Source organism: Bufo bufo, chromosome 6, assembly GCF_905171765.1.
Source record: "Bufo bufo chromosome 6, aBufBuf1.1, whole genome shotgun sequence".
NCBI lineage: Eukaryota > Metazoa > Chordata > Amphibia > Anura > Bufonidae > Bufo > Bufo bufo.
In genome coordinates, this window is record NC_053394.1 from 187,569,034 (window position 1) to 187,641,122 (window position 72,089).

Here is a 72,089-nt window from a genome sequence, read left to right on the forward strand (position 1 = left end):
ATGATTTTTACGGATGCACTGATAGATGGATCCGATCCGCAAAACGCATCCGGACGTCTGAATGAAGCCTTACAGGGGCATGATCAATGACTGTGGTGATCACCCCATATAGACTCCCTGATCACCCCCCTGTAAAGCTCCATTCAGATGTCCGCATGATTTTTACGGATGCACTGATAGATGGATCGGATCCGCAAAACGCATCCGGACGTCTGAATGAAGCCTTACAGGGGCATGATCAATGACTGTGGTGATTACCCCCCTGTAAAGCTCCATTCAGATGTCCGCATGATTTTTACGGATGCACTGATAGATGGATCGGATCCGCAAAACGCATCCGGACGTCTGAATGAAGCCTTACAGGGGCGTGATCAATGACTGGTGATCACCCCATATAGACTCCCTGATCACCCCCCCTGTCATTGATTACCCCCCTGTCATTGATTACCCCCCTGTAAAGCTCCATTCAGACGTCCGCATGATTTTTACGGATGCACTGATAGATGGATCGGATCCGCAAAACGCATCCGGACGTCTGAATGAAGCCTTACAGGGGCGTGATCAATGACTGTGGTGATCACCCCATATAGACTCCCTGATCACCCCCCCTGTCATTGATCACCCCCCCTGTCATTGATCACCCCCCTGTCATTGATCACCCCCCTGTCATTGATCACCCCCCTGTAAGGCTCCATTCAGACATTTTTTTGGCCCAAGTTAGCGGAATTATTATTATTTTTTTCTTACAAAGTCTCATATTCCACTAACTTGTGTCAAAAAATAAAATCTCACATGAACTCACCATACCCCTCACGGAAACCAAATGCGTAAAATTTTTTAGACATTTATATTCCAGACTTCTTCTCACGCTTTAGGGCCCCTAGAATGCCAGGGCAGTATAAATACCCCACATGTGACCCCATTTCGGAAAGAAGACACCCCCAGGTATTCCGTGAGGGGCATATTGAGTCCATGAAAGATTGAAATTTTTGTCCCAAGTTAGCGGAACGGGAGACTTTGTGAGAAAAAAATTAAAAATATCAATTTCCGCTAACTTGTGCCAAAAAAAAAAAATTTCTATGAACTCGCCATGCCCCTCATTGAATACCTTGGGGTGTCTTCTTTCCAAAATGGGGTCACATGTGGGGTATTTATACTGCCCTGGCATTCTAGGGGCCCCAAAGCGTGAGAAGAAGTCTGGTATCCAAATGTCTAAAAATGCCCTCCTAAAAGGAATTTGGGCACCTTTGCGCATCTAGGCTGCAAAAAAGTGTCACACATCTGGTATCGCCGTACTCAGGAGAAGTTGGGGAATGTGTTTTGGGGTGTCATTTTACATATACCCATGCTGGGTGAGAGAAATATCTTGGTCAAATGCCAACTTTGTATAAAAAAATGGGAAAAGTTGTCTTTTGCCAAGATATTTCTCTCACCCAGCATGGGTATATGTAAAATGACACCCCAAAACACATTCCCCAACTTCTCCTGAATACGGCGATACCACATGTGTGACACTTTTTTGCAGCCTAGGTGGGCAAAGGGGCCCACATTCCAAAGAGCACCTTTAGGATTTCACAGGTCATTTACCTACTTACCACACATTAGTGCCCCTGGAAAATGCCAGGGCAGTATAACTACCCAACAAGTGACCCCATTTTGGAAAGAAGACACCCCAAGGTATTCCGTGAGGGGCATGGCGAGTTCCTAGAATTTTTTATTTTTTGTCACAAGTTAGTGGAAAATGATGATTTTTTTTTTTTTTTTTTTTTCATACAAAGTCTCATATTCCACTAACTTGTGACAAAAAATAAAAACTTCCATGAACTCACTATGCCCATCAGCGAATACCTTGGGGTCTCTTCTTTCCAAAATGGGGTCACTTGTGGGGTAGTTATACTGCCCTGGCATTCTAGGGGCCCAAATGTGTGGTAAGGAGTTTGAAATCAAATTCTGTAAAAAATGACCTGTGAAATCCGAAAGGTGCTCTTTGGAATATGGGCCCCTTTGCCCACCTAGGCTGCAAAAACGTGTCACACATCTGGTATCCCCGTACTCAGGAGAAGGTGGGGAATGTGTTTTGGGGTGTCATTTTACATATACCCATGCTGGGTGAGAGAAATATCTTGGCAAAAGACAACTTTTCCCATTTTTTTTATACAAAGTTGGCATTTGACCAAGATATTTATCTCACCCAGCATGGGTATATGTAAAAAGACACCCCAAAACACATTCCTCAACTTCTCCTGAATACAGAGATACCAGATGTGTGACACGTTTTTGCAGCCTAGGTGGGCAAAGGGGCCCATATTCCAAAGAGCACCTTTCGGATTTCACTGGTCATTTTTTGCAGAATTTGATTTCAAACTCCTTACCACACATTCGGGCCCCTAGAATGCCAGGGCAGTATAACTACCCCACAAGTGACCCCATTTTGGAAAGAAGAGACCCCAAGGTATTCGCTGATGGGCATAGTGAGTTCATGGAAGTTTTTATTTTTTGTCACAAGTTAGTGGAATATGAGACTTTGTATGAAAAAAAAAAAAAAAAAAAAAATCATCATTTTCCACTAACTTGTGACAAAAAATAAAAAATTCTAGGAACTTGCCATGCCCCTCACGGAATACCTTGGGGTGTCTTCTTTCCAAAATGGGGTCACTTGTGGGGTAGTTATACTGCCCTGGCATTCTAGGGACCCGAATGTGTGGTAAGGAGTTTGAAATCAAATTCTGTAACAAATGACCTGTGAAATCCGAAAGGTGCTCTTTGGAATATGGGCCCCTTTGCCCACCTAGGCTGCAAAAAAGTGTCACACATCTGGTATTGCCGTACTCAGGAGAAGGTGGGGAATGTGTTTTGGGGTGTCATTTTACATATACCCATGCTGGGTGAGAGAAATATCTTGGCAAAAGACAACTTTTCCCATTTTTTTATACAAAGTTGGCATTTGACCAAGATATTTATCCCACCCAGCATGGGTATATGTAAAAAGACACCCCAAAACACATTCCTCAACTTCTCCTGAATACAGAGATACCAGATGTGTGACACTTTTTTGCAGCCTAGGTGGGCAAAGGGGCCCATATTCCAAAGAGCACCTTTCGGATTTCACAGGTCATTTTTTACAGAATTTGATTTCAAACTCCTTACCACACATTTGGGCCCCTAGAATGCCAGGGCAGTATAACTACCCCACAAGTGACCCCATTTTGGAAAGAAGAGACCCCAAGGTATTTCGTGATGGGCATAGTGAGTTCATAGAAGTTTTTATTTTTTGTCACAAGTTAGTGGAATATGAGACTTTGTAAGAAAAAAAAAAAAAAAAAAAAATCATCATTTTCCGCTAACTTGTGACAAAAAATAAAAAGTTCTATGAACTCACTATGCCCATCAGCGAATACCTTAGGGTGTGTACTTTCCGAAATGGGGTCATTTGTGGGGTGTTTGTACTGTCTGGCCATTGTAGAACCTCAGGAAACATGACAGGTGCTCAGAAAGTCAGAGCTGCTTCAAAAAGCGGAAATTCACATTTTTGTACCATAGTTTGTAAACGCTATAACTTTTACCCAAACCATTTTTTTTTTACCCAAACATTTTTTTTTTATCAAAGACATGTAGAACTATAAATTTAGAGCAAAATTTCTATATGGATCTCGTTTTTTTTTGCAAAATTTTACAACTGAAAGTGAAAAATGTCATTTTTTTGCAAAAAAATCGTTAAATTTCGATTAATAACAAAAAAAGTAAAAATGTCAGCAGCAATGAAATACCACCAAATGAAAGCTCTATTAGTGAGAAGAAAAGGAGGTAAAATTCATTTGGGTGGTAAGTTGCATGACCGAGCAATAAACGGTGAAAGTAGTGTAGTGCCGATTTGTAAAAAAGGGCCTGGTCTTTAGGGGGGTATAAACCTGTGGTCCTTAAGTGGTTAAGGAGTAATTTTCTTGCAAATAAATGGAGGTTTTTAGTTACTGTGAAAAGATCAAAATTGTTTGCTGGTGAGAAGCTTAAACCTCTATTTAGTAGGTTAATTTGATCCTCCGTTAGTTTTATCGATGAGAGATTAATTACCTGAGGGGTATCATCTTTCCCCTTTTTGCTTTTATTTTCTGTTTTTTCATCCATTTTCCGTTTACCTCCTGGATTTGGCAGCCAATTTTTTTTTGTTGTTGTTGTGCTCTCGTGGATCTCTGTATATATCTATGGCTATTGTCCTCATTCAGTTCCGAGGTTTCTGAACTAGTGGAGGCAAAGGAGGAGGTTCTCACTCTGGAGATATCATTGGGATTTTTCTGCCATTTATACACTTTTTTGTTATTATAATCTACTATGTTTCTCTGGAATTTCTTTGTTTTTTGATCTATAATTTCTTTTTCCCATACTACAAATGCTTTTCCTATTTCTTCTTCAAAGGTTGTTTTCCGGACGCCTTCTAGGTTATCTTCTATTTGTATTTGCAGTATGTTTAGTTCTTTCTCTATTTTTAGCAGCTTTCTGCTATTAGCCTCCATAATTAGATCAATCATTTCCATTGAGCATCTATTTATTGCACTTTCCCATTTTTCACTTAACTCTTCATCTTCCAAGCCAAAGCCCGGAAATTTTTGTATTCTTAGACCTCTTGGTATTATCTTTTTATCTTTATATTTCTCTAATGTAATACGGTTCCACCAGATTTTTATTTTGATATGGCATAGGTTTTTATATATTTTCATTTGTTCCTTCACTTGTACTGTAGCTTCATTAAAAACTCTGTTGGTCTCTACTTTAAAAATGTCATTGACTTGAGTCAGCCAGACTGTTTCTCTGGCTCCCAAATTCATGACTGCAGTCAATCACAGATCTGTGAAATAGGCACAGAATAATTATTTGATTCAACTAGATCAACACAGCCTGTTGTTAACAGGGATATACCATTTAAATATATATCAACTAAAGGAGAATCGGTACTATATAATATCCATTAAAATAGTTTTTTATTTTTATTAAATGACATAAAAGACATATACATAAAAAACATTTACAAAGACATGAATGCAGAGACCATACAGAGTGCCATAAAAGACAGCCCTCATTAACATCACTAGAAATTTCTGCTAAATAATTAGTTATCTTGCTATGTGAAAGCTGTGTGAAGACGCCCAGGTCAGCATACAAATATAGAAGCTGGCTCTGCATGTGCTCACAGCTATCTAAGCCTAAAGTGCATCTAGCATAAATATATTGCAGGTATAGATGACATTAAAATACTGCGGCCGACATAAAATAACTTATAAGGTGCATCAGCAGGTGCTACCATATCTATGCAAGCAAGCCGGTCAAAGTCTCTTTTTTCTTACCCTGTATTTGATAGTGTGTAGATGTGGATTGGCTCTGTTTGGCGTGCTCCTCGACGCACGTTTCGCTTTATTGCTTCATCAGGAGGGGCTAGTTTTCTAATGAATGGTAAGGTCTTTAAATGCGGTTGTTGACCAATGGCTCGGTCTGTTAGTGTCATGTGACTCCACTGACGTCGATTTCTTACGTGGCGCGTCATGCGATGGCTAGATAGAGGATATATATGCAGAGCAATGTATTGCCTCCCATCCAGACAGTTATCTCTCAAGGCCCCGCAAATGGACCCCTACTAACACGACTTAAATGCAATGGTTTTGGGGACTTCTCCTAAGCATGGGCATTATAAAAAAAAACAACAATACGTTCGTATTGGAACAAAGATATTTTATATCACACCCCTCTTCACTGTCTTGCCATGCCCCGGGCCCGTTTCGAAGCTCTTCTAAGATTCCTACACTTCAGCAATAATAATGAATGCCAACCCCCAAGCGACCCCAGTTATGACAGACTCTTTAAAATTAGGCCAGTGGTTGACCACTACAATTCCAAATTTGGTCAAGTATATACCCCCCAAAAATGTCTCTCAGTGGATGAATCATTGGTCCACTTCAAAGGCCGATTACATTTCCGCCAGTACCTGCCCAATAAAAGGGCTAGGTATGGTGTGAAGTTGTATAAGGCCTGTAAAAGTGTATCTGGGTATACACTGCGCTTTCGTATTTACGAAGGAAAAGATTCCAAAATTGAGCCACCTGATTGTCCCCCGGTTCTGGGTATAAGTGGGAAGATAGTATGGGATTTAGTCCACTCCCTGCTGGACCACGGATACCATCTGTATTTGGACAACTTTTACAATAGTGTCCCTCTCCTGAAGTGCCTTGCTGCCAGAGGCATAGACACATGTGGCACAATTAGAAGAAATCAAAAAGGGCTCCCTAAATCCTTTATAGATCAGACAGTGCGTCGTGGGGAAAGCAGGGCTGTTTGCTCAGAAAATTTGATGCTGCTAAAATACAAGGACAAACGGGATGTTCTTGTGTTGACTACCCTCCATGCAGATCAGTCCACCCCAGTCCCAGTCCGAGGAACCACAGAGCAGAACATCAAGCCTGTGTGTATCCAGGATTACAAGAAGTTCATGGGTGGAGTGGATCTTTCAGACCAGGTACTACAGCCCTACAGTGCCTTAAGGTGTGGTACAAAAAATAAGCTGTGTACCTAACCCAAGTGTCACTATATAATGCCTTTGTCATCCACAGAACAGCTGGTCATAGGGGGACTTTCTTGGAATTTCAGGAAAAAATAATAAAAAAATAGATTTTTGGCGTTCAGGAAGGAGAGGGCAGTTTTTCATCCAGCAGTGCTTCTGGGGTATCAAGAATAATACATGGGCAGCATTTCCCTGGAGTACTTCCCCCCACAGAAAAAAAGGCGACCCCAAAAAAGGTGTCGAGTTTGCTCGGTTAAAGGGATTAGGAAAGACACCACTCACTACTGTCAGACCTGCCCCTCCAAACCGGGTCTCTGCATTGGAGAGTGCTTTCAAGTTTATCACACCTCCACTGATATACATTAAGTCCATTTCACTAATTTCTTAATTAATCCATGGCAAGACATTTTCAGTTGAGCATTTTTCCATTTGGCAATCCAATAATAGCTCCCCCCAAAAAATAAAATAAAAACCTTAAAAATTCCCATTATACCCCTAGATGAATACATTGAAAGGTGTCATTTTATTAAATGAGGCAATTCTTCAATTTCCTTTTATGTTCTGGCACCCCTAGAGCCTCGATTTTGCGGTTTTCACTGTTGGGGTGAGTGTCTTCAAATGCGACATGGTGACAGAAAATTATTCCAGCAAAATCTGCCTTCCAAAAGCCACACGGTGTTCCTCCCATTCTGAGCCCCGCTATGTGCTCATACAGCACTTTACAACCACATATGCGGTGTTGACGTACTCAGAAGAAAATCGGTAACAGATTATGGGGTGCATTTTCTCCTGATACACCTTGTTAAAATGACAAATTTGGGCCTAAAGCGAGATATTCTTGTAAAATATAAAATTTTTCATTTTCACTGCCAAGTCTTTCTAAATTCTATGAAACGGCTATTGGGCCAAAGTGCTCAGTGCACCCCTTGAAAAATTCCTTAGGGGGTGTATTTTCCATAATGGGGTCACTTTTGGTGTTTTTTTAACTGTTGGGGTGCCTCAGGGTGTTTTCAAATACGACATGGTGCTTGAAAATTATTCCAGCGAAATCTGCCTTCCAAAAGCCCCACGGTGTTCCTCCCATTCTGAGCCCCGCTGTGTGCTCATACAGCACTTTACAACCACATATGGGGTGTTGACGTATTCAGGAGAAAATGGGTAGCAGATTATGGGGTGCATTTTCTCCTGATACCCCTTGTTAAAATGACAAATTTGGGCCTAAAGCGAGATATTCTTGTAAAATATGAAATTTTTCATTTTCACTGCCAAGTCTTTCTAAATTCTATGAAACGGCTATTGTACCAAAGTGCTCAGTGCACCCCTTGAAAAATTCCTTGGGGGTGTATTTTCCATAATGGGGTCACTTTTGGGGTTTTTTCACTGTTGGGGTGCCTCAGGGTGTCTTCAAATGCGACATGGTGCTTGAAAATTATTCCAGCGAAATCTGCCTTCCAAAAGCCACACAGTGTTCCTCTCATTCTGAGCCCCGCTGTGCCCCCATATAGCACTTTATGACCACATATGGGGTGTTTCTGTAAACTTTAGAATCAGGGTAACAAATATTAAGGTTTATTTTGCTGTTAACCCATGCTGAATTGCAGGAGAAATGGATCTAAATGGAAAAATCTGCATAAAAAGTGAAATTTAAAAAATTCACCTCCATCTTCCATTAATTCTGGTGGAACACTTAAAGGGTTAACAATGTTTGTAAAATTGGTTTTGAATACCTTGAGGGGTGTAGTTTCTAAAATGGGGTCATTTTTGGGTGGTTTCTATTATATAAGCCTCAAAAAGTGACTTCGGACATGAACTGGTACTTAAAAATGGGTTTTGGAAATGTTCTGAAAAATTCAAAAATTTGCTTCTAAACCTCTAAGCCTTCTAACATCCCAAAAAAATAAAATAACATTTACAAAATGATGCAAACATGAAGTAGACATATGGTAAAAGTAAAGTAATAACTATTTTGTAAGTTACCACTGTCTGTCAGAAATTCAAATTTAGAAAATTGCGAATTTTTCCAAATTTTCGGTAAATTTGGGCATTTTTTATAAATAAAGGTGAAACATATTGACTCAAATTTACCACTAACATGAAGTACAATATGTCATGAGAAAACAATCTCAGAATCGCTTATATAAGTAAAAGCGTTCCAGAGTTATTACCACATAAAGTGAAACATGTCAGATTTGCAAAATGTGGCTTGGTCCTTATAGTGAAAACTAGCTTGGTCTTGAAGGGTTAATGACATAATTAGCATATTTATACAATCATTTTTGTAACTAAACAAAAGCATCCCTAGTTATGGCACATGTATATTACGGACATGGTAGTGGAGATCTAGCAGCACATGTATGCCATGTATGGCTCCATATGCCAAAACTAGCTCACAGAATCACTTTAAAGGGGTTGTCCGGGATTAGGGACTATTGTTTAATAGAATTGCACATACACACACTTTACATATACCCATGTCCTACCTTTTCAGCATGTTTCTAAAGTACCCTTTTTACCCAAAACCTTTATGGCAGGAAGTAACTGATTTCTTTCAGTCAGTGACGTACCGGGTCCCTTGCAGAGGAGGAAAGCTTCCTCTTCCGCTGCTCCGGGAGCCCGGTGACGTCACTGACAGCCTAATTAATTATTCAAAAGTCTAGGAGGGGCAGTAACTCTCCTGGCTAAGCTCCGCCCCTCCAGTCCGGTGCCGATATTGATGGCAGCGGCTCAGGAACGGAGCCGCTGCCATCAGCAGAGAGCGTTAGCTGTAACTGTAACAGCTAACACCCGCAGCATCCAGATCTATGTGGTTGAGAAGGAGGGAGCTCCCTCTCTCTACCATCGCGCCCCTGCTGCTATTGCAACGGCGCGATCGTTGCCATGGCAACCGGACGCCTAACAAAGGCGTCCTGGTTGCTATGGCCCTAAGTCTCTCCGTCCCCCCTGTGCTGCTGCCCCCTGTGCTGCCAATAAGAAGAGACGGGAGGGGGGCTGTGACCACTGCGCCACCAATGTTTCTTATACAAATACAGGAGGCGGGTGCCGGAATCAAATAGCCGGCACCCGACCTCTATGACAGGGAGCTGCGATCAGCTGCAGTTGAGTTAACCCTTCAGGTGCGGTACCTGAGAGGTTAACTGCAGCTGATCGCAGCTCCCTGTCATAGAGGTCGGGTGCCGGCTATTTGATTCCGGCACCCGCCTCCTGTATTAGCATAAGAAACATTGGTGGCACAGTGCGCCCCCCCCCCCATAATAATAAACGTTGGTGGCACAGTGCAAACCCCCCCCCAGTATAATAAACGTTGGTGCCACAGTGCGCCCCCCCCCCCCCAGTATAATAAACGTTGGTGGCACAGTGGGAAGTGACAATGAGGGTTAAAAAAAATTAACTCACCTCCTCCAGTTGATCGCGTAGCTGCCGGTCTCCTGTTGGTTCTTCAGGACCTGTGGTGACGTCATTGACCTCATCACATGATCCATTACCATGGTGATGGATCATGTGATGAGAACAGTGATGTCACCACAGGTCCTTTGACAGGTTCTAAAGAAAGACCAGGAGACGATCAATTGGAGGAGGTGAGTGAATTATTATTATTTTTTTAACCCTCATTGGCACTGCCCACTGCGCCACCAATGTTTATTCTATTGAGGGGGGGGTGCACTGCACCACCAATGTTTATTCTATTGAGGGGGGCGCACTGCGCCACCAATGTTTATTCTATTGAGGGGGGGGGCGCACTGCACCACCAATGTTTATTCTATTGAGGGGGGGTGCACTGCACCACCAATGTTTATTCTATTGAGGGGGGGTGCACTGCACCACCAATGTTTATTCTATTGAGGGGGGGCACACTGTGCCACCAATGTTTTTCTATTGAGGGGGGGCACTGCGCCACCAATGTTTATTCTATTGAGGGGGGGCACTGCGCCACCAATGTTTATTCTATTGAGGGGGGCGCACTGTGCCACCAATGTTTTTCTATTGAGGGGGGGCACTGCTCCACCAATGTTTATTCTATTGAGGGGGGGCACTGCGCCACCAATGTTTATTCTATTGAGGGGGGGCGCACTGTGCCACCAATGTTTTTCTATTGAGGGGGGGCACTGCGCCACCAATGTTTATTCTATTGAGGGGGGGCGCACTGCGCCACCAATGTTTATTCTATTGAGGGAGGGGGCGCACTGCGGCCCCAATGTTTATTCTATTGAGGGGGGGCGCACTGCGCCACCAATGTTTATTCTATTGAGGGGGGCGCACTGCGCCACCAATGTTTATTTTATTGAGGGGGGGCGCACTGTGCCACCAATGTTTATTCTATTGAGGGGGGCCGCACTGCGCCACCAATGTTTATTCTATTGAGGGGGGGCGCACTGCGCCACCAATGTTTATTCTATTGAGGCGGGGCGCACTGCGCCACCAATGTTTATTCTATTGAGGGGGGGCGCACTGTGCCACCAATGTTTATTCTATTGAGGGGGGCCGCACTGCGCCACCACGTCCGCAAAATGGGTCCGCATCCTTTCCACAATTTTGCGGAATGGGTGCGGACCCATTCATTCTCTATGGGGACGGAATGGATGCGGAGAGCACACAGTGTGCTGTCTGCAGCCGCAATTGCGGAGCGCGGCCCCGATTTTGGGTCCACAGCTCCGCAAAAAGATAGAGCATGTCCTATTCTGGTCCGCAGCTTGCGGACAAGAATAGGCATTTCTATGGGGGTGACGGGCTGGTGTGTTGCGGACCCGCAATTTTATACAAAATCACAACTCAAGCAACGAAATTTTATACAAAATCACAGATGTTTTTATTGGTACAAAATAAAGTTGTGACCACTGGCCACACAGACATTTAAGAACACTTAAAATGCCATACAGACCGCAGATATGTGGTAGTTACAATAATTATGCGTAAAGTGCAAGTGCTAAAATTACTTTACAGCAAAGGAGATTGGTCAGTGCCTAACACCGAGTTTGGTCCTGTCTATACTATATTGCAAACGGTCAACAATGGACCGTAGACTAAAAGGACCTGATACTCACATCAATGACTCTAAACAAATAATAACATAGATGAGAAAGCATACTGACCAAAATCTCTACCACGGCACTGACAGTCTGTGCCCCGACGCGCGTTTCGCCGTCAACTTTTTCAAGGGGTAATGACAAACAGCTTCCTAGCCGGGTATATATGGTTCATATAGTGGGCGGACACCTCGTATGCAAATTTATTTTTGGGCAATTGGGAGCGACAGTGTGTGCAGGCGTCCATGGATGAAGTTGATGGGGAGGTAATATCATGGATGAGTTTTATTGACGATGTTTTGTTTATATGGCAGGGGTCACGGGTGTCTTTGGATTTATTTTTGGAGAAACTAAATGCGAACAATTGGAACATCACTCTAACCAAAGTGGTAAGTCAGAAAGAAATTGATTTCCTAGACATCAACATTAAAGTAACAACTAATGGTGACCTTGAAACCTCGATCCATAGGAAATCAACTGCCGTTAACTCCTTGCTTCATGCGACTTCATTCCACCCCAAACATCAAAAAAACTCAATACCGATTGGTCAATTCTTGAGGGCAAGACGGATCTGCACATCAAGAGGCGAATTTGAAAGGGAATCTGAAACCTTAAAAAACCGATTTACACAATGGGGTTACAATCAGAGTGATATACAACGTGGCTATACGCGTGCCGCCGCCGCATCAAGGGAATCCCTATTATCTCCCAAGGTTAAGGTCAACCCAGAAACTCCTGTCACACGTATGATAACCAACTATAATACTCAATGGTACAATATGAGAGAAATCTTCAAAAGATTTTGGCCCATCCTTAAATCGGATGTGGACTTGGGGAAAATAATTACCTCTACTCCCCAATTTGTGGCCAAACGTAGCAAGAATCTCAGGGATATTCTGGTGAGGAGCCATTATATACCATCTAAATCTGGATTCATCTTTGAATCCAAAGGACCCAAATGGGGTTGCGTACCATGTGGTCATTGTACCACATGTAGGGCAATTACTAAAACCAAGACTTTTGAAGACTCCTCAGGTAAAATGAGCTACAATATTGTTCATTTCATCAATTGTAGTGTCACAGGAATTATATATCACGCCACATGTCCATGTGGCCTGATATATATTGGTATGACGACTCGTGAATTTCGGGTTCGCATACAGGAACATCAGAAAGACATTCGGGCAGCTGCCAAAATTGCGGATGGAGAAAGAGACAAACTTGTAAAATTAAAACCTATTGCAAAACATTTCCGTCAGAAACATAATAACTGTTGGCAGGACTTAAAATTCAGGGGGATAGATAGGGTCTCTCTTGGTGCGCGTGGCGGAGATTTGTTTAAACGGTTGGAGCAGGTTGAAAGCAAGTGGATTGTGAAATTGAACACTCAGGTGCCATTTGGCCTTAATGATAAAATTCCATTTGCCTCGTTTTTGTAGGGTGCAGCATCATCCCTGATGTGTGGTGTTTTAGATAGTTAGGATGTCTATGTTTTTAGGTTATCTCTAGCCGGGCTCCCTTGGTGTGATGTATGAACCATGTCCACTAATTTGATCTTTTTTGTCTACATATGTAGGATATATATATACTGTGGTTGCGGAATCGGAAAATCGTTTTCTCCATAAGAATATAATCCTATATAGGGCCTACAAACCATTGGATCGTTTGGTGAACTGCGATCAATGGGTCATGTATATACATCATGTCATGAAGTGCATTTATGCCTGTATATTATAGACACGTGTTGGTGTAATCATGTGCTCTTATTATTATAATTTTTTTAAATACATGTCTTTCCTTCATCTTTATAACACATGTATTGTTCGTTCATGCCGGTGTTGTTGTACCTTGATAAGGCATGCATGACAATATATCTATTTTTATTATATGTATTTGTGCACAACATAATTATTAATATTATGATAATGTTTATTTGTATTTTTGCACGATGTTATTTATTTATATAATCAAGTCAAACTGTATTTTTGTGGAATGGTAATCATGTCCTTTGGAATGGTAATCATGCAGATATTGATTTGTATATTTGTCTACATAATATTGAATTGTTTCACAACATATGTGTATTTTATATATATATATATGCTGTTTATAGCACTATCACTAGTGACACTAATCACTGTTATTGTGGGTTCTTATATTTCTAATGTGGGAGAATTCAATCTATAATGTGTGATATTTATGCATATCTATGTTGATGTATATGTTTTTAGAGATATATGATGAATTAAACATTTATAGGGAGAAAAAGAAACTAACATAACCACATACGTATATATATATGTTTTAGGATGGAGAGCGCACTGTTGGAGTAATGGATCTAAGATATTGTTTTGCCCTTAACCTGCATGGAGCTCGTAGTGCGCACGTCCCTCTGCGCAGCCGCGGGCGCGCTGACGCGGCCCTGTCTCTGACGTAGGACGTTCTGTGCTCTGGTGAGCGTAGCCGTCCTGCGTCATGGCTACGGCCGGGTACGCGGGCATCGGCGGTATGCGGCGGTTCGTGCGCCATAACACACGAGACGAGCACCATATACCATGCAGGTGAGGAACTTTGTGGAACCTGCCTCCTTATCAGTGTGCCCTTCATCTATAGGTTAGGTGAATATGTGTCCGCCCACTATATGAACCATATATACCCGGCTAGGAAGCTGTTTGTCATTACCCCTTGAAAAAGCTGACGGCGAAACGCGCGTCGGGGCACAGACTGTCAGTGCCGTGGTAGAGATTTTGGTCAGTATGCTTTCTCATCTATGTTATTATTTGTTTAGAGTCATTGATGTGAGTATCAGGTCCTTTTAGTCTACGGTCCATTGTTGACCGTTTGCAATATAGTATAGACAGGACCAAACTCGGTGTTAGGCACTGACCAATCTCCTTTGCTGTAAAGTAATTTTAGCACTTGCACTTTACGCATAATTATTGTAACTACCACATATCTGCGGTCTGTATGGCATTTTAAGTGTTCTTAAATGTCTGTGTGGCCAGTGGTCACAACTTTATTTTGTACCAATAAAAACATCTGTGATTTTGTATAAAATTTCGTTGCTTGAGTTGTGATTTGGTACCTATAGATCCATATATCTTTTATTGGTTTTGTAATGAGTGATTATGGATCATCTACTTATTTGAAATAAGGAGACAGTGTTGGTTTATCTGCATGTTTTTTATGTCTCGGGTATGTACACAGTCACTTCATTGTGACCACAATACATGCGTACAGTAATATGTGTGCTGTCCGCATTCGTTGAGCAGTTCTGTGACCACCAAAAAAAGTATATATTATGTCCTATTCGTGTATGTTTTACTGAAAAGAAGAGGTGTTTCTATGAGGGCTCATTCACCCGGTCGTAGGAGTGCCTTTCCGTGCACTGTTGGCCTCAATTTCAGGTCACCAAGTCACGGGCAACGTCTGTGCAGCCGCCGGGATGGATCAGTCCGTGATACTTCCTTTACACAAAAAAGTATTGCATGCACTATTTTTTTATGTGCGGAGGCCAGAAACACCACAAAGGCACTCCGTAGTGTTTCTGCGGGGTTCCCCTGTGCATTTCTGCACTGCATCTCCTTGATTGCGGACAAATAGGTCCTTGATCCGTGTTGCATATGACCAGTGGATGTGTATTATGGGCCTACTGTATGCGGGAGGCAATACGGCCATGGCTGGCCAGCCGCAGTGTACATGAGCCCTGATGGACTGTTTATTTAGACAAATTTATGACAGCACACAGGCAGCATTCGTGTTTTTTAACTGCCGCATAAGGGCTTATTCGCGTGCCCGTGCTGTTGACTGCAAATTGAGGTCCACAATGCACGTACACCGACCGTGGGCCAGCCACATACAGATCATGGACCCATTCACTTGAATGGGTCCAAGATTCATCCGTTCAGCAAAAAGATAGAGCAAGTTCTATCCTTTTTCTGTGCAGAGGAATCGAATGGAACCCCAGGAAACACTCCGTAGTGCCCCATTCCAAATCTCATGATTTGCGGATTGGGTCTGCATCGGTGAATCATAATGCAAATGGAATGGTGCACATATATTGCGGATCCACCAATGCGATCCGCAATAAGACTTCTTTCACACCTGCGTTCGGGTGTCCGCTCGTGCGCTCCGTTTGAAGGCTCTCACAAGCGGCACCGAACGCATCCGTCCAGCCCTAATGCATTCTCAGTGGAGGCGGATCCGCTCAGAATGCATCCGCCTGCCAGCGCTCAGCCTCCGCTCCGCTCAGCAGGCGGACAACTGAACGCTGCTTGCAGCGTTCGGGTGTCCGCCTGGCCGTGCGGAGGCGAGCGGATCCGTCCAGACTTACAATGTAAGTCAATGGGGACGGATCCGTTTGAAGATGACACCATATGACTCAATCTTCAAGCGGATCCGTTCAGGCTACTTTCAGACTTCGAAATTTTTCTAAGTTATAATGCAGACGGATCCGTTCTGAACGGATACAAACGTCTGCATTATAGGAGTGGATCCGTCTGAGCAGACATCAGACGGACCCGCTCTGAACGGTAGTGTGAAAGTAGCCTAAGACTTCTTTCAGACAGGAGATTTAGATCTCACAAGAGGTCTCCAAAACAGATCAGTTTTGTCCTAATGCATTCTGAATTGATCTGCTCAGAATGCATCAGTTTGGCTCCGTTCTGCCTCCATTTCACATTAGAGGCAGACAACAAAACGCTGCTGGCTGTGTTTTGGTGTCCGCATAACCAAACTGAGCCAGACGGATCCGTCCTGACACACAATGTTAGGCCTTCCTCACATCACTTTTCTCAGCAATGCGGGCACATACAGTAGGTATTTTCGATATTGTATTTCTATCGCGAGCCCATCACGCTGGTGCTCGGCGCTGCAGCTTGTACTTGTCGCGCTGCCTGTCCCCGAGACCATCCGCAATGGGCTTGCGATGCATTCTCAAACTGTTGTTGCTACATGTAACCACGGGGTGGCGCTGGACAAAAACCATTGTGCGCATGTTGGCTTTTGTTCAGTCCTCCTCTGAGACCCCGGTTCGATCCCAGCCAAATCAGCCTGAGCGGGACATACATACTGATGTATTATTGCATTATGGGGGACTACAAGTCCCAGTTAGGGCATACTGCCAAGAGTGCACAAAGTCATTGGTTCCCTGCTGGTGGGGGCTTCACAGGAGACCGCTTCTACACACCTGCAGAGTAGCAGCAGAACGGTGCGAGTGATGCTTCACTTCCCTGTCAGGCGGAGTGATCTCCACCCGACAGGAGCTTCCTAGTCCCGGCTGGTCTGACGTCATGATGCAGAGGCTTGAAGAGAAGGTGCTGGCAAGAGTCAGGACCTGTAGCCAGAGCTCATTGTCTCAGTGTCTGCAAGTGAGGAATCACGTAGCTCATTTGCATAACAATGCCGTATTTAACACCTCCGTCTTAGATATGTGAAGTGGACTGCTTAATGCTTTGGGGGAGGGGGGGGTTAAATAATTTACAATGCAAATTGTAATATAGCACATGGAGCCTGGAGGGGGTGTCATGCACGCTTTGTTTTCTATTTGTCGTCACACTACAGTACTACTGTGGCTGCAGAAGAGTGTGTCAATTTCTTGGGCATATGAACAAGTCAAACTGCTGGTGGTCCAGCGGCAGCGTGTCAGCCTTGTAACGTCTAGGGTTCGATTCCCCTGTTAACTTTTTTTTTTTTTTTTTGTGTGTCTTTACTTAATAGAGTTCACTCCTGTATATTCGAGTACAGTCTGTACAGTACCTATACTCTTGCAGCCCTCACTATTATGGAAAAAATTGAGCCACAGCACCTGTATTGTGTGATTATCATGATAATAATGATTATATAGAATGACAGAAAAATTCACCTTTAGGCTTTATTCACACAGTGCATGCTGCAGACATGCGTCTAGCACGCAGAGCTGTCTTTTACTGGCTTGGGGATGTTTAAAGTGTTGCATGCATCCCAATGCTGGCATCCCATTTATTTCTACTGAGACACACAGCCGCTATATCCCAATATGTCATGCGTGCGGGTCCCAGAATGCATGCAGGGTGCGTTCAGGGACCTGCACCAGCATGTCATATTGGGATAAAGTGGTTGTGTGTCTCAGTAGGAATAAATATGATTCCAGCATTGTATAATAATAGTATAATTTTGTATTCTCCCAAAAAAAAGCCAATAAAAGCTACATTTTAAAGATACCTGTACCTTTGAGTATTTGTGTGTGTTTTTTTTTTATTTATGTTTAATGTGTACAGTTTTATTATGTATTCTCCACAAAAAGCTAATAACATACAGTATTGTAATGTTGAATTACAATACAATGATACTTGTGCTGTAGGCATACTCTGCCAGTTGGGGTTTGGAGCTAGTTTACAGGCACCCCCCATGGTGCCAATTCTCCTCCCTCCTTGGCTCTCAAGGTTGCAATGTGAATAGAGTGGGGGGAGGGGAACTGTAATTTAAGCTTGCTGATGGAGCCAGAGCTGTGAGAAAAAGGAAAACAAATTCTGTTACAGTACTGTAGCACTGAAAGGTGTCCCTCTCACCCACACCATCCAACAGCACAGAAAAATGGTACAGTACTGTACAGTACAGATCAGTGCACAATATTCTACTTTACTGAAGTTCAAACAAACACAAAAGGCAATAGTTTTTTTTCACATATAATGTATAGTTTATTTCTGCAGTGTTCACAGCACATTAACTACTGTACATTACATGCTACTGTATTATTTAACATTGTAACTCTTTATTGCAACTTTTTCCAAGGGCATTCTCGAGACATCCGTAGGAATTCATTAACTTTGTCCCTACAAGCTTGAACATTGTCCCCTAGGAATCTTTGGTGGACAAAGTCAAGAATGGTTGCTTTCAAATTTGCAGGGATTCCCGGTTTGTGATTATCCCCATCAAAATTAACCCTCTTGGTCCATTGCTGGTATTGCTCCCATGAGATTAAATGTTTCAAAACAAGCTGGGCCATATTCCCCGGTTTGTTGAGAGAATGCAGCACTATAAGGGCTGTATCCTCTTCGGTTATGACTGGGAGGGCATAGTCTGGCAATGGAGAGTGCTACAGTTGTGGCCTGCCTACAGTACTGTAACAGAATTTGTTTTCCTTTTTCTCACAGCTCCATCAGCAAGCTTAAATTACAGTTCCCCTCCCCCCACTCTATTCACATTGCAACCTTGAGAGCCAAGGAGGGAGGAGAATTGGCACCATGGGGGGTGCCTGTAAACTAGCTCCAAACCCCAACTGGCAGAGTATGCCTACAGCACAAGTATCATTCTATTGTAATTCAACATTACAATACTGTATGTTATTAGCTTTTTGTGGAGAATACATAATAAAACTGTACACATTAAACATAAATAAAAAAAAACACACACAAATACTCAAAGGTACAGGTATCTTTAAAATGTAGCTTTTATTGGCTTTTTTTGGGAGAATACAAAATTATACTATTATTATACAATGCTGGTATCATATTTATTCCTACTGAGACACACAACCACTTTATCCCAATATGACATGCTGGTGCAGGTCCCTGAACGCACCCTGCATGCATTCTGGGACCCGCACGCATGACATATTGGGATATAGCGGCTGTGTGTCTCAGTAGAAATAAATGGGATGCCAGCATTGGGATGCATGCAACACTTTAAACATCCCCAAGCCAGTAAAAGACAGCTCTGCGTGCTAGACGCATGTCTGCAGCATGCACTGTGTGAATAAAGCCTAAAGGTGAATTTTTCTGTCATTCTATATAATCATTATTATCATGATAATCACACAATACAGGTGCTGTGGCTCAATTTTTTCCATAATAGTGAGGGCTGCAGGAGTATAGGTACTGTACAGACTGTACTCGAATATACAGGAGTGAACTCTATTAAGTAAAGACACACAAAAAAAAAAAAAAAAAAAAAAAAAGTTAACAGGGGAATCGAACCCTAGACACTAGGTGTTACAAGGCTGACACGCTGCCGCTGGACCACCAGCAGTTTGACTTGTTCATATGCCCAAGAAATTGACACACTCTTCTGCAGCCACAGTAGTACTGTAGTGTGACGACAAATAGAAAACAAAGCGTGCATGACACCCCCTCCAGGCTCCATGTGCTATATTACAATTTGCATTGTAAATTATTTAACCCCCCCCCCCTCCCCCAAAGCATTAAGCAGTCCACTTCACATATCTAAGACGGAGGTGTTAAATACGGCATTGTTATGCAAATGAGCTACGTGATTCCTCACTTGCAGACACTGAGACAATGAGCTCTGGCTACAGGTCCTGACTCTTGCCAGCACCTTCTCTTCAAGCCTCTGCATCATGACGTCAGACCAGCCGGGACTAGGAAGCTCCTGTCGGGTGGAGATCACTCCGCCTGACAGGGAAGTGAAGCATCACTCGCACCGTTCTGCTGCTACTCTGCAGGTGTGTAGAAGCGGTCTCCTGTGAAGCCCCCACCAGCAGGGAACCAATGACTTTGTGCACTCTTGGCAGTATGCCCTAACTGGGACTTGTAGTCCCCCATCCTCTATGAACCTAGTTCTCCTGTGAAGCCCCCACCAGCAGGGAACCTGCACTGTAATGGATTTTGTGCGGTCTTGGCAGCACGCCTGCAAACTTACTTGTGAATTTTCAATTCTATGACCATAATCAGCCAGCACCATGGCATGTTTGTCACATTGTGATAATGCAGCTCACATTAGGACTGCCAGCACCGCTTGTTCATATATTAATAAAAGCAGTATGCCACACTAATCTCCAGCTTTGCAGCTGTAGTATTACTGCAACTGATTGGTGCCACTGTATCAGGTAAAGCGGAATTGAACAGTAGTTGTCCCTGTACTGACTGCACCCATCCCTCAGACACTGCCATCATAATGTGAGAGAAGATGTACCAAATGACTCCACCACCACCACCACCCCCCCCCCCCCCCCCAAAATACCAGGAAGAGTCCCTCGGCACATTTGCGCAAGCAGAGGAGATTTCCAGTGATTTTGCAAAGATTTTTTCCATAATAGTGAGGGCTGCAGGAGTATAGGTACTGTACAGACTGTACTCGAATATACAGGAGTGAACTCTATTAAGTAAAGACACACAAAAAAAAAAAAAAAAAAAGTTAACAGGGGAATCGAACCCTAGACACTAGGTGTTACAAGGCTGACACGCTGCCGCTGGACCACCAGCAGTTTGACTTGTTCATATGCCCAAGAAATTGACACACTCTTCTGCAGCCACAGTAGTACTGTAGTGTGACGACAAATAGAAAACAAAGCGTGCATGACACCTAGCGGTGAAAGTGATTTAGGCAGGAATCCAGAGGGAAAAAAAAAATGAATGAGCGACACAGCTCGGTGCTGTCTCACCCGACAGGGCTCACAGAGGGTCAATATCGCCGATGCAAACCCAGTTTTATGCACAATCTCGCGATCACCTACTGTATGAACATGGGACCAACAGAGATGTCTACAGCCGCCAAGTGCTCAAGTCAATGGGGACAGATCTGTTTTTTATGACACAATCTGGCACAATAGAAAATGGATCCATCTCCCAATGACTTTTAATGGTGTTCAAGATGGATCCATATTGGCTAAGGTAAAGATAATACAAACTGATCCATTCTGAGCGGATGCAGCAATTTGTATTATCAGTGCGGATCCATCCATGATGGATCCACACCAAACGTGAGTGTGAAAATAGCCTTACTGTGTAGCAGAGCAAAACTAGGGAAATTGTAAAACATTAGCAATGCTAAGATATATTACTAATAATTGGTTATTGTAATGATGAATGTACACATAAAACTAAAAATGAGATACCCAGGGCTTTTTTTCTGGCGGAACGCACCGGAACGGCGTTCCGCCACCTTTTGACATCGCAAGCTGCGATGTATCAGCGGGGAGGGACTGGGAGGGGGAGCTGGGGGCCGGTGTGTTCACTGTGCTCCGGCCCCGCAGCTCCAGTAGAGACTTATAAAATGTTTAATGAAATGAATAATGATTCCTGCTGCCCCTCAGTAGTATAACATTCAATGTATTTGTACTCACAGCCGGCTACTGACATCGTAATCCAGGCCGGCCGAGTAGACGAGCGGCAGCGTCACTGACTGACGTCACCTGCCTGGGCCGCCTGCTTCATTCATAAAGTAGGCGGCGCACTCACGTGACGTCAGTCAGTGACGCTGCCGCTCGTCTGCCCGGCCGGCCTGGATTACGATGTCAGTAGCCGGCTGTGAGTACAAATACATTGAATGTTATACTACTGAGGGGCAGCAGGAATCATTATTCATTTCATTACACATTGTATAACTGTACTGGAGCGGCAATGGGGGGTCTGTGGATGACACTGTTATGGGGTGGGGGGGGTATATGGATGGCACTGTTATGGGGTGGGGGGGTCTGTGAATGGCACTGTTATGGGGTGGGGGGGGGGTCTGTGGATGGCACTGTTATGGGGTGGGGGGGGTCTATGGATGGCACTGTTATGGGGTGGGGGGGTTTGTGGATGGCACTGTTATGGGGTGGGGGGGTCTCTGGATGGCACTGTTATGGGGTGGGGGGGTCTGTGGATGGCACTGTTATGGGGTGGGGGGGTTTGTGGATGGCACTGTTATGGGGTGGGGGGGTCTCTGGATGGCACTGTTATGGGGTGGGGGGGTCTGTGGATGGCACTGTTATGGGGTGGGGGGGTCTGTGGATGGCACTGTTATGGGGTGGGGGGGTCTGTGGATGGCACTGTTATGGGGTGGGGGGGTTTGTGGATGGCACTGTTATGGGGTGGGGGGTCTCTGGATGGCACTGTTATGGGGTGGGGGTGTCTGTGGATGGCACTGTTATGGGGTGGGGGGGTCTCTGGATGGCACTGTTATGGGGTGGGGGGGTCTGTGGATGGCACTGTTATGGGGTGGGGGGGTTTGTGGATGGCACTGTTATGGGGTGGGGGGGTGTGTGGATGGCACTGTTATGGGGTGGGGGGGTGTGTGGATGGCACTGTTATGGGGTGTGGGGGGGTGTGTGGATGGCACTGTTATGGGGTTGGGGGGGTCTGTGGATGGCACTGTTATGGGGTGGGGGGTCTGTGGATGGCACTGTTATGGGGTGGGGGGGGGGTCTGTGGATGGCACTGTTATAGGATGGGGAAGGGGGGTCTGTGGATGGCACTGTTATAGGATGGGGGATCTGTGGATGCCATCCCCAGATCCTCCACCCCATAACAGTGCCATCCTCAGATCCCCCCATTAACAGTGCCATCCCCAGATCCAGTGCCATCCCCATCTGGGGGGTTTCTTTGCTGGGCTGGACTTTTATAGCCCCCCCCGCCCCCCCAAATTTTACTTGCGGTCCTAGGGTTGGGTAGAGGGGGCGGTCCTAGGGGGTGGGTAGGGGGCGGTCTTAGGGGCGGGTAGGGGGGCGGTCCTAGGGTTGGGTAGGGGCGTGGCCAGGGGAGGGGGGGTGAGTTCCACCACCTTTTCTCTGAGAAAAAAAGCCCTGGAGATACCATTGTGGAAAGATGGAGCTGCTCCCTGTGTGTTAGTTCACTGTCTGCAAACACTGAGCACATGACATGTGCAAGAGACAGAGGGGGGAGGAGTTTATGGGGGAGGAATATGTATGAGGGGGGTGGATCTATGGAGGCGTGGATGATGTGGAGGAGGCTGAATATGTATGAGGGGGGCGGATGCAGGGTGGTGATCTTACACTGTAGAAACCAGGAGCTGCTGAGCTGCACTGGGAGCCACAATGCACTGCAGCAGGAAGTGATGGCATACATAAACAGCTATGTAAACAGTCTGCTGGGGACTGTAGGAGCCATGCAGCAGTGTCAAAGCTACCTAAAAACATCTTAGGAAGATAGATTTGGCTACTAACAGTGAGTATTATCCTACAAAAAGGCAGCTCTGTCAACTAAGACAGCTATAATGACCACTTGTACCACATCCAGAGTAAACTAAAAACCAAACAAGTGGAGTGTTATATCAAAAAATGTTATTTATTATAAAATATAAAAATGGAGAACAACAGGATGTAATACAGTACACGGAGAAGCACAGGGTGAGTCAAATCAAAAGAACAACCATGAAACTGTGCAAAGTAATGCACAGATAGGTACGATCGAGAGGTAAAGCTAAAGCTAAGGCTCTGGGAAACCAGATAAATATCACATATAATAGTCTCCTCAATAGGGGTATGGTACACAACGCACCACAGACTAAATGTAATAAACCCAAGGTCGTAGCTAGCATACACGGAATAATATAGGCGTCACAATCAGCCAAATAAGGTAATATAATAATGAAAAATCACTTGGCTGGGATCCAAAATAATAAAACTGGTATACGCCTAAGTGCAAGGGACCCAGCGTGGATACATACAAGGGTGCCCCACACGCAGTATGGAACCGTGCTAAATACAGAACGTACCTGAAGACATGGTGGCAAAATGAATGACAGGCCCTGGGCGCGAGACCTCGACGCGCGTTTCACCTCAACGGCTTCGTCAGGAGGTACTATGTGATGCATCAGCAGGGTATATATAGAACATGATAGGGGTGGGGCGATGGACAGAAATTACCTGGATGCGGCACATCTGCGGACCACACGAACGGGCGCGGGAAGCTCCATGGTACGCGGCGCCATCTCTCAGCGCATCCACGTCTGCGCACCGCGCATGCGCGGCGGCACTTGCAGACGTCACGGAGCGCGTCGAGATGGTGAACCGCAATCCACGGCTCTGAAAGAAACTAGAGGATGGGATATAATCGCACGATTACCACAATGCCGCAGGCATACCCTTGCTGCATCCCCACCGGGCCCCTCGCTCACAGAAATTATCATATAAGGAGAAGACCATCGATAGACATCTAATATGAATCAAAGGATAATAAAAAGTGACATAATCATAAGTGTGGCAGATAATAGCGTGACTTCCTGATATGCACACATAGTGACATATCAGATAGAAAAGTGACATGTAAGGGATCCATATAAATAGAACCATAATAGTGACTAACTATAGCATAACCCTGTAACTCACACACAGTGATGGGTAATAAAAAAACATACGATGTGCTAGGGGTCCATAACAATAGAACCAGTACCAATATAGCGATCATACAGATGATCTAGTGGTATAATAAATAAAAGAGAAAATCTTATCCATAAAGACATCACATATGGAGGAAAGTGCTGTCAGTAATATACATATAATCATTAGTGTACATAATCCAGAACGTGTCCAGTCAGGTCATATGGGTCAGTATTACCATCTAGGCCGTAATTCACCCATAAATAGATACACTATCCGTCTCCTTCTCAAATATACATGATAATATAGTCTCTCAGATTACAAGACAAATTCATGTAGACAAAGAGACAGAAGTGTAAAGAACATGTAAGCCTAGAAGGTGGACATAGTAAAACAATTCATACGAGTAAAGGAAATCATCCCATTATATTAGTAAAAAAAGGGGGGATAATACTGTATAAAAAGCTGTATAATATAGACCCGCTGTGATAGTGGTAGAGGGTGGGGGCGAACAGGGTGGCACCCCGGGCAGCAAAAGGCAGCCCGCGGGGTCACCCCAGGCACACCCAACCCACCGCCCAGCATGGATGACAAGAGGATACACAAAAAGTCCTGAAACGGAAAGGGGTGACCGGGGTGACACCACCGGCGGCAAAGGCCGCCGGCGGGGTCAGCCGAGACACCCCCAGCCGCCAAGACAAAGAACAACGAGAGCAGCAATGTGAACCGAGGCAATAGTGGAGTCGGGGCGAACCGGACGGCACCACAAACGCCATCAGAGCCGAATGCGGGGTCGACCCGGGCCCCCACAACCCCAAAAAGAGGAGGGCCACGATGAAATTGGCCCCACCCATATGGCACCGTGCACATCAGATATCTAACAAGGCCTCCCCAAACATATAGCAATATCATAACAAGGATCTCACTGGCTATAATATGCCAGGCAGATCTATACCCATATATTCTCGGAGCACAAGGTAGTGCCCCGCCATATGTATATATACTAGGAGTAATATAATATCATGTAAATGTGTTGCTAGGAGGTCTTGACGAACATCCTCTCTTGTGGCGGCCATGTCATCACAATAGGTGGCTCCGTCCATCGTCACCAATTCCACACAGAAATGAATAGCATGATCTCAAAAAGAAAAAAATAACAATATTATAGAAAATACAATATAATAAAACAAAAGAAAAAATATACCCTGCAATAAAATTCGCGCAATTTTCATAGAAAGGAAGAAAAACTGTTAGATTCATTAAGGCCGTACGGAGTGACGGTATCAAGGTTGACAATCCACCTAGTCTCTCTACGGAGTAGAGCCACTTTAATATTACCGCCTCTAGACCCTAGATGGATTCTGTCAATACCCTTCACCGTCAGTCCCCCTGGATCGGACCCGTGAAACCTGCGAAAATGTCGTGGAACCGCCTGCAGTGACTCCCAATCCTTCTCAGGGATTTCCGCCGCTGCTCGAATCCTACACACATGTTCCAGAACCCGTGTCTTCAGGGCTCTCTTTGTCATACCAACATAAAAAAGATTACATGGGCATGTGATCAGATATATCACAGCCTCAGTGTTACAATTTATGTTGTGTACGATCTTAAAGTCTTTTCGGCCTGAGGAGTCACTGAAGGCGGTAGAACGAATCATGTACCTGCAGGCGGCACACGATCCACAGGAGAAAGACCCCCACTTGGGACCTTTACTGCCAAAAATACCCCCCCTGGGTGTGGGGACATAGTGACTCTTTGTGAGGATGTCACGCAAATTGCGTGACCGCCTCCACGTAATCTGGGGATATATAGGGAGGCATACCGCCAGATCACCATCTGTGTGAAGAACTGACCAATGTCTCCTCAGAATGTTCTGAATATACCTCCATTTCGAATTGAAAGGGGTAATGAATCTCACACATGTGTCACGGTTATCCCTTTTCTGAACTCTACTCACCAACAAGGAGTCTCTAGATGTTTTTTTGGCTCTTTCATAGCCCCGCTGTATGGTATTATATTGATAACCTCTTTCGAGGAATCGTTGTGTCAGCACGCCGGCTTGTTGTTCGAACTGCTTATCACTGGAGCAGATCCTGCGAGTTCTTAGGAACTGCCCTGTAGGTAATGCCCGAATCGTATTGGGATGGTGAGCAGAGGAGGCGTGGAGAAGGGCATTGACGGCAGTGGACTTCCTGAAAAGATCAGTGGACAAATGACCGTCAGATCCCTTAGTGATCATTATATCCAAGAATTCGACATTCGTAAGACTATATTTCCAGGTAAGTCTGATATTACGTGTGTTCTGGTTGAGACAGGCCAAAAAGTTTTCCAAGGCCGGAATAGTATCTTGCCATAGGAAAAACACATCGTCTATATACCTAGACCATAGGAGTGCGGCATCATATCCAGGTGTTTCCTGGACGATCTCTCTCTCCCACAGCCCCAGGAACAAGTTGGCATATGCGGGGGCACACGATGCCCCCATAGCTGTCCCCTGGAGCTGTAGGAAGAGGCGGTCCTTAAATAAAAAATAGTTATGCGTGAGCATAAATTCTAACAATGTCAGAATAAACTCAATCATACCATTGTCATAATCTGACATGGTCAAAAAGGATCTGGATGCCCGCACTCCCTGGTCATGGTATATAGACGTGTATAACGACTCAATGTCGCATGTGACAAGGACCACATCTGGGTCAACATGAATCCCATTTAGCCGTCTCAGCATGTCGGTGGTATCCTTAACAAAAGAAGGAAGGGTTTCTACGCTTTTCTGGAGAAAAAAATCAATAAACCTTCCCACATTGGTGCACAAGCTGCCGATCCCCGAAACGATCGGACGTCCGGGAGGATGGGTACGGCTCTTGTGCACCTTAGGGAGCAGATATAGGGTGGATTTGACCGGGAAGTCAACTCTCAACCCTTCCATCATTTTAGTAGTAATAATGCCCTGATCACAGGCTTCTGCAAGAATATTATCCAACTCATTCTTATAAAGTGTAGTGGGGTCCCTCTCAATTCTACGGTAGCATACCTTGTTGTTGAGCTGCCTAAAAACCTCTCTTTCGTACATCTGCACAGGCCATATCACGACATTACCCCCCTTGTCAGCAGGTTTGATCACCACATCTCTCAATTCCTGTAGCTCCCGAAGTGCCTGTCTCTGTGAACGAGTCAGGTTGTCTTTTCCAATATGTACATGGTCTATATTTAGATCTCGTTTTACTAATTTCACAAAGACATCCACCGCGGGGCACAATGTTTTAGGGGGGAATGTACGTGAGCGCCTGTGCAGATGTACGGGAGACCTACTGGGTACAGTAGCCATCTGATCCTCTAAAAGGGATTCCAGGTCACGGATCGCCTGCCTCTCAGCCGGCGACATCGAGGCAGTCGCATCGTGACCACGACTAAAGTGCTTCTTAAATAGAAGCTTCCGAGCAAACAATTCCAAATCTTTAACTACCTCAAAGTAGTCAAATCTACCCACAGGGGAAAAGGATAGCCCCTTCTGCAGAACTTGCTGTTGTGTTAAAGTGAGACTAATGGTAGAAAGGTTAATTACCTTCAGTTCTGTACTCTCTTCCCTCGGCCATTCCCATTCCAGTGTTTCCGTTTGTATACTGGGGTACGTAGATTGTACCCTCCCCTTTCGGGATCCGGACCACGTGCCGCGGCCGGGCGTCCTTCTAAAAAAGGCACGCCACATTCTTCTTCGGATGTTGAAGACACCAGAGATTGGGAACGTGAACGGGATTCAGGTCTAGGGTTAGTACGTTGCCACTTAAACACTTTGTTCTGCTGGTAATCCCCCAGATCTCTCTGAAATTTTTTGGTTTTAATAGACTGAATCTCACGCTCCCACTTGGCAAGATCTTCCTCCAAATTTTTGTCAAATGATTCCAGTTCTTCCTTAGTCAGCAGTAGCTGGATACCGTCCTTATGGCCGTCAATGTCCTTCTCCACAGCCTCCAAAGCTCTACGATCTGCCCCAATGAGCAGCTCAATAAGGGTTTGAGAACATTTAGTGAGGGTTTCCTCCCATTTGGTGGTAAATGTGGGGTCCTCCCCCTCCAATGTGGGAAAGATTTGGACCCTAAGACCTCGTGGTATGATGTTCCTAGTTAGGTAATTTTCTAGTGCGGCCTTATTCCACCACAACTTGATCCGTTTTTTCAGGGCCTCTCTGATCTTAAGTTTAAGTTCCTTGCTATCGCATTTCTCCGTGTCCTGTGCCGTAGTATCCCCAAATACTGTTCCCAACTGTGACAACCAGTTTTTGTCACGTGCTCGGAAATCCATGTATGAGGAATTGCCTGAAAATATATATAAATGCTATTATCCTACAAAAAGGCAGCTCTGTCAACTAAGACAGCTATAATGACCACTTGTACCACATCCAGAGTAAACTAAAAACCAAACAAGTGGAGTGTTATATCAAAAAATGTTATTTATTATAAAATATAAAAATGGAGAACAACAGGATGTAATACAGTACACGGAGAAGCACAGGGTGAGTCAAATCAAAAGAACAACCATGAAACTGTGCAAAGTAATGCACAGATAGGTACGATCGAGAGGTAAAGCTAAAGCTAAGGCTCTGGGAAACCAGATAAATATCACATATAATAGTCTCCTCAATAGGGGTATGGTACACAACGCACCACAGACTAAATGTAATAAACCCAAGGTCGTAGCTAGCATACACGGAATAATATAGGCGTCACAATCAGCCAAATAAGGTAATATAATAATGAAAAATCACTTGGCTGGGATCCAAAATAATAAAACTGGTATACGCCTAAGTGCAAGGGACCCAGCGTGGATACATACAAGGGTGCCCCACACGCAGTATGGAACCGTGCTAAATACAGAACGTACCTGAAGACATGGTGGCAAAATGAATGACAGGCCCTGGGCGCGAGACCTCGACGCGCGTTTCACCTCAACGGCTTCGTCAGGAGGTACTATGTGATGCATCAGCAGGGTATATATAGAACATGATAGGGGTGGGGCGATGGACAGAAATTACCTGGATGCGGCACATCTGCGGACCACACGAACGGGCGCGGGAAGCTCCATGGTACGCGGCGCCATCTCTCAGCGCATCCACGTCTGCGCACCGCGCATGCGCGGCGGCACTTGCAGACGTCACGGAGCGCGTCGAGATGGCGTCGCCCAGCGCATGCGCACCCCGCGACCCCCGTGGAACGCAGGTGAACCGCAATCCACGGCTCTGAAAGAAACTAGAGGATGGGATATAATCGCACGATTACCACAATGCCGCAGGCATACCCTTGCTGCATCCCCACCGGGCCCCTCGCTCACAGAAATTATCATATAAGGAGAAGACCATCGATAGACATCTAATATGAATCAAAGGATAATAAAAAGTGACATAATCATAAGTGTGGCAGGTAATAGCGTGACTTCCTGATATGCACACATAGTGACATATCAGATAGAAAAGTGACATGTAAGGGATCCATATAAATAGAACCATAATAGTGACTAACTATAGCATAACCCTGTAACTCACACACAGTGATGGGTAATAAAAAACATACGATGTGCTAGGGGTCCATAACAATAGAACCAGTACCAATATAGCGATCATACAGATGATCTAGTGGTATAATAAATAAAAGAGAAAATCTTATCCATAAAGACATCACATATGGAGGAAAGTGCTGTCAGTAATATACATATAATCATTAGTGTACATAATCCAGAACGTGTCCAGTCAGGTCATATGGGTCAGTATTACCATCTAGGCCGTAATTCACCCATAAATAGATACACTATCCGTCTCCTTCTCAAATATACATGATAATATAGTCTCTCAGATTACAAGACAAATTCATGTAGACAAAGAGACAGAAGTGTAAAGAACATGTAAGCCTAGAAGGTGGACATAGTAAAACAATTCATACGAGTAAAGGAAATCATCCCATTATATTAGTAAAAAAAGGGGGGATAATACTGTATAAAAAGCTGTATAATATAGACCCGCTGTGATAGTGGTAGAGGGTGGGGGCGAACAGGGTGGCACCCCGGGCAGCAAAAGGCAGCCCGCGGGGTCACCCCAGGCACACCCAACCCACCGCCCAGCATGGATGACAAGAGGATACACAAAAAGTCCTGAAACGGAAAGGGGTGACCGGGGTGACACCACCGGCGGCAAAGGCCGCCGGCGGGGTCAGCCGAGACACCCCCAGCCGCCAAGACAAAGAACAACGAGAGCAGCAATGTGAACCGAGGCAATAGTGGAGTCGGGGCGAACCGGACGGCACCACAAATGCCATCAGAGCCGAATGCGGGGTCGACCCGGGCCCCCACAACCCCAAAAAGAGGAGGGCCACGATGAAATTGGCCCCACCCATATGGCACCGTGCACATCAGATATCTAACAAGGCCTCCCCAAACATATAGCAATATCATAACAAGGATCTCACTGGCTATAATATGCCAGGCAGATCTATACCCATATATTCTCGGAGCACAAGGTAGTGCCCCGCCATATGTATATATACTAGGAGTAATATAATATCATGTAAATGTGTTGCTAGGAGGTCTTGACGAACATCCTCTCTTGTGGCGGCCATGTCATCACAATAGGTGGCTCCGTCCATCGTCACCAATTCCACACAGAAATGAATAGCATGATCTCAAAAAGAAAAAAATAACAATATTATAGAAAATACAATATAATAAAACAAAAGAAAAAATATACCCTGCAATAAAATTCGCGCAATTTTCATAGAAAGGAAGAAAAACTGTTAGATTCATTAAGGCCGTACGGAGTGACGGTATCAAGGTTGACAATCCACCTAGTCTCTCTACGGAGTAGAGCCACTTTAATATTACCGCCTCTAGACCCTAGATGGATTCTGTCAATACCCTTCACCGTCAGTCCCCCTGGATCGGACCCGTGAAACCTGCGAAAATGTCGTGGAACCGCCTGCAGTGACTCCCAATCCTTCTCAGGGATTTCCGCCGCTGCTCGAATCCTACACACATGTTCCAGAACCCGTGTCTTCAGGGCTCTCTTTGTCATACCAACATAAAAAAGATTACATGGGCATGTGATCAGATATATCACAGCCTCAGTGTTACAATTTATGTTGTGTACGATCTTAAAGTCTTTTCGGCCTGAGGAGTCACTGAAGGCGGTAGAACGAATCATGTACCTGCAGGCGGCACACGATCCACAGGAGAAAGACCCCCACTTGGGACCTTTACTGCCAAAAATACCCCCCCTGGGTGTGGGGACATAGTGACTCTTTGTGAGGATGTCACGCAAATTGCGTGACCGCCTCCACGTAATCTGGGGATATATAGGGAGGCATACCGCCAGATCACCATCTGTGTGAAGAACTGACCAATGTCTCCTCAGAATGTTCTGAATATACCTCCATTTCGAATTGAAAGGGGTAATGAATCTCACACATGTGTCACGGTTATCCCTTTTCTGAACTCTACTCACCAACAAGGAGTCTCTAGATGTTTTTTTGGCTCTTTCATAGCCCCGCTGTATGGTATTATATTGATAACCTCTTTCGAGGAATCGTTGTGTCAGCACGCCGGCTTGTTGTTCGAACTGCTTATCACTGGAGCAGATCCTGCGAGTTCTTAGGAACTGCCCTGTAGGTATTGCCCGAATCGTATTGGGATGGTGAGCAGAGGAGGCGTGGAGAAGGGCATTGACGGCAGTGGACTTCCTGAAAAGATCAGTGGACAAATGACCGTCAGATCCCTTAGTGATCATTATATCCAAGAATTCGACATTCGTAAGACTATATTTCCAGGTAAGTCTGATATTACGTGTGTTCTGGTTGAGACAGGCCAAAAAGTTTTCCAAGGCTGGAATAGTATCTTGCCATAGGAAAAACACATCGTCTATATACCTAGACCATAGGAGTGCGGCATCATATCCAGGTGTTTCCTGGACGATCTCTCTCTCCCACAGCCCCAGGAACAAGTTGGCATATGCGGGGGCACACGATGCCCCCATAGCTGTCCCCTGGAGCTGTAGGAAGAGGCGGTCCTTAAATAAAAAATAGTTATGCGTGAGCATAAATTCTAACAATGTCAGAATAAACTCAATCATACCATTGTCATAATCTGACATGGTCAAAAAGGATCTGGATGCCCGCACTCCCTGGTCATGGTATATAGACGTGTATAACGACTCAATGTCGCATGTGACAAGGACCACATCTGGGTCAACATGAATCCCATTTAGCCGTCTCAGCATGTCGGTGGTATCCTTAACAAAAGAAGGAAGGGTTTCTACGCTTTTCTGGAGAAAAAAATCAATAAACCTTCCCACATTGGTGCACAAGCTGCCGATCCCCGAAACGATCGGACGTCCGGGAGGATGGGTACGGCTCTTGTGCACCTTAGGGAGCAGATATAGGGTGGATTTGACCGGGAAGTCAACTCTCAACCCTTCCATAATTTTAGTAGTAATAATGCCCTGATCACAGGCTTCTGCAAGAATATTATCCAACTCATTCTTATAAAGTGTAGTGGGGTCCCTCTCAATTCTACGGTAGCATACCTTGTTGTTGAGCTGCCTAAAAACCTCTCTTTCGTAACATCTGCACAGGCCATATCACGACATTACCCCCCTTGTCAGCAGGTTTGATCACCACATCTCTCAATTCCTGTAGCTCCCGAAGTGCCTGTCTCTGTGAACGAGTCAGGTTGTCTTTTCCAATATGTACATGGTCTATATTTAGATCTCGTTTTACTAATTTCACAAAGACATCCACCGCGGGGCACAATGTTTTAGGGGGGAATGTACGTGAGCGCCTGTGCAGATGTACGGGAGACCTACTGGGTACAGTAGCCATCTGATCCTCTAAAAGGGATTCCAGGTCACGGATCGCCTGCCTCTCAGCCGGCGACATCGAGGCAGTCGCATCGTGACCACGACTAAAGTGCTTCTTAAATAGAAGCTTCCGAGCAAACAATTCCAAATCTTTAACTACCTGTAAAACAGAACTGAAGGTAATTAACCTTTCTACCATTAGTCTCACTTTAACACAACTGCAAGTTCTGCAGAAGGGGCTATCCTTTTCCCCTGTGGGTAGATTTGACTACTTTGAGGTAGTCTTTTCCAATGCGACTGCCTCGATATTGCCGGCTGAGAGGCAGGCGATATTTTTTATTTAAGGACCGCCTCTTCCTACAGCTCCAGGGGACAGCTATGGGGGCATCGTGTGCCCCCGCATATGCCAACTTGGGATATCCTGGGGCTGTGGGAGAGAGAGATCGTCCAGGAAACACCTGGATATGATGCCGCACTCCTATGGTCTAGGTATATAGACGATGTGTTTTTCCTATGGCAAGATACTATTCCGGCCTTGGAAAACTTTTTGGCCTGTCTCAACCAGAACACACGTAATATCAGACTTACCTGGAAATATAGTCTTACGAATGTCGAATTCTTGGATATAATGATCACTAAGGGATCTGACGGTCATTTGTCCACTGATCTTTTCAGGAAGTCCACTGCCGTCAATGCCCTTCTCCACGCCTCCTCTGCTCACCATCCCAATACGATTCGGGCAATACCTACAGGGCAGTTCCTAAGAACTCGCAGGATCTGCTCCAGTGATAAGCAGTTCGAACAACAAGCCGGCGTGCTGACACAACGATTCCTCGAAAGAGGTTATCAATATAATACCATACAGCGGGGCTATGAAAGAGCCAAAAAAACATCTAGAGACTCCTTGTTGGTGAGTAGAGTTCAGAAAAGGGATAACCGTGACACATGTGTGAGATTCATTACCCCTTTCAATTCGAAATGGAGGTATATTCAGAACATTCTGAGGAGACATTGGTCAGTTCTTCACACAGATGGTGATCTGGCGGTATGCCTCCCTATATATCCCCAGATTACGTGGAGGCGGTCACGCAATTTGCGTGACATCCTCACAAAGAGTCACTATGTCCCCACACCCAGGGGGGGTATTTTTGGCAGTAAAGGTCCCAAGTGGGGGTCTTTCTCCTGTGGATCGTGTGCCGCCTGCAGGTACATGATTCGTTCTACCGCCTCAGTGACTCCTCAGGCCGAAAAGACTTTAAGATCGTACACAACATAAATTGTAACACTGAGGCTGTGATATATCTGATCACATGCCCATGTAATCTTTTTTATGTTGGTATGACAAAGAGAGCCCTGAAGACACGGGTTCTGGAACATGTGTGTAGGATTCGAGCAGCGGCGGAAATCCCTGAGAAGGATTGGGAGTCACTGCAGGCGGTTCCACGACATTTTCGCAGGTTTCACGGGTCCGATCCAGGGGGACTGACGGTGAAGGGTATTGACAGAATCCATCTAGGGTCTTGAGGCGGTAATATTAAAGTGGCTCTACTCCGTAGAGAGACTAGGTGGATTGTCAACCTTGATACCGTCACTCCGTACGGCCTTAATGAATCTAACAGTTTTTCTTCCTTTCTATGAAAATTGCGCGAATTTTATTGCAGGGTATATTTTTTCTTTTGTTTTATTATATTGTATTTTCTATAATATTGTTATTTTTTTCTTTTTGAGATCATGCTATTCATTTCTGTGTGGAATTGGTGACGATGGACGGAGCCACCTATTGTGATGACATGGCCGCCACAAGAGAGGATGTTCGTCAAGACCTCCTAGCAACACATTTACATGATATTATATTACTCCTAGTATATATACATATGGCGGGGCACTACCTTGTGCTCCGAGAATATATGGGTATAGATCTGCCTGGCATATTATAGCCAGTGAGATCCTTGTTATGATATTGCTATATGTTTGGGGAGGCCTTGTTAGATATCTGATGTGCACGGTGCCATATGGGTGGGGCCAATTTCATCGTGGCCCTCCTCTTTTTGGGGTTGTGGGGGCCCGGGTCGACCCCGCATTCGGCTCTGATGGCATTTGTGGTGCCGTCCGGTTCGCCCCGACTCCACTATTGCCTCGGTTCACATTGCTGCTCTCGTTGTTCTTTGTCTTGGCGGCTGGGGGTGTCTCGGCTGACCCCGCCGGCGGCCTTTGCCGCCGGTGGTGTCACCCCGGTCACCCCTTTCCGTTTCAGGACTTTTTGTGTATCCTCTTGTCATCCATGCTGGGCGGTGGGTTGGGTGTGCCTGGGGTGACCCCGCGGGCTGCCTTTTGCTGCCCGGGGTGCCACCCTGTTCGCCCCCACCCTCTACCACTATCACAGCGGGTCTATATTATACAGCTTTTTATACAGTATTATCCCCCCTTTTTTTACTAATATAATGGGATGATTTCCTTTACTCGTATGAATTGTTTTACTATGTCCACCTTCTAGGCTTACATGTTCTTTACACTTCTGTCTCTTTGTCTACATGAATTTGTCTTGTAATCTGAGAGACTATATTATCATGTATATTTGAGAAGGAGACGGATAGTGTATCTATTTATGGGTGAATTACGGCCTAGATGGTAATACTGACCCATATGACCTGACTGGACACGTTCTGGATTATGTACACTAATGATTATATGTATATTACTGACAGCACTTTCCTCCATATGTGATGTCTTTATGGATAAGATTTTCTCTTTTATTTATTATACCACTAGATCATCTGTATGATCGCTATATTGGTACTGGTTCTATTGTTATGGACCCCTAGCACATCGTATGTTTTTTATTACCCATCACTGTGTGTGAGTTACAGGGTTATGCTATAGTTAGTCACTATTATGGTTCTATTTATATGGATCCCTTACATGTCACTTTTCTATCTGATATGTCACTATGTGTGCATATCAGGAAGTCACGCTATTATCTGCCACACTTATGATTATGTCACTTTTTATTATCCTTTGATTCATATTAGATGTCTATCGATGGTCTTCTCCTTATATGATAATTTCTGTGAGCGAGGGGCCCGGTGGGGATGCAGCAAGGGTATGCCTGCGGCATTGTGGTAATCGTGCGATTATATCCCATCCTCTAGTTTCTTTCAGAGCCGTGGATTGCGGTTCACCTGCGTTCCACGGGGGTCGCGGGGTGCGCATGCGCTGGGCGACGCCATCTCGACGCGCTCCGTGACGTCTGCAAGTGCCGCCGCGCATGCGCGGTGCGCAGACGTGGATGCGCTGAGAGATGGCGCCGCGTACCATGGAGCTTCCCGCGCCCGTTCGTGTGGTCCGCAGATGTGCCGCATCCAGGTAATTTCTGTCCATCGCCCCACCCCTATCATGTTCTATATATACCCTGCTGATGCATCACATAGTACCTCCTGACGAAGCCGTTGAGGTGAAACGCGCGTCGAGGTCTCGCGCCCAGGGCCTGTCATTCATTTTGCCACCATGTCTTCAGGTACGTTCTGTATTTAGCACGGTTCCATACTGCGTGTGGGGCACCCTTGTATGTATCCACGCTGGGTCCCTTGCACTTAGGCGTATACCAGTTTTATTATTTTGGATCCCAGCCAAGTGATTTTTCATTATTATATTACCTTATTTGGCTGATTGTGACGCCTATATTATTCCGTGTATGCTAGCTACGACCTTGGGTTTATTACATTTAGTCTGTGGTGCGTTGTGTACCATACCCCTATTGAGGAGACTATTATATGTGATATTTATCTGGTTTCCCAGAGCCTTAGCTTTAGCTTTACCTCTCGATCGTACCTATCTGTGCATTACTTTGCACAGTTTCATGGTTGTTCTTTTGATTTGACTCACCCTGTGCTTCTCCGTGTACTGTATTACATCCTGTTGTTCTCCATTTTTATATTTTATAATAAATAACATTTTTTGATATAACACTCCACTTGTTTGGTTTTTAGTTTACTCTGGATGTGGTACAAGTGGTCATTATAGCTGTCTTAGTTGACAGAGCTGCCTTTTTGTAGGATAATAGCATTTATATATATTTTCAGGCAATTCCTCATACATGGATTTCCGAGCACGTGACAAAAACTGGTTGTCACAGTTGGGAACAGTATTTGGGGATACTACGGCACAGGACACGGAGAAATGCGATAGCAAGGAACTTAAACTTAAGATCAGAGAGGCCCTGAAAAAACGGATCAAGTTGTGGTGGAATAAGGCCGCACTAGAAAATTACCTAACTAGGAACATCATACCACGAGGTCTTAGGGTCCAAATCTTTCCCACATTGGAGGGGGAGGACCCCACATTTACCACCAAATGGGAGGAAACCCTCACTAAATGTTCTCAAACCCTTATTGAGCTGCTCATTGGGGCAGATCGTAGAGCTTTGGAGGCTGTGGAGAAGGACATTGACGGCCATAAGGACGGTATCCAGCTACTGCTGACTAAGGAAGAACTGGAATCATTTGACAAAAATTTGGAGGAAGATCTTGCCAAGTGGGAGCGTGAGATTCAGTCTATTAAAACCAAAAAATTTCAGAGAGATCTGGGGGATTACCAGCAGAACAAAGTGTTTAAGTGGCAACGTACTAACCCTAGACCTGAATCCCGTTCACGTTCCCAATCTCTGGTGTCTTCAACATCCGAAGAAGAATGTGGCGTGCCTTTTTTAGAAGGACGCCCGGCCGCGGCACGTGGTCCGGATCCCGAAAGGGGAGGGTACAATCTACGTACCCCAGTATACAAACGGAAACACTGGAATGGGAATGGCTGAGGGAAGAGAGTACAGAACTGAAGGTAATTAACCTTTCTACCATTAGTCTCACTTTAACACAACAGCAAGTTCTGCAGAAGGGGCTATCCTTTTCCCCTGTGGGTAGATTTGACTACTTTGAGGTAGTTAAAGATTTGGAATTGTTTGCTCGGAAGCTTCTATTTAAGAAGCACTTTAGTCGTGGTCACGATGCGACTGCCTCGATGTCGCCGGCTGAGAGGCAGGCGATCCGTGACCTGGAATCCCTTTTAGAGGATCAGATGGCTACTGTACCCAGTAGGTCTCCCGTACATCTGCACAGGCGCTCACGTACATTCCCCCCTAAAACATTGTGCCCCGCGGTGGATGTCTTTGTGAAATTAGTAAAACGAGATCTAAATATAGACCATGTACATATTGGAAAAGACAACCTGACTCGTTCACAGAGACAGGCACTTCGGGAGCTACAGGAATTGAGAGATGTGGTGATCAAACCTGCTGACAAGGGGGGTAATGTCGTGATATGGCCTGTGCAGATGTACGAAAGAGAGGTTTTTAGGCAGCTCAACAACAAGGTATGCTACCGTAGAATTGAGAGGGACCCCACTACACTTTATAAGAATGAGTTGGATAATATTCTTGCAGAAGCCTGTGATCAGGGCATTATTACTACTAAAATGATGGAAGGGTTGAGAGTTGACTTCCCGGTCAAATCCACCCTATATCTGCTCCCTAAGGTGCACAAGAGCCGTACCCATCCTCCCGGACGTCCGATCGTTTCGGGGATCGGCAGCTTGTGCACCAATGTGGGAAGGTTTATTGATTTTTTTCTCCAGAAAAGCGTAGAAACCCTTCCTTCTTTTGTTAAGGATACCACCGACATGCTGAGACGGCTAAATGGGATTCATGTTGACCCAGATGTGGTCCTTGTCACATGCGACATTGAGTCGTTATACACGTCTATATACCATGACCAGGGAGTGCGGGCATCCAGATCCTTTTTGACCATGTCAGATTATGACAATGGTATGATTGAGTTTATTCTGACATTGTTAGAATTTATGCTCACGCATAACTATTTTTTATTTAAGGACCGCCTCTTCCTACAGCTCCAGGGGACAGCTATGGGGACATCGTATGCCCCCGCATATGCCAACTTGTTCCTGGGGCTGTGGGAGAGAGAGATCGTCCAGGAAACACCTGGATATGATGCCGCACTCCTATGGTCTAGGTATATAGACGATGTGTTTTTCCTATGGCAAGATACTATTCCGGCCTTGGAAAACTTTTTGGCCTGTCTCAACCAGAACACACGTAATATCAGACTTACCTGGAAATATAGTCTTACGAATGTCGAATTCTTGGATATAATGATCACTAAGGGATCTGACGGTCATTTGTCCACTGATCTTTTCAGGAAGTCCACTGCCGTCAATGCCCTTCTCCACGCCTCCTCTGCTCACCATCCCAATACAATTCGGGCATTACCTACAGGGCAGTTCCTAAGAACTCGCAGGATCTGCTCCAGTGATAAGCAGTTCGAACAACAAGCCGGCGTGCTGACACAACGATTCCTCGAAAGAGGTTATCAATATAATACCATACAGCGGGGCTATGAAAGAGCCAAAAAAACATCTAGAGACTCCTTGTTGGTGAGTAGAGTTCAGAAAAGGGATAACCGTGACACATGTGTGAGATTCATTACCCCTTTCAATTCGAAATGGAGGTATATTCAGAACATTCTGAGGAGACATTGGTCAGTTCTTCACACAGATGGTGATCTGGCGGTATGCCTCCCTATATATCCCCAGATTACGTGGAGGCGGTCACGCAATTTGCGTGACATCCTCACAAAGAGTCACTATGTCCCCACACCCAGGGGGGGTATTTTTGGCAGTAAAGGTCCCAAGTGGGGGTCTTTCTCCTGTGGATCGTGTGCCGCCTGCAGGTACATGATTCGTTCTACCGCCTTCAGTGACTCCTCAGGCCGAAAAGACTTTAAGATCGTACACAACATAAATTGTAACACTGAGGCTGTGATATATCTGATCACATGCCCATGTAATCTTTTTTATGTTGGTATGACAAAGAGAGCCCTGAAGACACGGGTTCTGGAACATGTGTGTAGGATTCGAGCAGCGGCGGAAATCCCTGAGAAGGATTGGGAGTCACTGCAGGCGGTTCCACGACATTTTCGCAGGTTTCACGGGTCCGATCCAGGGGGACTGACGGTGAAGGGTATTGACAGAATCCATCTAGGGTCTAGAGGCGGTAATATTAAAGTGGCTCTACTCCGTAGAGAGACTAGGTGGATTGTCAACCTTGATACCGTCACTCCGTACGGCCTTAATGAATCTAACAGTTTTTCTTCCTTTCTATGAAAATTGCGCGAATTTTATTGCAGGGTATATTTTTTCTTTTGTTTTATTATATTGTATTTTCTATAATATTGTTATTTTTTTCTTTTTGAGATCATGCTATTCATTTCTGTGTGGAATTGGTGACGATGGACGGAGCCACCTATTGTGATGACATGGCCGCCACAAGAGAGGATGTTCGTCAAGACCTCCTAGCAACACATTTACATGATATTATATTACTCCTAGTATATATACATATGGCGGGGCACTACCTTGTGCTCCGAGAATATATGGGTATAGATCTGCCTGGCATATTATAGCCAGTGAGATCCTTGTTATGATATTGCTATATGTTTGGGGAGGCCTTGTTAGATATCTGATGTGCACGGTGCCATATGGGTGGGGCCAATTTCATCGTGGCCCTCCTCTTTTTGGGGTTGTGGGGGCCCGGGTCGACCCCGCATTCGGCTCTGATGGCGTTTGTGGTGCCGTCCGGTTCGCCCCGACTCCACTATTGCCTCGGTTCACATTGCTGCTCTCGTTGTTCTTTGTCTTGGCGGCTGGGGGTGTCTCGGCTGACCCCGCCGGCGGCCTTTGCCGCCGGTGGTGTCACCCCGGTCACCCCTTTCCGTTTCAGGACTTTTTGTGTATCCTCTTGTCATCCATGCTGGGCGGTGGGTTGGGTGTGCCTGGGGTGACCCCGCGGGCTGCCTTTTGCTGCCCGGGGTGCCACCCTGTTCGCCCCCACCCTCTACCACTATCACAGCGGGTCTATATTATACAGCTTTTTATACAGTATTATCCCCCCTTTTTTTACTAATATAATGGGATGATTTCCTTTACTCGTATGAATTGTTTTACTATGTCCACCTTCTAGGCTTACATGTTCTTTACACTTCTGTCTCTTTGTCTACATGAATTTGTCTTGTAATCTGAGAGACTATATTATCATGTATATTTGAGAAGGAGACGGATAGTGTATCTATTTATGGGTGAATTACGGCCTAGATGGTAATACTGACCCATATGACCTGACTGGACACGTTCTGGATTATGTACACTAATGATTATATGTATATTACTGACAGCACTTTCCTCCATATGTGATGTCTTTATGGATAAGATTTTCTCTTTTATTTATTATACCACTAGATCATCTGTATGATCGCAATATTGGTACTGGTTCTATTGTTATGGACCCCTAGCACATCGTATGTTTTTTATTACCCATCACTGTGTGTGAGTTACAGGGTTATGCTATAGTTAGTCACTATTATGGTTCTATTTATATGGATCCCTTACATGTCACTTTTCTATCTGATATGTCACTATGTGTGCATATCAGGAAGTCACGCTATTATCTGCCACACTTATGATTATGTCACTTTTTATTATCCTTTGATTCATATTAGATGTCTATCGATGGTCTTCTCCTTATATGATAATTTCTGTGAGCGAGGGGCCCGGTGGGGATGCAGCAAGGGTATGCCTGCGGCATTGTGGTAATCGTGCGATTATATCCCATCCTCTAGTTTCTTTCAGAGCCGTGGATTGCGGTTCACCTGCGTTCCACGGGGGTCGCGGGGTGCGCATGCGCTGGGCGACGCCATCTCGACGCGCTCCGTGACGTCTGCAAGTGCCGCCGCGCATGCGCGGTGCGCAGACGTGGATGCGCTGAGAGATGGCGCCGCGTACCATGGAGCTTCCCGCGCCCGTTCGTGTGGTCCGCAGATGTGCCGCATCCAGGTAATTTCTGTCCATCGCCCCACCCCTATCATGTTCTATATATACCCTGCTGATGCATCACATAGTACCTCCTGACGAAGCCGTTGAGGTGAAACGCGCGTCGAGGTCTCGCGCCCAGGGCCTGTCATTCATTTTGCCACCATGTCTTCAGGTACGTTCTGTATTTAGCACGGTTCCATACTGCGTGTGGGGCACCCTTGTATGTATCCACGCTGGGTCCCTTGCACTTAGGCGTATACCAGTTTTATTATTTTGGATCCCAGCCAAGTGATTTTTCATTATTATATTACCTTATTTGGCTGATTGTGACGCCTATATTATTCCGTGTATGCTAGCTACGACCTTGGGTTTATTACATTTAGTCTGTGGTGCGTTGTGTACCATACCCCTATTGAGGAGACTATTATATGTGATATTTATCTGGTTTCCCAGAGCCTTAGCTTTAGCTTTACCTCTCGATCGTACCTATCTGTGCATTACTTTGCACAGTTTCATGGTTGTTCTTTTGATTTGACTCACCCTGTGCTTCTCCGTGTACTGTATTACATCCTGTTGTTCTCCATTTTTATATTTTATAATAAATAACATTTTTTGATATAACACTCCACTTGTTTGGTTTTTACTAACAGTGAGTAAGCAGTTTTAAAAAAAAATGTTTGATCCCGGACAACCCCTTTAACTGTACGGTCCCCAGTTTGCCCTGGTTTGTTACAGTAAGGGTCCGTTCACACAACTGATCCCATCCAAATTTTGTGCTGATTAAATGCGGATGCCTTCATTTCAATGGTGCCACAAAAGATGCGGACAGCACACTTTCAAAGGCTCTGCAAAAAAAAGCTAGAACATGTCCTATTCGTGTCCATTTTGCAGACAAGAATAGGGATTTCTAACAGAGGGGCGGAATGTGTGGGGTGCAAATGGGCAGTATCCCTGATTTGCAGATCGTCAATTTGCAAATGGACCCTAATAGAATAGTTTCCGCGCTTGAGTCAGTGCTATGAAAATTAACGAGTTGGAGGTATCCCCAAGTTCTGTCAGTATGCTTAGGGATATACCTGTCTATTTTAACTTTTATTCAGTTACAATTTTTTTTGTTTTGAACCCACAGCTTTTTGTAGTAAACCAGAAGTAGTAAACAGCCTTTAGTAGACTCTAACCATTGAGCCACAGATTCCAGTGCTAGTATGTTGGACGTTTTCTGTGGCTAAAAACCTCAATAGTATTATTCCTCATGTATTATGTATTCACATGTACAAAGTACAGATACATTTCTATGTATACCAGTACTTTCTATGAGAGATTTATAAAAAAAAATTATAGGATAAAATAGAAGTATCATAATTTTTTTTTTAGCAATTTTAAAAAATGTAAGGGAACAAAATAAATAACAGGACTCAGTAAACCATTATAAAAGGAGAAAAGTTAAAATAATAGAAGTACCATCTCTATCAAAGGGCGGAAATGAATGTTACCTGATGAACCGCACTGACTATAAGGCCTTATGCACAAGAAGGTATTCAAATTGCGCTCCACAAATTGAGGATCTGCAAAATACCGATACCGTCCATGTGCCATCCGCAAAGCCCACAGTTTGTGGGTCAGAATAGGACATGTTCTATAATTTGCAAACCGGACATACACATTCGGACAACACACGTATGGTATCCATATTTTGTGGATCTGTGGTTTGAGTACCGCAAACGGATATGATCATGTGCATGAGGCCTTAGAGTCTGTGCTGTCTAGCAGGTGGCATTCATTTCCATCATTTGATGGAGATAATGGTTCCATTATTTTAATTTTTACCCTTGTACAATGGATGTTTTTCTGGTTGTAATTTATTTTGGTGCTGGTCATATTGGTATGCTTTGCCTGAGTGAATGAGATTCCCTCCAGCCATCAATGATTGGCGCCCCATCTTATCTTGCCTGGCATAATTTTTTCAGTTACGGATACCATATTATCTATGCTGGTATCCATCACCCAAATCCCATTGACCCTCTGATGAACCCATAAATTGGGGGAAACGCGTCAGAGTTTTCATATACTATCTAAACTAAGAGGTGGATTATACATTCATTTAGACTTTTTTTTACCTTCCTTTATGTCTGGTGGTCTGGTTGTAATTTATTTTGGTGCTGGTCATATTGTTATGCTTTGCCTGAGTGAATGAGATTCCCTCCAGCCATCAATGATTGGCGCCCCATCTTATCTTGCCTGGCATAATTTTTTCAGTTACGGATACCATATTATCTATGCTGGTATCCATCACCCAAATCCCATTGACCCCCTGATGAACCCATAAATTGGGGGAAACGCGTCAGAGTTTTCATATACTATCTAAACTAAGAGGTGGATTATACATTCATTTACTGATCCTCGATAATACGATAACTAAGTGTTAAGGCCGATTCATTGGCCTGTATTTGTGGGAGGGGCTTGGCCACCTACTTCAACGGCCGGCACCCTCCCACATGCGTACGACGTGCAGAGTTTCGCAGGAAGCGTGCGCTCGTACCTGGCAGTCCATTGTCGGCAGACAAGGTGAGTGGACGTCCGTGCGGTGGTCGGCCCTTTGGTGAGTAGGGGCCGCCAGGCGCCGGGTCACTGCGTTGCCAGCAGACAGCAGGGAGCGGGGCCTCTACAGTCCGGGGACCTCTCCTGCCCGTTCACAGCGGCGGTACCTCTTCAGCCGCCGGCGGGGGGGATGGAGCCCACGGATACGGCACTCCCCTCCTCCGCCGCCCAGGTCCGAGCACGGCATCTCTCTCCGGCGGGGGGCGGGGCTAGCGATCACGAGAGGACCTCCACCCCCCGGCCGCCTCCCCGCCCGCTTCCGTCCGCTTCCGCCCCCTTTCGCCCATAAACACAGCCAATGCTGCCCCGCTCCCTCACGTGGTGGGCTGCGCAGTCAGCTGTGGGCCGGCCCCCTAGCTAGGGGAGGCACCCCTGTAACGAGCGCCCTGCCGGGGGGCGGGGCGGCATCACGTGGCTCCGCCCATCAGTTGGGATAAGCGACACAGGCTCCCCCCGTTATCTCAAGTTGCCCAGGGGGCAGCACCGTTTCCCCACGTGGTGGGGGGGCCCAGCCGGCGGTGGGTCGGCCCTCATGGAGTAGGGGGGCACCCCCGCACTGGGCACCCCATCAGGGAGCGGTGGGCCCCCCACGTGGCACGTCCTCACATAAGAAAGGGGGAGGCTGTGTCTGATAAAGCCTCCCCCTATGCCAGGGGGCAGCGCTGTTTCCCCACGTGGTGGAGATGCCCAGCCGGCGGTGGGTTGGCCCCTCTAGGGAAGGGGGGCACCCCCGCACTGAGCACTCCATCAGGGACCGGCGAGGCCCCCCACGCAGCATTTCTAGTTTCGGCAAGGTAGGGCCCTCGTCGCCGGGGGCCCCCCTGTGTCGACTTCATGCCAGAGGGCTGCGCTGCTCCCCACGCGGCAGTAGTGCTCAGCCGGCGGGTGGCGCTACCCTGGGACGGAGGGGGCCCCCCGCACTGAGCACCCTGTCAGGGACATGCGTTAGCTCTCCACGTGGCACCCGAATCATGTTTGGGGGGGGGTGTCAGCCGTTGCCAAAGGTCCACCCCCACGTGGTTCACGGTGCCAGGGAACTCCGCGTTCCCCACGTGGTTACCGTGGAGCACGGTGGGGCACGCAACGACCCGCTCCTCGCCCACATTAAAGTCTGGCACGGGCCGCCGTGCCACCTAGATAGGTAGGGGTTTCATCAACAACGTCAGGTAGTGGTCTACGTCAATCAAAACCACCTACACTCATCAGTCGACCATACTTTCTACTCACAACTCACGTTCTGTTAATTGAGCCTTACGCATTGACTGGTTCTTTTTGTGTTGTTCTGTCGTTGTTTTCTAGGTTCAAAGCAGTTGTTAGTCAGAGAGGAGTTGGTTGGATCTCAATTGATTTTCCTTGTCAATCAAGGTAGTGGGGGTACACGTTGGGGCACGGGAAGATGCTGCCTTTTTAGGCTTTTGTCTCATGCATTATTTTACGTACAGGTTGTTCTATTTTCATTAATACTTTCGTGGAAATCAGAGTATAGTGCTTCTCAGTTGGTAAGTACGTCAGGTCTCCTTGCATGGACTTCCGGGTGGCGGTTCCTGGCCACTCCTTCACGGCTCTTCTGGTGTTAGTGTGCAATGCCTCACGGGGATAGTTCACCCTTTCGTTACATGGTCTAGACAGCTGCACGGATACCAGTGGTCATCTAGGCTAGTCGGTCATGTTACGTTACTGTTTTCACAGCTGCGATGTCACGCGCATCAGACATTGTCGAAGCGTCAGTGGACGAGATCGTAGCAGAGACATCCGAAGGGGGCAGTATACCGTCCCTACGTGCTTGGACCATTCCCAGGCTCATGGAGGAACTGACAAAGCGGGGCGTCCCTTTCCTGGCATCTGCCAGAAAAGCGGAGCTATATCGGCTGTGGAAAGACTCCCTGGTACCCAGTACCAATGATCCCCCTGCGACCACGATGCAAACATTGCTGACTCAGATACACGTCATGCTAAACAGTCTGACGTCTGCCGTCACGTCCATGCAGGCGAGGTTGGAGTCTTTCGAGGCTCGCAGCGCAGTCTTGCCAGTTTCCTCCCTCGAGGTTCCGGTCGCCTCCACCTCTGCCGCAGCAGACATTCGCTCTGTCCAGTCCGTCCCCAACGTGACTCCCTCCCACTTTGTCCCGATCAACATCAGGAAGGACATCCTGGAGGGTAGGGATGTCAATCTTGCGTCTCTACTGATAGCCTCCAGGGACCTATCTGACAATAAGGTCATAGCTTGCGGGGAAGTGTCAGTGGTACTGAGAAGCCGCGACCACCGGCTCAACCGCAAATTGTCCATTCCGGAGTTCGTCATGGCGTTTAGCCTTTTTAGGGATGTTATTTGCACTGCCAGGCCGGACAGGAGGGAGGAGCTAGACCTGTATCTCTTTAGGGTCACAGAATTGGGTCATAGGTATGGAGGGAACGCATTCTATGACTACCACTGTTCATTTTCAGCTAAGGCGGCAGCGGCTCTCTCCCAATTCCAACACGTTACTGACTGGTCCAACCTGGACACTGAGCTTTTCTGCAGACACTTTGCAGGCCTGAAGGCTCCCTCCTGTTCTGCCTGTCAGTCTATCTTTTACTCTGTCGAGTGGTGCGATAAGTCCGCCGTCAGCACGGCGTCCTACCCCTCCAGCTCTGCAGCTGGTCCACTCGACGTCTTCAGACCCCCCAACTCAGTAGACAAGCTGGGCCGACCCATCGTTCAACTAGGGAGGGCACAGATATGTAACAATTTCAATTACGCGTCTTGTAATTTCGGGCAATGCCGTCTGTTACATATCTGTACCAACTGTTTTAGGGCCCACCCCCGAGTAGCATGCTCATTAAAGTCGGTGAAAAATTACATGAATGTGGTCAATATTAGCCGTCTACAAGAATACTTGCAAGGTCACCACAATCCAGGGTTTGTACAGTTCCTGGTGTCAGGATTTCACGAGGGCTTCCATACGGGGCTGATCACGACTCCAGAGTTCACACATGAGTGCAGGAACCTTCTGTCAGCCGAAAGAAATCCCGCTTCGGTAGACGCACTAATAGAGGCCGAGTTAAACAAGGGGTTCTTAATCGGTCCCTTTTATGTGCCCCCTTTTCAACGCTGGAGAGTCAGTCCCGTAGGGGTAGTCACAGGCAAGTTCAGCAAAAAGGAGAGACTCATTATTGACTTGTCGGCCCCACACGGCTCCCAGGTCCCCAGCCTTAATTCCCTCATTCCTTCGGAGGAAGTGAGCATGAGATATGCTTCGATCGACCAGGCTATCGCCATCATCATGAAAACGGGCCCAGGGTCCATGTTGTCCAAAGCCGACATATCGGATGCCTTCAAGTTGCTTCCCATCATGCCAGCCCTCTGGCAGTGGCACGGCATCAAGTGGAAAGGCCTGTATTATTTCTCCACCAAGCTCACCTTCGGTTCCAAGAGCAGCCCCTGGCTCTTCGATCAGTTGGCTCAGGCCCTCCACTGGGTCTTGGTACACAAGGTCCTCTGTGAGTTTGTCATCCACTACTTGGATGACTTCCTGCTGATTGAGAGGCCAGGGGCAGTCCCCCTAGGGCTGGGGAAGTTGCTGAGGTGTTTTTCCCAGTTAGGTGTCCCGGTTTCCCCCAAGAAGGTAGAGGGCCCGGCCACAGTCATCACCTTTTTGGGCATCGAGTTAGACTCCCAGCACATGTTAGCTAGGTTGCCTGCGGATAAGTTAACAAGAATTAGAGAAGTCATCCACAGGTTTACAGTCACAACCGTGGTCACTAAGGCTGACCTTCAGTCTCTACTGGGCATGTTAAACTTCGCCATGCGCATCATTCCGCAGGGCAGAGCGTTCATATCCCGCCTACTGACGCTCTTAAGTTCCGCCCCGGAACAGGACAGCCCAGTATGCCTGGACAGTCAAGCCCTAGCGGATCTCCTCATGTGGGACCATTTCCTGAGCCAGTGGAACGGGGTGTCCTTATTCGTACCTGAGCTGTCCTGTCAGTCGCCTACGGTCTTTTCAGATGCAGCTGCGGGTTCAGGGTTTGCCGCCATTTCCGGCACCCGATGGGTTGAAGGCGAATGGCCTGCCGAAGTGGGACAAATCCCGGGGTTCCTCCAAACCTCGGCGCTGTTCGAGCTGTACCCCATCGTGGTGGCCGCCCACATATGGGGCAGTCTTTGGGCGCGTCAGTCTGTTCTGTTCGTAACTGACAACACAGCCGTGGTAGACATTCTTAACAGTGGGATGTCAAAGTCTAGCCAAGTCATGTGTTTTCTCAGACGGTTAGTACAGCTCTCCCTACGTCACCACTTTTATGTTTTCAGTGCACATGTGCCAGGTGCGCAAAATGGGGCTGCTGACGCCTTGTCGAGGGCTAACTTCTCCCGTTTCTTTCAGATCATGCCAGAGGCAGATGCGACAGGCGCCACCGTCCCTCCTCACGAGTCCTTAATGCTAATATAACCGACCACCTTGAGACGGCTCACGCTCTGATACGCAATTCCCTCTCGCCTAACACAACCAGGGCATACAACACCGGGTGGAAGACGTTCTGCAGGTTTCGAGGGGAATGTCCTCAAGGGGACTCGAGTTTTCCAGAGTACATCCTGGCGTTCATTGGTTACTGCCACTCAGTGCGCAGGCTCTCCCACGGTACAGTGAGGTCGTACCTGGCGGGAGTGCAACACTTCCTCTCTATTAGCCATCCCGAACTAGCATTAGTGTTCACCATGCATGCTGTCAAAGCCGCTCTCAAAGGTTTGAGCAAGTGCGGGCCTCAAAGCCAAGTACGTAGGCAAGCGGTCACCGGCCCTCTTTTCCGCAAACTGTCCGACGCCTTGGACGGTAATCCTTTCGGGGTTTTGCCCAGCTTGGTACTTAAATCCGCCATCTATCTAGCCTTTTACGGCTTCATAAGACCTGGGGAGTTCACCTGTTCGCCAGGCAGTAGCAGGTTCCTCACGGTCAGCCAGCTGGTCCAGAACTCCGACGGGTTCATACTACTGCTCAAAACGTCCAAGACCTCCCAGATGGGCCCCCCTGTCCCGGTATCCTTCTTCCCCACAGCACACCAATGGTGTCCCGTCACGGTGCTTCGTCAGTTACGGTCTGCCTTGTCCGAGGCCGGACCGAATAGTCCATTGTTACCCTTTGGGGTGGTTCCGCTCACCACCCACCAGTTTATATCCCATGTTAGGTCGCTAGTGGCCAGCACGGGCGGTGACCCTGCCACAATTTCGGGACATTCGTTCCGCATAGGTGCGGCATCCGCGGCCTCCAAAAATCGAGTGCCGGCGCATGTCATTCAGAAACTGGGGCGTTGGCACTCGTCTTGTTTCAACCGTTACATACCGCACCCCTTAACTGAAATGTCGGCAGCCTTTCAAACTTTAGCTTTGTAACAACTTTTGCAATAAATTACTTCTGCCTATCAGTATGTCTTTTTGCCCTCTTTCAGGCGTCCCTCCACGACGCGGTTACGGCACAACTCTGACCGCTTAGGGGTAGGGTATCCCAGGTAGGATAGGTACGTACTCGGTTGCCACGACCACAAGTGTTAAGGCCGATTCATTGGCCTGTATTTGTGGGAGGGGCTTGGCCACCTACTTCAACGGCCGGCACCCTCCCACATGCGTACGACGTGCAGAGTTCTCCCTCCCACCCACCCTTTTCTCCTGTTACTCTCAAAGGGGTTGCCCTCTTTCAGGCGTCCCTCCACGACGCGGTTACGGCACAACTCTGACCGCTTAGGGGTAGGGTATCCCAGGTAGGATAGGTACGTACTCGGTTGCCACGACCACAAGTATTAATGTAACCCACCAATAGGCCCTCTCTTATAGGGTTGGGTGCGTTTTGTGTCTTTTATCGTTTTTGTAACCTTTGTCTTAGGATATTACACATTTTTACACCTTCCTTTAATACCCCATAGGGTCTTGTGAGGGTAGTAACAGCCCAGGTTCGAGGACAGGGAGTCCCCACCATTAGGGGTCGTCCCTGGACTTAGGAATAGACCAGGGAGAGAAAAAGGACAGATTCCCCATCTCCCCCATTGCTTCCTGGATGCTTACTATGGGTCTTAATTTAGTTGACCTTCATTGATAACTGTCTGTCTGTATATGGGATTTTTATTCCCAGATTTTTAATTAATTAAAATAAAATTTATAACTTTTAAAGGGTTACTTGTTTTGCTGGAATATAGTTTTTTTTTGTTGATTAACCCAGATAGATTTCAGTATCTGTTAACTAGCTGGACTAGCCAATTCATTTTGTGCATTTAATTTGTTTGCAGTTGCCAAAAATATATAAAATGATACTTCTGCTTTTATCCTCCAAAAAAAGGATAAAAACTCCAATACAATATACTGGTTTTGGAAATGAGCAAACCTTTTAAAATTAATTTGTTTTAGGTTCACCAAATTTTTCAAAACGTTCGGTTCACACCAGAATCAATTCTTCCTGAACCAAAGTTGCTCCAATTGCCCTAAAAATTGATATATAAACCCTCTAGTCTCCTAGGACTCTGAATTTTTAGGAAAAGAGGCTAATTTTTTAAAATAAATTTTGACTTTTTTTTAGCAAATAATGTCAGAGTAAGGCCTCATGCACACGACCGTTGTTTGTCTCCGCGTCCGTTCCGCGGATTTTAGCGTTTCAGATGCGGACCCATTCATTTCTATGTAGCCGTTGAAAATGCGGATAGTGCACCGTTTGCCATCCGCGTCCGTGATCCGTGGTTTCAGTCCGTCAAAAAAATATAACCTGTCCTATTCTTGTCCGTGGAAAACGGTTCGCGGACCCATTCAAGTCAATGGGACCACTAAAAAACGCGGAGGCACACAAGATTGTCGCCCGCGTCCGTTTTATTCCTATCATTTGCATGGCAAACCTGTGTTAGACTTTTTTTTACCTTCCTTTATGTCTGGTGGTCCTCCAAAAATAAAGGAAGACACACGGAAATGGATCACGGAACAACGGAACCCCATTTTGCGAAAAGGAACACAACAACGGTCGTGGCTACTTTCACACTAGCGGCAGCTAGTTTAATTCCGGCCACCTCTCGGCATGTTTGCCATGCTGTCTCCGGAACTCCTGCCTGCCCCCATTATAGTCAATGGGGCCGGAACGGACCTTCGGCGGCACGCGTGCACTAGCGGCAGCACGGATCCGGCAGGCTGTTCTCCCGCCGGAACAGCCTGCCGGAGAAGGCTGCCGCTAGTGTGAAAGTAGCCTGACAATGACATAAATAGCTATGGGAAAACTCACTGTGCTGTTAAATGTGTTATGGTTTTATTTACAAAGTTTCCAAAAATGCTCCCGTATCGGGAGCAGATGGTGTTTAAATACACACAGTGTTATCGGTAAAAAACAGTGGCTTATTGGGGAACCAAGCGTCCAAAAATTATGCCTCAATGTGGTCAAAATGCCTGGCCATGTGACATGCACATGACAAGAGTCCCACCACACCTCCTGGGCCAGAGCCCAGAAAAATAAAATTTAGGCAAAGGCATGGAAGTGGGCCACATTTGCGGACCGACAAGTCAAATTTTCCATATAGCAGCGGTACCCTATGTTGCCTGTCCAAGAGTCTCAGCACACCGCCTAGACCACACCCCAGAAAAATGACATATATGTAAATTCCGTCAAATTTGCTAACCGAGTAAAATTTTCCATACAGGAGTGTGTTACAGGAAAATATGGTTCATAGCCAGAGACTTAGTCCGAGACCAAACAAATATGATATAGCATTTACTGATATTATTATTATAGCTCCCAACTTTGGAAAAACAAAGAAAAAGGGACAAATTTTTTCCGCACTAGACTTCGCCTCTAACTCCACCCAAAACATAACTATACATCTAATCCCACCCAGTCCCCTTAATGCCCCACATAGTAATTATTCCCCCTTCATGCCACCGCACAGTAATTATGACAACATTGTGTCTCCTTCACAGAATTATGCCCAGCTGTGCCCCCAGTAATATGCCCAGTTATGTGCCCACAGTAATATGCCCAGCTGTGCCCACAGTAATATGCCCAGCTGTGCCCACAGTAATATGCCCACATTGTGCCACCCAGTAATATGCCCACATTGTGCCACCCAGTAATATGCCCACATTGTGCCACCCAGTAATATGCCCACATTGTGGCCCCAAGTAATATGCCCACATTTTGCCCCCCAAAATATGCTCACATTGTGCCCCTCACAGAATGTAAAAACAATAAACACTACATGTAGCTTAAGGCTGACATGTCAGCCTGCATTTGTGGGAGGGGCGTAGGCGCGCTTAAAAGGAGGCACGCCCTCTCCTCATTTGCGTGCGTTTTCGGTGCCTTTCCCGCCATTAACGTCACGCCCTTTACTGCCGTGCTGCTCATCAGGTAAGTTTCTGCGAGTTCTCCACCGATGCTCGTCACTCGTTCCGGTTGCCAGGGTAAGTTAAGTGCTATCTTCCCGAACCCCCTCCCCGGCGTGCTTCTCCTCCTCTGCCCGGTGCAAATCACTACCCACCTTCTACTCCAGGTGATGCGGCTGGCGCGGTCCACGCTTCCGGCGCCGGCATGCGAAGGTCACGTGGGACGCCGGGCAGCGTCTCAATTGCCTCGGCAACGGAGCCAGCGTCCCGGCCTGCGTCACGTGATGGGCTCCCCCTCTCGGCTCCGGGCGCAGCAGCGGCTTGCTCTCATTCCTGGTCTGGCCCTGTCACCCAGGGGTTGGGTCCGTCCTGAGCCAGGGCCGCGCCGGGGGTGCCGCTTCCACTCCACCGCAGCCGCTGGCTGGCGGCCGGCGGTTGTTAGTTCAATAAAGTTAGAAAAAAAATAAAAAATAAAAAATGAAACATTTAAATCATGAACTGCACCCTGGTCCCAGGCTCCGCTGAGGTCATGCGCAAACACCAGGAATGACAGACAGTGTCTGTCATCCTAGTCCCAGTACCATTCTCCTCCCTGGACACAAATCAAATTATTAAGTCGCGTACACATATGTCAAGTTATTGGCGGGCGCGTTCTGGTCTGCATATTCTACCCCTCACGTCAACAATTGTTTTGCAGACCCCGGGTGCAGCGTCACTCTTGCGGCGCTCGTCAGCCAGGTTGCTCTCATTGGTGCCGTCTGATCCAACCATCGCTCTTCCACTTCGCCACATCCACGGATATTTCCGGTAACTGCTGCTCTTCCCACACACTCGCCGTGTCTCAGTCCACGCTGCAATGCAACTTCCAAACCTTCTTGTCACCCGCGTCAGGGTCACTTCGTAGTCACCGGGTGGTCTCCAGTCACGGCTCAGGTTACGTCCTGTCCATGTCACCATGTTTGCTTCACTATCATGTCGGTCAATAGCACGCTGTTGCTGTTACGTGTCAGGCCTATGTAGGCTTCGCCTCTGCCATCCACGGCCTGTTCCGCCCAGGCGTTCGCTCCTTCTTGCTCATTGGCCTGACACTTTCAGATTTACGTGTTGTTGACCTTTCAGCCTGTCACGCTCCAGGCTTACGTTCACGTCCCACCATGTCGGGTGCCTGCCACAGTTCAGGCTGACGTTTTTGTTCAAATGTATCATCTGTCGCCTGTCACGTTCAAGCTCACGTCATCTCTCATCTGTTGCCAGTCACGCTTCAAGCGGCTCACATATTGCAATGTATCATCTGTTGCCTGTTACGTTTCAGGTTTACATTTTTACTTATCATCTGTTGCCTGTTACGTTTCAGGCTTACGTTTTTACTTATCATCTGTTGCCTGTTACGTTTCAGGCTTACGTTTTTACTTATCATCTGTTGCCTGTTACGTTTCAGGCTTACGTTTCTAACATACCATGATTGTTGCCTGTTGCGCTTCAGGCTTACGTTTCTAATATATCATGACTGTTGCCTGTTACGTTTCAGGCTTACGTTTCTAACATACCATGATTGTTGCCTGTTGCGCTTCAGGCTTACGTTTCTAATATATCATGACTGTTGCCTGTTACGTTTCAGGCTTACGTTTCTAACATACCATGATTGTTGCCTGTTACGTTTCAGGCTTACGTTTCTACTGTACCATGACTGTTGCCTGTTACGTTTCAGGCTTACGTTTCTAATTTATCATCTGTTGCCCGTTACGCCTCGGGCTTACGTTCATAGCATTTCATTTGTTACCTGTTATATATCAGGTTCACGCTAATAATTACTATTTCTGTCGCCTGTCACGTTTTTCAGACTCGATCCATATTCTTTTTCTACGGTACGATTCCAGGTTTGATGTTCAATTTTTATGTTTTTAAACTCCCTGTCGGAAGCCACGTCCTTGTAGCTCTTACGTCATTTCACGCCTTAGTCTGGCAAGGTCCTCCACAGTAGCGCCCGTTTTACAGCACTAGGCACTCGCCCACCCTAGTTTTTCTTTTACCACCATTCACGGCTCGGGTGTCGCCTTCGTAAATGCAGGGCCTCCAGCTCAGCTATTAATTTTTGTTTGTCACCTCACAGCTGCAGTATGTCGCATATTTCGAACATCGAGGAAGCCCTATCAATTCCTGAGACACCCGCATCTGATCGGCCCAGCTCCTCATCACTAAGGAGTTGGACAATTGCGAAATTAATTGCGGAACTCAACAGGAGAGGGATCCAACACCCTGCTTCCGCCCGGAAAGCAGAATTATATATACTGCTCATGGCTGAACCAGCGGCCCCGGACTTGGAGCAAGTCTCCATGTCCACCTTGCAAGTGTCTCTGACACAGTTACATGCCATGATGAACACCATTGCCTCCTCAGTCTCGGACGTGCAGTCCAGACTCCTGGCCGTCGAATCCCACCAGGGGCTGGCATCTGAACGTTCCACTTCACCTTTGCCTGTAGCCTCCACTGCAGGGCTCGTTCCCCCAGGTAGGGTCCTTTGCGCACCTGAGGTAGCTCCAGCGCACTTCATCCCCAGCAACATCAAAAAGGATATTTTAGAGGGCAAGGACGTCAATCTGGCGTCCATCCTGATAGCTACCCACGACACGGTAGAGAGCAAAACCATAGCTTGCGGCGACATGTCCATCGTCCTCAAAGCTAGGGATCCCCGTCTAAACAAAAAATTAACCATCACGGAGTTCGTCCTTGCGTTTAGTTTATTCAGGGATGTCATCTGCTCTGTCCATCCTGAGAGGCGGGAAGAGTTAGACACGTACCTTTACAGGGTCATGGACTTGGGCCACAAGTACGGTGGGCAGGCATTCTACGATTATCATCGCTCCTTTTCAGGCAAAGCCGCCGCTGCACTGGTCCAATTCCAGCACATCACGAACTGGGCGGCCATGGATATGGAGCTTTTCTGCCGGCATTTTGCGGGCCTCAGGGCCCCGGCATGTGCGTCTTGTCAGTCCATCGCCCACTCCGCTGATTGGTGCCCCAATACAGGTCCCTCCACGTCCCAGGGCAGATCCCTTCGCAGTAGCTCCGGGTCCCTCCAACGGTCTGGCTCAGCCATGGACAAACTAGGACGGCCAATGGTCTTTCTGGGCAACAGCCAGGTTTGTAATAATTTCAATCAGGAGGCTTGTTACTACAACAAATGCAGGGCCCTCCATGTATGCGCAGGCTGTTTCAGGGCTCACCCACAGACGGCGTGTCCACAAAGATCAAGGCCATCCTGACTAAGCGCGGTCAATGTGGTTCTGCTAGAATCCCTGTTGCGCAATCATCACAACCCTCAGTTGGTACAGTTCCTGGTTTCCGGGTTCACCACCGGGTTCCACACGGGTCTGGTAGCTCTCCCACAAGCCTTTTGGGAAGGGCCCAGTCTGCTGTCCGCAACCAGGGATCCCGAGCCGGTGGGGACTCTGATCAGGTCAGAATAGGAGAAGGGGTTTCTCATCGGCCCCTTTCCCTTCATACCGTTTGACCTCTGGAGGATAAACCCCATTGGTATTGTGTCCAAGCAGTTCACAAATAAAAAAAACGTCTCATCTATGACTTGTCGGCACCTCATGGCTCCAGCACACCCAGTTTTAACTCCTTAGTGCCATCCGAGGAGTTTTCCATGAGTTACGCCACCATAGACGAGGCCATTCAACTGATTCTCCAAGTTGGTCGGGGGGCATGGTTGGCCAAGGCGGACATCACCTTTAAATTGCTGCCCATCCATCCACAGCTTTGGAGGTTCTATGGCATCAAGTGGCAAGACCAGTATTTCTTTGCCAATCGCCTGATGTTCGGGTCCAAGAGCAGCCCCTGGCTGTTCGACCAGTTCGCTCAGGCATTGCACTGGATCCTGGTCAACCACTGCGATTGCCCTCTGGTCATCCATTACTTGGATGACTTTCTTCTAATCGAAAGCCCAGACCGCCAGCCGTGCAAGCTCCAGGCTCTGCTTCGGCTGTTCGCCCAACTCAATGTTCCGGTGGCACCCTCAAAAATGGAAGGCCCCGTGACGGTAATTACCTTCCTGGGCATAATCCTGGACACAGGGAAGATGGAGGCCAGGTTGCCAGCTGAGAAGTTAGCAAAAATCATTGAGGCCATCTCAAAGGCAGCAGGCAGCAGGCAGCAGGACGTGCGCCAAGGTCGAGTTGCAGTCCCTACTAGGCATGCTCAATTTTGCCACCAAAGTCATGCCCCAGGGCAGGGCCTTCATGTCCAGGCTCCTTCAGTTACTCCCCTCAGCCCCCGAGCAAGACAGCCTTATCACTCTGGACACCCAAGCCATGGCCGATCTGGCCATGTGGAAGGACTTCATTGCGTCTTGGAACGGAGTCTCTTTATTCATACCTCAGCTGGGGCCAGCATCCACCTTGATTTTTTCGGACGCCGCCGCCTCCGGAGGTTTCGCGGCGATCTGTGGAAACCAATGGTTTGCGGGCCCCTGGCCACCCGAGGTTTCATATGCCAGAGGCGCCTTAAAATCATCCCCGTTGTTGGAATTCTATCCAATCGTAGCGGCGGCCCAGGTTTGGGGCAGCCAGTGGGCCAACTCTTCCGTGGCGTTCGTCACTGACAACCAGACAGTGGTGGACATTATCACCAAGGGCAGGTCGCAGTCACCACAGATCATGTCTTTTGTCCGCAGGCTGGTCTGGCTCTCGCTGGAACACAACTTCCATGTGGCGTGCCGGCACATTCAGGGTGCTCATAATGTGGCCGCAGACGCCTTGTCCCGCTTTAATTTCAAAACTTTCTTTCAGGTCATGCCAGCGGCAGACCGAGTGGGGATACCTCCTCCGTTGTTTTCAAAATCTGGTGATGGATTAAATCGTTTCATTGCTTCAGCAAAGTCTTTAATGCAGAAATCTTTATCTTGTAATACTGCCAGAAACTACAGGACCGCTTGGAACACCTTCAACAGGTTCATGGTCCTACATCCGAGACAAGACACTCACAAGACCACTTACATCACAGCTTTCATAGCCTACTGTCACATAGATCTAAAGCTATCCTTCAATACCATCAGACTGTATTTGGCCGGTGTCCAACATTTCCACATGTTGGAGGACCCCGAAAGTAGGTCGGTTTTTCTGTCCCAAGCAGTCAGGGCAACACTCATGGGTGTTCAGAAGAGTGGTCACGCAGCCATCCCGGGCAGGCAGCCCGTGTCAGGGGAATTATTTAGAAAACTTTCAACCTCCCTAGATGGTCTTCCTTTTGGGCTCCTTCCCAGCATGGTCATCAAGGCCGCAATGTACCTTAGTTTCTATGGGTTCTTAAGACCCGGCGAATTCACCCGCACTTCAGCCAGGTCCAAGGGTCTAACCAGGGGTCAGCTAGTATGGCACCACGACCATTTCTCCTTACACCTCCTCACTTCCAAAACCTCGCAGGTGGGACCACCAGTGGAGGTGAAGTTCTTCCAGTCCACTAACGCATGGTGCCCGGTCCAGGTACTTAGGAGCTTGCTGGCAGCTCTGGGGGACTCCGCCCCTGACCGCCCATTGCTCCCGTTCCAGGCCTCGGCCCTCACGGCCTCGCAATTCATCTCGCACGTTCGCACCCTGGCGTCGGGCTTGGGTTTCGACCCCAAGGCCATTTCAGGGCACTCCTTCCGTATTGGAGCTGCATCCGCGGCTTCAAAGCACAACGTCCCCGGCCACGTCATCCGCTGCAATAAAGGTTTTCTCTCCCTACTCGTATGTGTTTTTGCCCCCTTTTAGGCTTACCCGCGGCATGGCTAAGGGCACCTCTCCAGCCATATTAGTTAGGCAGGTTGGTTTTCCTCTGTCAGGTCTTGGCACGTTCGGGGCGCTAGCTCTCTGCCGTAGCCAAAACCACAAGTAGCTTAAGGCTGACATGTCCGCCTGCATTTGTGGGAGGGGCGTAGGCGCGCTTAAAAGGAGGCACGCCCTCTCCTCATTTGCGTGCGTTTTCGGTGCCCCACCCTCCCTCCCCTTTTCTTTCCATACTCCTCAGGGTATGCCTCCTTTTAGGCTTACCCGCGGCATGGCTAAGGGCACCTCTCCAGCCATATTAGTTAGGCAGGTTGGTTTTCCTCTGTCAGGTCTCGGCACGTTCGGGGAGCTAGCTCTCTGCCGTAGCCATGACCACAAACTTACCTTGTTCCTAGCAGCAGCAGGACACTGAGGCTAACTGCTGGCCGGCCCCACCCCCCGCACAGACCAGAGGTCTGGAGAGCCGGCAGGAGTGATGAAGCAAGAAGCTAATGCCTGCGATGGCTCCTTGCTTCATTATGGCAACTGTCTCTGCTTCCTATGGACGCAGGGACAGCTGCCAGAAAGCGGGACATACCTCCCCCTTACTGGGACAGCGGAACAGCCACTGAAATCCGGGACTGTCCCGCCGGATCCGGGACGGTTGGGAGGTATGTTATTTAGTGAAATTCACCCATTCAGTGATATCAGTATGGCCAGAAGCCATTTGGTCATTGTGTCCCTCGTTAGCATATCAAAGGCAGGGAGGGCACATTGTAAAAGTAGTTGGACAACATTCTCTTGGCCAACAGATTGGGAAGATATTTGGGTGGTCATAGGGTGGAGTTGATGGTGGGGGCTGGGACACAGGAACATATAGGCTATGTGAAACTTGGGGATGCTCTCTCTTCCTGCCACCCCCTGGACTAACAACACTTCAGGAGCAAGCTAAGTTATATGTAAGCTTATGTGTGTATGTATATAAGTATAATATCCCAGTAGACTTTATATGTGTACATATAGATATTTGTAGTCTGCGATTGCATTACAAGTAGATTATATATGCTATTTATGCATGGGTCTCTATATGTACATGTACTAATCGTCAGGTACTGGATGTGAGTTGGTTAGAAGTGTAGATCCCGTAGACGGTATATTGATGGAATCTGGATATATTGTGTATAAATACACATTATTAGCCACATTTGCTTAGCATCCAGGGAGGGCAGGAACGGAGGCAGCTGTGTGTGGTGGTGTCCTCTATGTAATGTGTTGTATCTGCATCTTCTTGCAATGTCCATTGCTTTGTCATCTTTATCTTATCAGTAAAGTATTTTTCTATATAAGTATCTGCGAGGATTGTTTGTTACTCCTGGGTGTATGAAGGACTAAAAGGGGTGTATATAATCTGTACACAGAATAAGCGGGGTATATAGGAAACAAAGACAACAGCCTAGGAACATAATAAAAGGAACGAAACACGGAGATAGATATAAATCTCTAATCTCCAATAAGCAAAACTTCCCTTTATCAGAGTGGTACTCTTGACTGTGTAGCCAAGATTCCCACCACACCACCCAGGCTAGTGCCCAGAAGAATTACGTTTAGGTGAAACTGCAGAACTCTGCCACATTTGCTTACCGAATAGTCAAATTTTCAATATAGAAACATAGAATGTGTCGGCAGATAAGAACCATTTGGCCCATCTAGTCTGCCCAATATACTGAATACTATGAATAGCCCCTGGCCCTATCTTATATGAAGGATGGCTTTATGCCTATCCCATGCATGCTTAAACTCCTTCACTGTATTTGCAGCTACCACTTCTGCAGGAAGGCTATTCCATGCATCCACTACTCTCTCAGTAAAGTAATACTTCCTGATATTACTTTTAAACCTTTGCCCCTCTAATTTAAAACTATGTCCTCTTGTAGCAGTTTTTCTTCTTTTAAATAGTCTCTCCTCTTTTACCTTGTTGATTCCCTTTACGTATTTAAAAGTTTCTATCATATCCCCTCTGTCTTGTCTTTCTTCCAAGCTATACATGTTAATGTCCTTTAATCTTTCCTGGTAAGTTTTATCCTGCAATCCATGTACCAGTTTAGTAGCTCTTCTCTGAACTCTCTCCAAAGCATCAATATCCTTCTGGAGATATGGTCTCCAGTACTGAGCACAATACTCCAAATGAGGTCTCACTTTCTACAAGTGTAGAGCGGCATGAGCACCTCCCTCTTTCTACTGGTAATTCCTCTCCCTATACACCCAAGTGTAAATTCTGCTAGCATTTCCTGCTGCTCTATGACATTGTCTGCCTACCTTTAAGTCTTCGGAAATAATGACCCCTAAATCCCTTTCCTCACATACTAAGGTTAGGACAGTATCACTAATTTTATATTCTGCTCTTGGGTTTTTACACCCCAGGTGCATTATCTTGCACTTATCAACATAAAATTTTAGTTGCCAGATTTTTGACCATTCCTCTAGTTTTCCTAAATCCTTTTCCATTTGGTTTATCCCTCCAGGAACATCAACCCGGTTACAAATCTTTGTGTCATCAGCAAAAAGACAAACCTTACCATCGAGGCCTTCTGCAATTTCGCTGATTAAAGATATTAAACAATATGGGTCCCAGAACAGATCCCTGAGGTACCCCACTGGTAACAAGACCATGGTCTGAATATACTCCATTGACTACAACCCTCTGTTGTCTATCCCTCAGCCACTGCCTAATCCATTCAACAATATGGGAGTCCAAGCCCAAAGACTGCAATTTATTGATAAGCCTTCTATGTGGGACAGTATCAAAAGCCTTACTAAAGTCTAGATAAGCGATGTCTACTGCACCTCCGCCATCTATTATTTTAGTCACCCAATCAAAAAAAATCAATAAGATTAGTTTGACATGATCTCCCTGAAGTAAACCCATGCTGTTTTTCATCTTTCAATCCATGGGATTTTAGATGTTCCACAATCCTCTCCTTAAGTATGGTTTCCTGTAGCAGGGATCCGGCGTGATGACGTGAGCACGTCACGTCTCGTTCTCCCCTCTTGCTGGCCTTCTCCTCCGAAGCTCTCGGCTCTATCCGAACAGCTGATGTCGAACAGCTGATGCCTTGAGCTGTAACGCTGCGCTGCACTGCACCTGATCCGGTCGCTGGTTTGTCTCGACCGCTGCTGGAGGACGCCTGGCTGTTGCTGGTTGCTGCTGCGGGTGTTTCGTCTCCACGTCTGGCTTTGGGTCTCCCTGGGATCTCCTGTCTCCTCTCTCTGCTGCTGGTGCCATTCTCCTGTTCTGCCCCTGGATCCGGCTGCCTCGCTGCTCCGTCTCTCGTCCCTCGTCTGCTGCTGTCTGGAGGGTCTCCTGCTTGCCGCTCCTGCTTGTTGCTCCTCTCCACTGGCCCCGATCGTCTGGCTTTGTCTAGGTGCCTGGGTGCGGGTGCCTCGGCTGCTTGTTTTTTTTTTCCCCCCTGCCATCTGGACTGCCTGCCGCCCTGCTGCTCTTCCTTCTACTGGATTGCCTGCTCCCCCTGTTTGCTACCTTGCTGTTCCCCTGCCACCGGACTGCCTGCTATCTTGCCTGGATAGTCTGCTACCTCCTCGGTCACTCCGCCGCCACCCCGTATTCTGCATAGCCGTCTCCCCTCCTCCGGCTTCGATCTGCTGCCACAGCTACGGCGCGTACCGGGACTAAGACCTCTCCGGACACGTGAGAACATAGTTCTTGTTCATTGTATATCTATCGTATTGCTGGCTCTCCCCCTACACTGCTGCATGAGGGCATAGATTCCTGCTGGAATTTTTGTGTTTGGTTTGCTTCTCTTTTGTCTTCTCTTTTTGCGGTGCTTGTTGAGGGGGGAATTGAGGGGGCAAACGGGGAGGAGAGAGAGAAGAGAGAAGTAAAGGGGGGGGAGGAGAGGAATAGGGTTGGAAGAACGTTAGGGGGAAAAAAAAAAAAGAAAAGAAAACAAAGGGAGATATTAAGGAGAGCATAAATCAAAAGAAAAAAAAAAGGGTGAGGATAAAGAAGGGTGAGGGAGTGAGAGCGGGGGGTAGGGAAGCAGGGAAAAAGGGGAAGAAAGAAAAAATAATATAAGGGGTGGGGGACTGAATAGAAATCAAGAGGAGAAGAAAAGAAAAGGGGGCAACAAGCGAAGAAACGGGGAAAAAAAAATAAAAAAATAATAATAAAACGGTGGAAAAAAAAATAAAAATTAAGGGAGGGGAAAGAGGCAAGAAAAAATAAATAAAAATAAAAATAAAAGGAAAGAAAAACTCAAGTAAAGAAAAGGAAAAGGGGAAAAACAAAACAAAAAAAAAAACTGTGGAGAATGGCCCCAAAGCGATGCTCAGTTGACTCCTCTGCAACTAAGTTGGGGGCTAAGACCCCAGAGAACAAAATTGACAAGTTTTTGGAATCACCCTTCTTAAATGAAAAGAATCCAGCTAAAACTAAACTCTCTGCCAATTTGAGAAAATTTGCTAAAACTCCCCAAAATGATGAACCTTCTGAGGACAGATTAGAGGACGTAGACCAGGAGATAGGCGAGGAAGGTCTCTCTGCACAAATGCGAACTGATTATGACCCATCTGTTCTGGATAAAATCCTTTGCGCCTTGGAAAACAACGGCATTATAGTGCAAGGAATGTCCACTCAACTGGGGTCAGTGCAGAGCGACATTTCTCTAATAAGAGAAGACTTGGTAAAGATCCGGGATTGAGTCCTCAGTGTGGAAAAAACTGTTGACTCCTTGCAAACTGACATGGGCATGCTAAAATCTAAAACGCTGCTTCTCGCTTCAGAAAATCAAGCACTTCAAAATAAGTTAGAGGACCTAGAAAATAGGTCAAGGCGTAACAACGTCCGCATAATTGGTTTTCCAGAGGGAGTGGAAGGCCGACATCTAGAGGAACAACTTAAAGAGGTGGTTACGCACAGCCTTGGCAGTGAAAATGTCTCCTCTATGTTTCAAATTGAAAGAGCCCACCGAATCCCAGGAGGGAAACCTACCCCAGGGAGGCCACCGCGCGCAATTTTAATGAAATTATTATTGTCCGCTGATAGAGACATGATATTGAGAAGAGCAAGAGAATGCACTCCCATTGAATATCAGGGTACTAAATTGCTCTTCTTTCCGGATTTTGCGCGGCAGACCCAGGAAAAAAGAAGAAACTTTATAGAGATAAAGAAACGCTTGGCGGCTAAGGAGATTAAATATTCTCTACAGTATCCAGCGAAACTAAGAGTGATTCATAACGGGACTCTCCTTTTTTTTGAGACACCACAACAAGCGTTAGATTGGATGGATCAAATAGGCATTTGAAATTGTGCACTATCATGATTGATGGGATGGATGGGAGCTGAGGCTAGGCTGGGGGAGAACGGCCGGAGGTTAGAGGTTCGCTGATTAGCTTGGGCGGACCAAGGGAGAGGGGGGGGCGGGAGGGAAGGGGGGGGGGAACCCACCTTGCAGGAATGGGGTTTGTTTTTTTTGTTTTTTTTCCTGTGATTGATGTCCACTAGAATTGTAGCTTGGAACATCAGAGGGCTCGGGGAAAGGGTTAAAAGGCAAGCGATTATGGATGCATTAAAAAGATATCTTCCAGCAATTATTTGTATAGTAGAAACTCATCTAACTAATGAAACCTTGTCCCGTCTGACAACAGGATGGCAGTCCCAATCGTATCATTCCACCTTTAGCGGCTCTTCTAGGGGCGTCTCAGTTCTTATTTACAATTCCATAGATTTCATCCTTATAAAATCCCATATAGATGATCAGGGTAGATTCATCTTTCTGCATGGTAAGCTGCATGGCTATAGTTATATCCTCGCTTTTTTTTTACATACCTCCGCCATTCTCAATGTACCCACTGCTCCAGTTAGTGCTTTTTTTTGAAAAGAGATCAGAATGTCGCCTAATCCTGATGGGGCATTTTAACGCGGTTATGGACCCCAACAAAGATAGATTTTCATCAGACGCAGAAAGGGGGAGGAATTTTTGTAATTCCCTGTTGCCTCAGTTCTGTTCAGAGATGGGAGTGGTGGATATATGGGAACATCTTGGCGGAGGAAAGAGAGTATATTCCTGCGTTAGCAGGGGCGGCAGAGCAATGTCTAGGATTGATCTAGCATTTACCAATGAGAGCAACTTGAGTAACATCCGGAAGATGCGATATGGAGTAAGAACAGTTTCAGATCACTCACCCGTACTAGTTGAGGTTCGCACCGGGGAGAACAAGGACACTAGGGGGCTAGGATTTAAGTTGAATCCATACTGGCTCACTATTATGGACAATCCTCAGTCTATTAAATCACTGATATCCTCCTTTTGGGAGGTGAATCTTCCCTCTGCCAACATCAATATAGTATGGGATGCTTTGAAAGCATATCTGAGGGGGGTTTTCATAAGTGAGATTGCTGCAGCAAAGAGAACATTTAAGAAGAAAGAGGAGGAATTGACCAAGATCGCTGCACTTACAACTGAGCGATACACTAGTCACCCCACCGAGTATAACAGGGAAGAGATGCAAAAGGCTAGCTGTTCTCTGGAGAAATATGTAACAGAGAAGGCAAACCATAGGGTATTGTCACGGCGGACGTGCACAGTAAAACAGATAACACACCAACCAGGCTCTGGACGAGAGACGGGGGAAGGGTCACCTCCTAATTTATCCCTGACCTCTTTCCCTACAATGCTCAGCCCACAGATCAAATTTTAATGGTAGATTTGCTGTGTCCACCAGCCTATGCTAACAGAACCCTGAACTCCCTGAGATGGTGAAGTGGGGAGAAAGGAGCTGCCAGCTCGCACAGAACCTGGATGGGATAGATGACATAAACAACCAAAGACACTTATCTGCTGAGAGCAGGAACAAACAGCCAACCTTCCTTTCTAGCTTCCAAGACCACAATGAAGAGTATAATCCGCTCAGAGCACCTTAGCTGGAGACTATTTAAACTAATGACTCCACCCAGTGCACCTGATGCGAGGCGGATCCAGCACAGCATCAAAACAAATACTAGACTTGTGCTGCAATCCTGGCTGACCTCCGCACATCGTCAGAGTGGGGCATGACAGTACCCCCCCTTCTACGGGTGACCTCCGGACACCCTGGACCAACCTTATCCGGATGGGACCTATGAAAGGCCCTCACCAGACGGCTGGCGTTGACATCTGATGCCGGAACCCACATCCTCTCCTCAGGACCGTATCCCCTCCAGTGAACCAGGTACTGGAGGGAACCCCGCAGAACTCTTGAGTCGAGAATCCTGGAGATCTCGAACTCCAAGTTTCCCTCGACAAGAACAGGAGGAGGAGGCAATGGCGATGGTACCACCGGTTTAACATATTTTTTTAGTAAAGACTTGTGGAAGACATTGTGGATCCTCCAAGTCTGCGGCAGATCAAGTCGAAATGCCACAGGATTGATCACAGCAGAAATCTTATATGGACCAACAAATCTTGGACCCAGTTTCCAAGATGGCATTCTCAACTTGATATTCCTAGTGGACAACCACACCAAATCACCCACACACAGGTCCGGACCAGTCACACGTCTCCTGTCAGCCATTCGTTTATACCTCTTACCCATCCTCTCCAAATTCCCTTGAATCCCCCGCCAGATAGAGGATAAGGCAGAAGAGAATCTCTCCTCCTCTGGCATCCCAGAGGAACCAGACCCAGAAAAGGTACCAAACTGAGGATGGAAACCGTATGCGCCAAAAAATGGCGACTTACCCGTGGACTCCTGCCTACGGTTATTCAATGCAAATTGTGCTAAGGGCAAGAATGAGGACCAGTCCTCCTGATTCTCAGCCACAAAGCACCTCAAGTAGGTCTCCAGGTTTTGATTAGTACGCTCCGTCTGACCATTCGACTGTGGATGAAAAGCCGACGAGAAAGAAAGTTGAATGCCAAGTCGAGAGCAGAACGCCCTCCAAAACCTGGAGACAAACTGCGTGCCCCTATCAGAGACAATATCCGAAGGAATACCGTGCAATTTAACGATATTATCCACAAAAATCTGCGCAAGAGTCTTAGCGTTAGGCAGACTTGTTAGTGGTATAAAGTGAGCCATTTTACTGAAACGATCGACTACCACCAAAATCACTGTTCTCCCGGAGGAACTCGGTAGGTCCGTAATAAAGTCCATGGACAAATGTGTCCAAGGACGAGATGGAATAGACAATGGAAGAAGTGAACCAGGCGGTCGAGTATGAACAACCTTAGACCGAGCGCAGGTTTCACAAGCTGCCACGTAATTCTCAATACTCTTACGCAAACCTGGCCACCAGAACCTCCGGGACACCAGATCACAGGTGGACTTACCACCAGGATGTCCAGCGAGAACAGTATCGTGATGTTCCTTGAACACCTTGTATCGTAGGGCCCTCAGGAACAAACAACCTCCCTGGGGGACACGGACCAGGAGCCCCCTCCTGAGCTCCCAACACCTCCATCTCCAATTCAGGGTACAGAGCGGAGACCACCACTCCATCCGCCAAAATCGGCGCTGGATCTTCTGAATCACCTCCCCCAGGGAAGCTGCGAGACAAGGCATCTGCCTTGAGGTTCTTGACCCCTGGGCGAAAGGTAACCACGAAATTGAACCTGGTAAAAAACAATGACCATCTGGCCTGTCTAGGGTTCAGACGCTTGGCAGATTGCAGGTAAGCCAAATTCTTATGGTCTGTATGCACAGTAACGGGGTGAGAAGCCCCCTCTAACCAGTGACGCCACTCCTCAAAGGCCAACTTGATCGCCAACAACTCCCTATCTCCAACATCATAATTCCTCTCAGCGACCGAGAGCTTCCTGGAGAAGAAGGCACATGGGACCCACTTGCCAGGAGAAGGACCCTGCGAAAGCACCGCCCCAACGCCCACCTCTGATGCATCAACCTCGACCACGAATGGCTGAGAAACATCCGGCTGCACCAGAATGGGAGCAGACGCAAAACGCTCCTTAATAGCCGAAAAGGCCTGCAATGCCTCATCCGACCAGACAGAGACATCAGCGCCCTTCTTGGTCATATCAGTAAGAGGTTTGACTAGCGTGGAATAATTCAAAATAAATTTTCTATAATAATTCGTAAACCCCAAAAATCGCATCAAAGCTTTCTGATTCTCCGGTCGGTCCCACTCCAGAACCGCCCGGACCTTTTCGGGGTCCATACGAAAACCACAATCAGAAAGCATGTATCCCAAAAATGGAAGCTCTTGCACCGCAAACAAACATTTCTCCAATTTGGCGTATAACTTATTCTCCCGCAGGATCGTCAAAACCTGTCTCACATGATCCTGATGGGTCTTCAGATCAGGAGAATAAATTAAAATGTCATCAAGGTAGACTACTACGAACCTCCCCACCAAATGATGAAAAATATCATTGACGAATCGCTGAAATACCGCTGGCGCATTCGTCAACTCAAAAGGCATTACCAGGTTCTCAAAATGACCCTCGTGCGTATTGAAGGCCGTTTTCCACTCATCCCCCTCCTTGATCCTGATCAGATTGTATGCTCCTCTCAAATCCAACTTGGAGAACACCTTGGCTCCAACAATGTGATCAAAAAGATCAGAGATCAAAGGCAGGGGATATGGATCCCGGACTGTAATACGATTCAGCTCCCGGAAATCCAAACACGGTCTCAGTGATCCATCTTTCTTCTTCACGAAGAACAAACCTACAGCCCCTGGAGACTTAGATGGTCTAATATGACCCTTTGCCAAACTCTCGGCGACATACTTTCGCATGACCTCTCTCTCGGGTTGAGAGAGGTTGTAGAGCCGAGACTTAGGCAACTTAGCCCCCGGAATGAGATTCACAGGACAATCATAGTCACGATGAGGGGGCAATTCCTGAGCCCCACCCTCCGCAAACACGTCCGAAAAATCTGAGAGATACTGAGGCAAGGCCGTAACGGACACTTCAGAAATAGATGTGACAAGACAATTATCCGAACAAAACTTGCTCCAACCAATGATTTGTCTCGCCTGCCAGTCTATAGTTGGGTTATGTTTAGACAACCATGGCAACCCCAAAACTATAGGAGCTGGCAAATCCTTCATGACGAAACAGGAAATAATCTCAGTATGTGAATCACCCACCCTTAAATGAATATCATGAACAACGTGAGTAAGGCTCCCTTGAGAAAGAGGGGAAGAATCAATGGCAAAAACACGAATCTCGTTCTCTAACGTGCAAATACTTAGTCCCAAACCCTGAAGAAACAGAAAGTCAATTAAATTTACCCCAGCACCACAATCAAGAAAAACATCAACAAACACATTTCGAGACTCTAGCGCCACCATAGCTGAAAGGAGAAAACGGGTACTGCAGGGAACTTGCACACCAGTCTGCTCCACCACACCATTCATACCACCAAGTGTGAGGGAGGTTTTTTTTTCTTTTTCTTTTTTCTTTATCACTCTCCCCTGTGGTTCAACATACGGACAAGAAAAAACAAAATGACCCCTCTTTCCACAAAAGAAACATAAATTGTGCGCTTTACGAAAGTCTCTACTATCCGAATGGAAAGATATCTGACCTAACTGCATGGGTTCCTCTCCTAGGCCAGAATAACAAGCAATATCTCCCTGGGCAGCTGGTGGAACAAAACTACACGCGGGAGGAATCCCCTGCACAGAGGGACCCTTACCCCTCTCTCTGATACGTCTATCCAAACGTATCGCCAAAGACATTGCATTTTCCAAAGTATCTGGGTATTCATGAAAAGCCAGAGCATCCTTCAACCTTTCAGATAACCCCTGACAAAACTGGCTACGTAACTCGGGGTCGTTCCACCCCGACTCAGTAGCCCACCTCCTAAACTCTGTGCAGTAAACCTCAGCAGTATGTTTACCCTGTAGTAAGTTACGTAATTTTGACTCTGCCATTGAAACTCGATCTGGGTCATCGTAAATCAATCCCAGGGCTTTAAAAAATTCCTCCAGCGACCGGAGAGCCAGAGAACCGGGCGGCAGAGAAAAAGCCCAGGATTGCGCGTCCCCTTTCAGCAAAGACATGACGATACCCACCCTCTGATCCTCATTACCTGATGAAAATGGGCACAAACGAAAGAACAATTTACATGATTCCTTGAAACGGAAAAAATCATCAGTACCCCCTGCAAATTTCTCCGGAAGAGCGACTTTAGGCTCCCCAACAATTTGACCTGTACCTGAAGCCAACACCCTCTGACACTGTGTGACCGTACTACGTAGATCCGCAACCTCCAGGGACAAACCCTGCATGCGGTCAACCAGTGCTTCAATTGAAGCCATCCCATAAACACTGAGAAATGGCGGTCACAGTATGGCGGATTATAATGTCACGGCGGACGTGCACAGTAAAACAGATAACACAACAACCAGGCTCTGGACGAGAGATGGGGGAAGGGTCACCTCCTAATTTATCCCTGACCTCTTTCCTTACAATGCTCAGCCCACAGATCAAATCTTAATGGCAGATTTGCTGTGTCCACCAGCCTATGCTAACAGAACCCTGAACTCCCTGAGATGGTGAAGTGGGGAGAAAGGAGCTGCCAGCTCGCACAGAACCTGGATGGGATAGATGACATAAACAACCAAAGACACTTATCTGCTGAGAGCAGGAACAAACAGCCAACCTTCCTTTCTAGCTTCCAAGACCACAATGAAGAGTATAATCCGCTCAGAGCACCTTAGCTGGAGACTATTTAAACTAATGACTCCACCCAGTGCACCTGATGCGAGGCGGATCCAGCACAGCATCAAAACAAATACTAGACTTGTGCTGCAATCCTGGCTGACCTCCACACATCGTCAGAGTGGGGCATGACAGGTATTTTTTAAGGGGCTTAATTATTTTTTCGAGTCTGGACGTCCGGGGAAGCTTTTAGCCAGAATAATTACACAACAAGACAAGAAAAATCAATCTATCATTTCGATTCGCAATGCAGAGGGGGAAACCATAACAGATTTAGAGGGAATTAGGAATACCTTTTTACAATACTTTGCTCAGATATATAGATCCTCTCCTGGTTTGTCGTCTGAACTGGCGATGCGGTTCCTGGAGAAAATGCCACTTTCCACCTTAAATGAAGCTCTAATAGAATACCTGGAAGGGGAGTTGTCTCTTATGGAGCTGCAAGAGGCCCTTGGGTCCATCTCGGGGAACTCATCGCCAGGACTAGATGGCCTTCCATACGAGGTCTATCGTAAGTATAGCGATGTGATTCTCCCCCAGATGTTAGAGGTTTTCTCCCAAGCAATACAGGGAGGGGAACTACCATTTTCTATGATGGAGGCTCTCATTGTTTTAATTCTAAAAAAGGATAAAGACCCGGCAGAATTGAGCTCCTATAGACCAATTTCCTTATTAAACACTGATGCTAAGTTACTATCAAAAGTTCTGGCTAGGAGGCTTTCGCGGGTTATACCCACCATTATCCACCCAGATCAAAATGGCTTCATGCCAAAAAGGGGTACCCACCACAATTTGCATAGGCTATTTATGAATATTCAGTCCCCGGGGTGTGGTGCCCGCTCCAGCGTCGTTGGATGCTACTAAAGCCTTCGACAAGGTGGAGTGGACTTTTCTCTGGGAGGTAATGAAAAAAATGGGCTTTGGTCCTAGATTCATGGCGATGGTCCAGTTACTCTACAATTCTCCAGCTGCCAGGATTAGGATCAATGATTCGACGACAGAGAGTTTCATTCTAGGAAGAGGCACTCGTTAAGGCTGTCCCCTCTCCCCTCTCTTATTTAATATTTATATTGAACCTTTAGCGGCTATGATAAGACAGGACCCGAAGGTGGTCGGTTTTGGCATAATGGGGAAGCATGACCGTGTATCCCTTTACGCAGATGACATCCTGGTTTTTATTCACCAAACAGACTCCCCTCTCCCTCGCATAATGGACCTGGTTGGTCTTTTTTCCGATCCGTCTGGATTGGAGATCAACTGGGAGAAGACCGTTCTCCTCCCTATCGACGAGTTGCGGGGCGAATGGGAAAATCAGTTAACGATCTCTGACTCTATAAAGTACCTGGGGATAACAGTTTCTGCCAAACCTCAGGAATACTTACAACTTAACCTGATTCCCTTGCTGACGAAGTTGAGAGCTAAAATTAAG

General features: G+C 46.7%; 1 protein-coding gene and 1 long non-coding RNA gene across 2 annotated transcripts; one reads left to right on the forward strand and one right to left on the reverse strand.

Moving 5' to 3' along the window:
- Nucleotides 1–2,465: 2,465 nt before the first annotated feature.
- LOC121005840 lies at nucleotides 2,466–23,591 on the forward strand. The gene is made up of 3 exons (XR_005779961.1): nucleotides 2,466–2,475; nucleotides 7,635–7,643; nucleotides 23,449–23,591. It is a non-coding gene; the product is annotated as an uncharacterized LOC121005840 (long non-coding RNA).
- A 7,638-nt stretch (nucleotides 23,592–31,229) lies between these two features.
- Nucleotides 31,230–33,008, reverse strand: LOC121004741. The gene is made up of 2 exons (XM_040437071.1): nucleotides 32,088–33,008; nucleotides 31,230–31,268 (listed from the first exon to the last, which is right to left on the reverse strand). The coding sequence occupies exons 1-2, from the start codon at nucleotides 32,856–32,858 to the stop codon at nucleotides 31,236–31,238; spliced, it is 804 nt and encodes a 267-aa protein (XP_040293005.1). The 5' UTR covers nucleotides 32,859–33,008; the 3' UTR covers nucleotides 31,230–31,235.
- Between the last annotated feature and the right edge of the window lie 39,081 nt (nucleotides 33,009–72,089).

Excerpts from the sequence above, each read along its gene's own strand:
- LOC121004741 (XM_040437071.1), bottom strand. The coding sequence starts at position 32,858 with ATGCTGAGACGGCTAAATGGGATTCATGTTGACCCAGATGTGGTCCTT. Across the intron at positions 31,269-32,087 it reads CATCTAGAGACTCCTTGTTG|ATCATGCTATTCATTTCTGT; the intron begins GTGAGTAGAGTT and ends TTTCTTTTTGAG.